Genomic DNA, 68,321 nt, shown 5'->3' on the forward strand with positions numbered 1-68,321 from the left:
AAGGGGAGTGAGTCTTGTGTAAGCTATGAGACTTCTTCAAGGTATAATTTGGGCAATTTTGTCTTTATTGCGAGTCATGAGATAAACATGCTCATGGGGAAAAGACATGCAGCAAAGGTCAGTGGGCTGGATTTGAATCCATGGCTGCTGCAGGTAAAACACAAAGCACATGCCATACGTGTGCTAGCAGGTGAGTCAGAGAGGCACCTACAGCATTAGTCATGAACATATGTGATGTGTAGGTGTGTAATGTAAGTATGTACTGTACGTTGGCTTGCGATGGGAGTGGCTGACGGGAATATTTGATTCAATCTGATTTGATTGTTGAGCCTAATGCATGCGCAGTGACATTATCAACGTACGCCATAGTTTAGGAAATACGCCGTTCCCTTTACCTAAACCTGATTTGCATGAGATAGCAAGGGTGTTGAGTCATGTTATAACTCACTGTTTTTCCCCTCCAGTGCCAACTATTCCCATCAGGTCTATGTAACCTATGTCTATGTGAAATGAAGAGTGACTAACAGTTTCCTACAAAAAAAAAAGATAAAATAACAGAGTGTACAGGGTGTGTGGTTCCCTGTGTGCTGAACATCTCTCCAGTGTTTAAGCTCTACAATCGAACAGAAATCTAAAACACGCAAGTCCAAGATTACAACTGACTTGGTTGTGAGAATTTCCTGTTTCATACTGTATGACCTTTTGTTTACAGTTTTGGCCATGGTGCCTATCAGTAATGATAACACTGTACTTGCAGAGGTAAGCTGCTGATATTTGAGAACACGGAAACATAATAAAAACACTCAGATCCTCTTACAAGTTTTAAGCAAATCTGCAGATTAGCCAAACTTATATGGAAAGGAAAACTATTCCTGTTATTATCACCTGTCTATCAAAAGACCTTAGCATTCTACACTTGGTTATGTAATGAGAAATCATTGTTCCCTTTAAGTTTTACGCCCAGATCCCGCTAAACCGAAAAACATAGGAAAAAGAGTGTGCAGTGTGTCTTTACTGTGTAGGCAAAAAGTGAAAAGATATATTTGACGTTTGGTAGATGCTGCTGTCTATGAACTGCAAACAAGAAGGTGAAATTTAAGGATTGTACAACTGGGGTCGTAACACAAATATTCTCCAACAGACACCAAAGGCGTTTGTAATAATTGTCAGGGTGCTGGCATTCAGCCGAACCCTGCTGGTGTTCACAGTGCAAAACTGAACGTTTTCATGCTGTTGGCTTGTTTACACACTGTTTGATCTTTGCTTTTCCTGCCAGACTTGCTTTAATAGTAATGTCATCATGTTCCCAGATTACTCATCCTGTTTCACATCTTTTCCAAGTGCAGTGTTAACAGCAGTTTATGTATACAGTGGCTTCATTTGTATTTGTGAATGGAAATTTTTTGTTCATCTAGATTCTGTCATCTGTCATTTTGCTAAACCAGTTTCTCATAATGAGCCCATGTGTGTCTATTAGGTTTGTGAGATGGATGTATCTAAGCAGCTCCAGGCCTATGAGGTGGAGTACCACGTCCTGCAGGATGAGCTGCTGGACACGCCCCCCACCCTCAACCAGCACCAGCGAGCTGCACAGCTGGAAAGGACCAATCAGAGCCTCCGACAGCAGAACCTCGACCTGCTCGAGGAGCTCCAGGTACACATGTGCATATCACACATTAAAGGGATAGTTCAACATTTTGGCAAATTGGTCCATTGCCATAATCCCTATAGTTTTAGGAGTAGGTTTGTTACCTTTAATTGTTGGTGCAAGTGTTTTTAGATCGGAGGGGCAGAGCCGCGAGCTGCTCAGAGCTATGCTACGGAGGCTAATGGGATTTCTTGGTTTCCCTCATCAAACCCATCAAATACACAATCCAACAACTCCAAAACGCTCTTGTGGACAAGTTGTGACCTGCACATTCACCACGCTATGAGATAATAACAGAACATTACCAGACAGAGTTGTTTTCGAGGTAAATTCATGCAAAACCGCTGATGCGCGTGCCCATCGGGGACAGTTTTTCGGCAAGAAATCTCTGCATTTGCCTCGAAAACAACTCTGTCTCGTAACGTTCTGTTATTATCTCATAGCGTGGTGAATGTGCAGGTCACAACTTGTCCACCAGAGCGTTTTGGAGTTGTTGGATTGTGTATTTGATGGGTTTGATGAGGGAAACCAAGAAATCCCATGAGCCTCGGTAGCGTAGCTCTGCTCTGCCGTTCTAAAAATAGCTTGCGCTGACAATTAAAGGTAACGTACCTACTCTTAAGACTATAGGAATTATGGCAATGGGCCAATTCGCCAAAATGTTGAACTATCTCTTTAACAAACAAGTAAGTTAATGTCAATGTTGCTTTGGTTTGGTTTTAACCGTCTCCTGGTCCTGTCCTCTCAGGTGTCCCAGGCCCGTGTGTGCAGCCTGGAGAGTCGAGTGGAGTCCTTGGTCCAGTCGGAGGGGCGACTGAGGGAGCAGGTTTCTGCGCTGGAGGATGAGAAGAAGCAGCTGCTGAACACCGTCACGCACCTGCAGGAACTCCTCACCAGCCTCGGCATACACAGCCCCCCTGATGGACACACACTCCCCTCGCCCTCTGAAGGACACGCAGCCTCAGCAGCAGCAGCAGCAGCACAGACAGAAGACAGAAGAAGAGAGGGGCTGGCCAACAGGACTCCCCACCCACTCGCTCCTCCAGAGGGTTCATAACTACAAATGATACATTTCCAAACAGTAAGGTCGACCAGAGGGGGGGGGGCCGGCTGTGGAAGACCCAGGAGGAGAGGATCGAGGGAGCAGTCAAGATGACTCCCTATCCTGACCTTTGTCCTCTTCCCAGCTCCAGAATGTTTTAATAAAGAAAGAGGCGGCACAGAGGAAGTTGGATGTAGGAACGGGGAAGAAGAAGAATGGAAATACAACAAAAATGGGGATGAGGTAAAGAGAGAAAGGAAAATAAAAGATGGCACCCTTGAGTATTATCCTAAAACGTTTCACATGCCCTCTTCCATCTCTCTAACAAATATAAATGAACTTGTGATTTGACCAACAATCCCCAAAGATAGCACTGTCTCACTGGGCCTGTGCTGAAAAAACAAACAACAGTTACATTTGCACCTGTATTTGTATGTTTGTGTCTTTGAATGTCTGTGAGTGCTGTCACCCGTGTATTTTATGCTCCTATGAGAGCATTTGTTTAACTGCGTTTCATGCAAAAAGGCTAAACTAGCCAAAGACTGTCCCTGTTTATGTAAAACAAGCTCGAACAAAGACTCAGATTCTCAGATAGCATCCCGAAGCTATGATCAAGCACTCTCACACTCCACAGAAAAGAAGTACAAAGATAAACACGTCTCCAAAGAAGAGTTACAAGAAATTGAAATGAAGGGACGGGTGAAGAGATAAACTTCATGACAAAGTATTTTTCTGTAACAAAAAAAAAGGTTGAATAAAATTTAATTTAAACAATGCAAGAGCTTGGATGGTGGTGCTCATATTCAGAGGTCAGAGGCGAACATTTTTTTGTTTCCTCCGCTTTTCTAGTCTTCCACTGTGTTTGCCTCCTGATCCTGTATTTAAACTTCATTTAGTTACAGTACCCCGCAGGAGGAGTAACACAATAAATAAAGTCCATTTCACATCCTGTTTTTTCCACCTTCGAATACACGCCAGTCTGTGTAGGAAGGGAAATAGATGCAGTTTCAGCAGAAAACTGTAAAACAGTAGTGTTGGCTTTCCAGTGAGAGGAATTACACATTACTTAAATTGCTACACACATTACTTTAAATTGCTACAAAACAAACTTATGTCTGAAATTTCAATAGGAGACCTCTGCTGTTGAGACAATCTGTCAGCTAGAAATCATTTACTGTATTCAACACACTGAATTCATTCAAGCCAAGCTGCAGCTTGGTGTGTTCCTATGTGAATGTCTAAATATGTCACTGCGTGTTTGTGCACTTCACTGATCGGCAAATCTGTTGATTTACACTGTAAAGATACTTTGTTCTTATTCCTGACTCTCATTGCACATGTTTTTTGTTTTATTGATTATTACTGTTGTTGTAATGTACTTTAAAATACATTTCATATACTTTAAGCACATCCGAAGCTGAGTTTTTTTATTTGTTTTTTTTTACATATGCATGAACACAGTATGAACTTGCAATGTGTCAGAAATGGTATAGACTTTATGTCGTCTTGTCAAAACACGTCACTCAATTTGAATGTCATGGCCTTGATATAAGGTTTCAGGCATATGGAAATGTACTGTACACACAGTACTTAGACTTAGAGTACAGACGTGTATTTGTTTTCAGGAATACCTCTTGAGGTTGGAGGGAAAAAAACATGTTGGGGCAAGTTATGGCTCTGTTAGCATGCATGCATGTGTGTACACAACAGAAAAGGCACCAACAGAAGAACCTGAACAAAAAAAAAAAGATACAAATCCAAAATAAAGGAAGAAATGTTTGATTTTCAATGATTAAAAAAAATATATAGTTTCTATATGTAGTTATTAACTATATACTATATTCCACTTGCTCAGATTTTTCCAAATGATTGTGCCTTTTTTTGTACCTATGTAGGTATACAGATAGATCCACCTTGGGGTAACAGGAGGATACAATTGAACTCCTGGCAAAGTGTTTTTCTCCTCACATTCCTGAACGTGTTTGAGGTTCTCTGAGGCCCATTAATCAAGCAGCTGGTCAGACTGGAGCTGCCTACTCATCAGGATGTTTCTGTTTATGCAAGTGATCATTAATAGTAACTAAAGAACTATCCTGAAGTCATTAAAGGTATCTCTCTCTTTCTGGGTGTGTGCGCGCGCGACTATAAAAGAAAAAACAACAACAAGAGAAGTCCTTGGGCGGGCAGGTTTTTTGTTTCACGTGTTTGTCTAGTTTTTGAAAGGCGGTAAACAATCTCAAACTTCATCAACCACGACTCCAAAATATTGTCAACTTTTTTTTAGGTAGATTGAAAATGTATTTAGCAAGAATTGGATGGTATATGTTTACAGTCAAACCTTTTCGTGCACTGTAGGCTCAATTTTTGATAAATCAAACATCTGTGTGGATCGTTTGTGGACGACAGTCTGAAGATGCTCTCTTACAAGTTTGGTGTCAATTGAGCAAAAACTGGGGGAGGAGATTTTTAATAAGTTTTATAGTTTTTGAAAAAAAAAAACAGTGATGGACTTCATAATTTGTAATGAGTTTAAGTAGACAAAAGTTTCTGCTTAACCTTTTTTATCATTCTGTTTTTTCACAGTTTGCTCCACATGGACTTGAAAAAAAATTGTAATACATTATTTTTATACTCCCAGAAAATTATTTTTGATTTTGATTTTTTCACACTGACTTCATTATTATAATTGCTATTATTATTATTATTATTACTGTCACTTTATTAAATGGGGGTAAATTGTAGGGGGGGGGGGCTCCAGACATGCTGCACTGTAAATGACCTCTGACTTGTTTGCGGAGGAGGAAAAGACAAAAGACTTTCTCAAACATGTACCAACGGAAAAAAAAATTGTTATTAATATTAATACCATCATCAATATTGTCAATGGACTCTTACAGTGATCAACCTGTTTCAAGGAAACAATGATATCTTGATCCAAAACAAACACTGCGCTGAATGGAGATTTCCATGAAGCAGCAAGAGAGTGAGCCAGGATCTTTACGTAATATCCAGAAGCTGGGCACGCCCTCCTCCTGCTTTAATGAGACTGATCATCATCAGGTAAAGTGTATGACGGCTCAGTATGTGGCCCCACCCTGCAGACCACCGTAACCACCCTCTCTCTCAGAGGTTGATGCAGTTAATCTGTAATGAGCTCCTGGATTTTCTCTAAGCTACCGAACCCCTGACTGAGCAGCCCAGCCCATCTTGTGTGTCTGTGTTACAGGCTCAGTCATCATGCAGTGTTGCAACAGCTTAGATTTTGTATAGTGTGTGTGTGTGTGTGTGTGTGTGTGTGTGTGTGTGTGTGTGTGTGCACCTGCCTTGTCAGGGCACAAACAGGAGCTTCTTGCGTGACTGTGGCTCACACTCCACATCTGTAGACATATTCTTTTAATTCTCTGGTTGAGTGAACCGACAAGGAGCAGGATCACCCGCCACCTAGAGCGCTGCCTACGCTGTGTGTAAACAGCATATGTGTACAGTGTGTGTGTGTGTGTGTGTGTGTGAGCCAGCTGTGTCTATGCCAGCGGTGAGCAGACTGCCAGGGGTTGTACCGTTGCCCATATTTTTTTTGTTTTATTTGACTTGGCATCTGTTCACCCTTCCACACTCCACCTCGGCCCTGCCCTGCCCTGCCCTGTGCCCAGCTCCACCACAGCGCCTCTGTTGTTGTCCTGCGACTCTCTGACTTCAACACGGTCTTCAGTGAGTCTGAGAGTGGGCTTGTCCTACTGAGGATGTGATCATTACATTCCCATTATAGGGTTAGGGTTATATTTTACGTTGGTGGCTTTACAACAAAGGTTATCAAGTTCTGTTTCTACTAGTAATTCTAATGAATGATTTGTGTGTGTGTGTGTGTGTGTGTGTGTGTGTGTGTGTGTGTGTGTGTGTGTGTGTGTGTGTGTGTGTGTGTGCATGGACTGGTGGTAGACGTAATGTCTCTAAAGAGTTGAATTCAATTGCTTTCGTAGTGATTAAAGGGGTTGGGAAAATGTTTATTTCTCACATAGTTTGGAGATGGAGATGTATAATTAGAGTAAGAGTGTAGTACAGACACTCTGCGCTGCGGCAATACAATTATTACCTTTTACAGTAGCATGCCCACAAAATAGTGGATGTAGTCCAGAGTGCAATTATTACACAAAAACAATGTAATGCTGATAATTATTATAGAAAAACCCTGTGATTAGTCAAACTGTAAGTCAACAGCACTAGTGTTGTTATGTTTGCAGTTATTTGGTTTGAATTACTGGTAAGAAAAAAAGAGTTCAGCAGAGGTTAGGATGTTTTTAAAAGACAACGTTGCAGTTAACAAGGAGCTGTTGTGGTGTTTTAGTGTGGGGTGTTGAACCGTGTGCAAACTGCAGCTGTTACTGTACCTGTGCCATCTCACCTTTAGCCTTTACACACCAACTGAAAGCAGCTTCACACTTTTATGTGGTGTATAAAGTAATTCCAATGGATGTAATCATTAATGATGCTCTGTTTAAAGCCACGTAACAGCACATCAGGTGCGAAGATGAGAGTGCACTGGTCAGTACAAAAGGTCAAACGGTGTTAGTAAGTAACAGCTCATAAAGCTCTAAAGCAGCACTAAATCTTGATAAGCTGCTACTTTACCTGAAGCACCTGGATAATTCAGAGTGATGGAGGCTGTAAAGTCAGCTCCTGATTGTACTGGCCCTGTTGACAATGACACCCAGACGTGTGATGGCTCGATTGGGCTGGTAACCGTGTTGCCCGATGTCAGTTTCTCAATCTGAATTATAGCTGCTGCGCAGCAGTGTTCATGGCCGGGCAATTTTAGGCTAAATTTGTCAATTTGAAAGTGAAGATTACAAAGCTGTAGCACATAAGGTTGATTTGTTATGAATTTTCAAAGTTTTGTCATTTAGAGGCATGCTGTAACACCACCATCAGGACTATTGTCTTGTGTTTCCAGTTGAGGACATCCGGCATTTTGATGTGTCCTCATGTCGTCACCCTAGCTGGGGCTTGAACTGTGTGGATCGTTTGTGGAGGACAGTCTGAAGATGCTCTCTTGCAAGTTTGGTGTCAGTTGAGCAGAAAATTGTGGGAGGAGATAGGTTTAATAAGTTAATGAGTTTAAGTAGACAAAAGTTTCAGCAGTATTGGGGCTACATTTTGGTGAAAGTTTCAAAACTGTAGTAGGTAGGCAGGTAGGTAGGACTTTTCAAAGTTTTTAAATTTAAACGCTTATTGTGCCCCTCCCAGGAGGAATTTTGGCATGTCCACACTGTCGTCCTCTGTGAATGCTTCACAATGCACTTAACATTTGCATACTTGTGTCTGACATATTTTGCACATTTCCTCATTGTTGCACAGCCCACATACACACTGACTGCAGTAAACACTTAAGCTTCTTAGTAATTTCAATTTAAAACACTAATTTAATACTTTGTACATTATTGATCATTTATTTTTCATTAAGTTTTTTTTTATTGTTTATTATTCCCTGCACACTACTGTTTTTGCTCAGTCAATCTCCCATGGTAACTAAAATAAATATGTATTACATCATCATACTATACATGTGCAGGAACACATAATAGAAACAAAGAAGAAAAACTGTTTTTGAAGAAGTTCTTGACAAGGAAATTGCACACACAGCCCACCCTGTGCATTTCAACATCACTGTCTGTGTAAGTATGCGTGCAAATGTGTGTGTGTGTGTGTGTGTGTGTGTGTGTGTGTGTGTGTGTGTGTGTGTGTGTGTGTGTGTGTGTGTGTGTGTTTGCGTTTCGCCACAACACCCAGATATTGCAGCTCCACATGTCCAAACTGATAGTTAACATGTTTATGTTGCATAATGTTAGATTCAGTGGATAATACACACATTCCCATGTAATCCTACAGAATTTAACTTCATTTAAAAGTGCAGGTTTTTGTTTGTTTGTTGGTGTTTTTCGTGCTTGTGCGTGCCGTGCGTGTGTGTGTGTGTGTTCTCCCCAGCCAGAGTTATTTGATTGACACATCACAATTTATGAAAATTGAAAACACTTCCTTCTGCTTCTTATTTTTGTTATCTGTCTTGTTTGTTCTGCAGTAAACAGCAGAAGCAACGCTGCTGCCTCATGTTTGGTTTCTTCTCTTTGTGTGTAGTTTTCATGTTGTGGCTCTTTGAAAACACGCTCCTCAGACAACAGGAGCTTTTTTTACATCATCACTTTGTACTTCCTCTGTGTGCTGAAGGTTAACCAATCATTGTTTGATATGATAAACTGTAATAAATTAAAAGATAAAGCCTTAGTTAATGGTTACAGAACAATGATTTATTGATAATTTATAGGAGCTCATTGATATTTATGAATTAAAGGTCATAAACGAATCTGATCTGCAGGAGGCCACACCCTCACAAATTGTTCAGGTTAATTATTATGTTACACCATGTGATTTATCTGTCAAGCGTGTTTAAAGGCCATATATATAGGATAGAAAAGATCAAACGTAAATCTGGGCATGTTGGGGCCGCCATGTTGAGTCTGATCAGGACTGACATGACTGGCCTGTTTCTTCTCGCTTCAAGGACTCAAATGTGAACGTCACATAAAACTTCTAACTCACTGGTCAATATCAGAATCAAAAAACTCATTGAAGCCTGTATATATTTTACTTATGGTCAGAGATCTGGAACAATGATACTATACAGACAGATTTTGAAACAACAACTTTAGTCGTCATTACGTAAATTCATTGCAATAACTATAAATGCTAAATATTTGGGGTTTTGTTTTTTGTAGTGCCCTGTACTCAGGTATACGGTGGCCCTGAGTGGTCCACGCACAGAAAACACATGATGCAATGACGCGCATGTGCTTCAAATTCAGTAAACAACTTCATACATTTGAAAGTAAGGTGAGTGTGTTTTGTTAATTATAACGTCAATATCACATGACTCTGAAATTATTGAAAATATGTATTGTTAGCTTAGCAATACTATTATGTAAATTGGGTTTGTCTTTTTTTGTGGCCCCAGAAACGCTTATGTTGTGTGGCACAGTGGTTAGCACTGTTGCCTCACAGCAAGAAGGTCCTGGGTTCGAATCCCGGGCCGCCCAGGGCCTTTCTGTGTGGAGTTTGCATGTTCTCCCCGTGTCTGCGTGGGTTTCCTCCGGGTGCTCCGGTTTCCCCCACCACTAAAAAAACATGTCGGCTAGGTTAATCCTCCAGTCAGCGCCCCTGACCAAAGGCACTGGCTCATAATCTGGAGTTGGTCCCCGGGCGCCGCACCGTGGCTGCCCACTGCTCCTCAGGGATGGGTTAAATGCAGAGAAAGAATTTCACTGTACTAGCTGTATATGTGACTTTACCTTTGTTGTTTGTGTCTTTGCGTGTGTTTTCCTAAATTGTAGAGCCGTCAAGGTCGCTGTACGAGTAGCCCAGTTAAGTGAATGCACTTAAAGTTACTTTTCCACTGCAGAGTATTTGTGAGTTGAAGAGCAGAGTGAGCTGCAGAGCCTCAGCCGGTGACCTCAGAGAGAGAGGCCCAGATTATGAAAGAGGCAGATTGTAGTCGTCGTCCTGCTGAGTCACAAACTGCCAAGAAAAGGGTTAACAGAGAAAAGACATCCTCCAGGGAAAACTGGGCAGGATGATGTTACAGGATTGGTGTCCATGTGTCCGTGAGTCCATGTGTGTGTGTGTGTGTCCACATGTCTGTGGTTGTGTGAATCAATGTGTGTGTCAGAGTCTGTGTGTAAGGGTGTTGCTGTTTGTTGTAGAAGGTCAGGCGCCACAGTTTGGGTGTGACCAGCGCTGTCCTGTCAGCACATCAAGTGTCCACACAACCCCACCCTTTACCCCCTGCTCGCTCTCTCTCTCTCTCTCTCTCTCTCTCTCTCTCTCTCTCTCTCTCTCTCTCTCTCTCTCTCTCTCTCTCTCTCTCTCTCTCTCTCTCTCTCTCTCTCTCTTACCCTCTTTCTTCTTCCCTTCCTCAGAGCCAGGGTGTAACCAAGACTCTACTTGTCAGTTACTCAAATCTGTAAAAGGAGAGGGGGGTCTTTGTGTGTGTGTGTGTGTGTGTGTGTGTGTGTGTGTGTGTGTGTGTGTGTGTGTGTGTGTGTGTGTGTGTGTGTGTGCGCGCGCGCGCAGCAGGCAGAGGCAGCAGGCAGGTTTTCTTGAACAATAAAGTTGTCTGTTGGTTATTTCTGAACCCTGGAGAGGAAGCACTACTCCCTGCAGGGTGGGGAGACGATTCACAGAGCCCCCACCCAAACTCACACACATACACACACACACACACACACACACACACACACTCACTAGTGTGCAAACAAATACACACACATTGATCCATCCAGTGGCACATGGTTCACATGCTCATACTGGCTATATCTGAAACCCAGAGTCTCTCTCAGTGTGGTGCCCCACCCTGCCCCTGCAGGAATCTGTAATTGTGTGGAAGGAATCATCCAATATCGAGCTGGGCGTCGTTCCAGTTTGGGTCTGAATAACTGGATGATTTCCCCTACTTACTGTACACTTCCAACAAACACTGAACCGGTCGACTATATGACCTTTTATCTGAGCGCTTGAAGGAAGCTTAAATTATAGCTTTGGTGTAAACATGTTTTATTGTGTCTTGTTTGTCAATAGGAGGAGGAAATTGATTTCTTGTGCATTAACCCACGTAACAGTACTTGAGTTCAGTTCAGTAACATACATTATGTCAACAATAGATGTAAAATCTTGGTATCCATTCAAGTTGCCCTCCAGTGGTGGTAAATTAAAATATGATCACAGCTTAACGTTATCAGTCGAAATTTAGACAGATTTTTGGCAGGGAACAAATTTTGCATCTGGCTCAAAGGGTTTGCACATGCTAGATCTGCACATGGTGTGACACTATGGAGATGGATTACAGAAGCACTGAGAGGCTTTGTGAAGCTGCACTTTTCTGTGCACAGCTGCGTTTTGAGCGAACTGATAACATCTGCTTGCTAGTATGCTTACAAAGTCAATGTAATCATGCTGGTGTGTGTATATGCTCACCCTCCGTCTTCAGTGTGTCTGCATGGTGCGGTACAGTTTGCTATTTAGCACTTAACGCAAAGTACAACCAAGGCTGATAGGGCACATCAGGTGTTTCCTGACAAAACATTACAAATAAAAAGTGATTAGATACCACCATCAAAGTCAGGAGACCGTCAGATTTATTACAATTTATAACCATTTAATTTGTTTTTGAGGTATTTCACTGAAAACTATAAAACCGAACCGCAGCAGCCATGGGTTTGAATGGGACCCAGTGTCTCTCTCTTTATGTCATCACCTCTCTCGCCTTAACTTTCCTCTCTCTATCCTATCACAATAAAGGCAAAAATGCCACAGAAAAGTAATAATAACAATAGTTTGCAGTGCCAACTTTGCATTGCAGATTTCAAAACCAAGTTCACAGGAAAAAGAAAAGGAAAATAAGGATAAAAAAGACTAAAAGCAAGAGAAATAGAGAAATAAATCCCAAATAAAACGAAAAATATTTAAGAGGTATTTAAGAAACCTTTAATGATGTGATTTGATCTGGCTACTCTGAGCGTCTTTTTCACTGAGCAGCAGTTTTTTCAGTTTTCAACCTGCCAAGGGGCGTGCTCAGAGACAGAACATGCTGCTGCTAATATGCAAAGCAGATGGTATGTGTGAGATATATACTGTAGGCGGGGGCTTGGTGTTCAGGCTGCACGTGTGTGTATCTGTTTGAGTGTGTTTGGCATTTAGAGCCTCCGAGGGTTGTACAGCAGCAGGATGAAAGATGCCAAACTGCAGGGTTATTATATGACAGACGTATGACAGTGTTTATGCACTCTGCTCTGATGTGCTTTTTAGTGACCACAGTATTAGTTACTATTAAAGGAATAGTTCAGCTTTTTGGCAAATCGCCTATTGCCATAATCCCTATAGTCATAGGAGTTGGTTCATTACCTTTAATTAATGTTGTTGCATGTTGTTTTTAGATCGGCGGGGCAGAAACCCGAGCTGCTCAGCAAACACAATGGAGGTGAATGGTACAGGTTCCTTATCCCTCATCAAACTCAAAAAATACACAATCCAACAACTCCAAAATGCTCTCATGGAGAAGTTGTGACCTGTACATTCACCACGTTATGAAATAATAATGAAACATTACGAGACAACTACATTCCAGACACGGCTGCTGGGCGGAGCGATTTCAAAAGCACAAGTAGTTCAGAGTATTTGCTTCATGTGTCGTAATGTTACATAAGGCTATTATTTCATAGCTGTACTGTTCACCTCTATTGTGTTCGCTGAGTCTGTTTCTCTTTTATTTGCTGGTTTGTGTCTCTCACTGTGAAAGACAAGAACAGACTAAATAGCTTGAATGTGTAGTATAGGATTGTGGGGACCAACTTTGAGGAGCTCTTCTGTTTTGTATGGAGCTAGGGCTCCTGCAGGAAAGCTGAAGCTATCCTGTCTGACCCCAGTCGCCCGCTGTCCTCCCAATATAGGCTGCTGCCATCTGGTCGCCGCTTCATGGTACCAAAGGGCAGGACCAACAGATTTAAAAGTTCATTTGTGGCGGGAACTATTGGCCTCATCAATGAGTTGTGATGATCCATCCTCCCGAAACATAGCGCACTGTATCTGTCATATGGTTACATGTGTGTACGTATTGTCGTTTGTTTGTTGGTACATACTGCTGTATCGATGGATGGATGAATGGATGTACTGTTTCAGACCTACATGACAGTGTTTATTCTTACAATCCTACTTGTGCGGTTGCACCATACTGCCTGCATGTCGGTTGTGAATGTGGAGACAGTGCTGTGATTTTTCCCCAGGGAGACGTGCTAATATACTATAACATAGCTTAGAGTGAGACTGATGTTATTACACAAACACATGCAGTATTCATCCACACACACACTGATAGAGACGGAGACGGGCAGATCATAATCTCACGGCCGTCACACTCATATTTTATGGTAGCCATTTTTATGGTAGCCAGAGCTCCACAGCTGTCTCACAGCTGTCAGATAAAGCTGGAAATTATCCTGAGATCATACTCTTACAGTCTCCAGAATTCATTATCTCATTCATTATCTCACTTACGACATGATCAAGTGTAAAACTGTGAATAACAGTGTTTGTTTCTGCCTTTGAGCTACCTTTTTTTTTCTTCTTCTGGTTTTTCTGATAACTTGGCTGCCTCTCTTTCTCTGAATGTCCACAGGCGGCAAAGAGAAATATCAATACAGACTTGTCTTTATCAGTCTGTAATCAAGTGAAAATTAATAAAGACTGGCAGAGCACAAAGAGAAAGGTGTGTGTCTTGAGATGATGCACTGTGTTATTATGAAGTGAAAGATTTTTTCATGATGAGCTGTAAAGAAAATATGGAGAACAACATCTGTTGTTGGTGTCTGAAGTTGCCAACGTCGTTTTGTTTTTGCCCATCGATAGGTGATTTTCAAATTAAGAGTCTGAAGAAAAGTAACAGTATCTTTTCAGTGACAAACACTTTACATCTGTGTTAATGGTATACTGTATGTTTGGGCTGAAAGCCATGTCTCCTCCCTGCCCTGTAGGTTCTTCTTCTGATCTCATTAGAGATCATACATGTATTTATTTATTAGGGCCACGGGCAATCGCACCGGGCACTACTGTTATTGTGTGGATTTTTTCCTAGTTTTCTTTCTTCATCTTCCGGCCTGATTTCGGTTCGCTACTAGTTGCAGGACATATTATATATCAAAACGTGCGTCTTGATCGGGATCGCTGTGCTATTACTTTTCTCAACAGTTTACGAGTTTTTGCGCAAAATTTTGCATTGAAGTCTATGGGACGGACGGGAAAAAAAGAGCGAAAAAGACCAATCATTGGAGTTTAACAAACGTCTACTGCTCAGGCATACTTTCACCTAGAGACTCCATTTAAACTTTAAACAGTAGACACAAGTCTTGTGTATTGGCGTATTACTCCACGTTTTGATAGGTCATATAGTTTTTGATCAATCCCTGATCAATGACCATGATCATTTTTGGAGAAATTATGAGATTATAATGGGTGTGTATTGCACGGAATGTTTGTGTCAGAGTGGGTGACATCATCGGTTAGAGTGGGAGAGATGCCAGAAAAACTCCAGATTTTTTCTCTTTCCAAACTCCAAACGGCCACAATTTACACTCTACACACATAATTTCGGCCACGTTTGTAGACGAGCTCATCCTCGATCTCTTAATCTGCTCAAAATATCAGAGTGATTTACAGAATTTAAACTCTGAGCCTCTAAGTGCGGCCACGTCTGTCTCTGCTCCTCATTGAGTCCAATACAAATATTTTCTGAGAGAAGCAGAACGGCCTGATGTTTTAAAACTGCCAGCGTCGCCAAAATATTTACTGTAGAAACACCAAATCGTACCAAAATTTTCAGGAAGTCCTTAGAGCAATGTGATCTGTGTTTTGTTCTGATAGGAGTTACCGTTTTCTCACCCTAAGCCTAAATGTGAGACCGGTGCAGAGGCAGAAAATGGCTCTTTTTCTCCACGTTTCTGTCTGTCTCAGCCTGCAGGGGCCCCTATCGCCGTGGTAACCTCTTTGATCCTCAGGCCAGAGCTCGTTAACTTCATAAACAATCCACCTGGCGCTCGTTTAAATGTTTATAAACAGAGACACAGCTAAATCAGACTGACACAGGATGCAGCTACTAACTAACTATGTGTCAAGTCAGTCACACACACACACACAGACTCTAGAGCCAGCTTCATGTGATTACAGTCACACACACACACACACACACACAAACACACACACACCTTCATGTGATTAAAACACAGTTAACGTGCAACAGAATTTAAACTTAAACCATGATTTAATCTGGTTTTAAAGTTAAACCTTGTTGGTGTCAAATGCGTCAAATGCCTCTCGTGGGAGCAGCTGATAGAGTCCCCCCCAGCTGAAAGCAGCCCACCCCACCAGCCAGAGGGTCCAGGACCATAGGGACTGCAGTGGAGGAAGGCTGCCTTAACACCCTGCGGCACCCAGTACACAGAAGTTAGACAGGACCAGTCAGCCCATCACCTGGTCCGTTCAACAAATCAGTTTATGCTACTGTGATTTATGTAGCCTAGTTAAATACTACAGTAATCATCATAGTGTATTGGCAGGAAAGACCATTTAAATCTGTATCAAATATCGATTAATGAATTAATCGATAATTTGCATGTTGGTCTTGGTTAAGTACCACCTTGAAAAAAAAAACAATGTTTTGTTGCTTAAGCTATTCAGTCATTCAATGGTATACTAAAATCCATGTGAAAAAAATGCTTCTCACTGTTCTCAGGTCAAATATTTATATGCGATTAAAATGCAATTAATTGCGATTCATTAATTACAAAGCCTCTAATTAATTAGATTAATTGTTTTAATTGAGTCCTGGCCCTATTACACAAGATAAACACACACACACACACACACACACACACACACACACACACACACACACACACACACACACACAGGTAACCTAATGTGGTTACAGCTCCTCCATATCAGTGCTTATAGAAAGATGATCATGTGTCTGTCTGATCAGCTCTGTCTTGACCTTAAGATCGTGGGTTTGATTCCCATGTTGACAGAGATGGCACAACCGGCAGTAGCTCCCGTGGCCCATTCAAAATTTCCCGAGAGGAAATTTTCTAGTTTTTATTATTATCTAGCCAGTTGTCTTATTACACATTGGTGCGGGATGGTCTGTATAATATCCTATCATAATCATGAGAGCAAATAAAGTTTTTCCCTTGTTTATTCACTTTTCTTTGTTTCATACTGCATTTAAAACACTTAAGATCTTCAGTTCAGTTGAAACTAAGCACTATCCTCACACCATAGTTTCAGAATTATGGTTATAAAAATGATAGCATAAAAACAAATATACACATTCTAATGTATGGTTTCATTGTTATGCAAGACAGTTGTCAGAATAACATCACTGGCAGTGTATTAACAATATTTCAGTACGAATTACATTCACTGCAATAATGTAGAAAGTTAAAAACGTACCCTCAAATGAATGGAAACTGCATAGTTTATCTGTCTTTCGTCATTTGACAGTTGAAATAAATGAAACTGTGCAGATGCAACTCCAGTGCTCTGTCATTATTGAATCTTAAATGTAACCAACTATAACAGCAACTGTCAGCTTTTAATAATCTTAAAGTTAAGTGTGAAGGTGTGAAGGTGTGTCTGCAGTGTCTGGTGGCCTTGCTGCTGCTGATTCCCAACACCGACCCAACACCGACAGTGCATTTCCTAATTGTTCCAAATTCACAGAATGTAGAAGAATGTGATATGAATCTGATCCAACATAAATTGCCTGACCCTTGACAGGCTTTGTGAAGTAGAAGGGCACATTTCTGCAGGTAGCCTACTGATGAATTTCTGAAAATATATATTTTTTAAAAGATGTAAACTTGGACTTGAACCATCCTCTGCCTCATCCTCATCTGGGAATCATCATTAGGGCTTTTCAAACATGCAGCAACGCAGCACGACTGACTGTGACTGTAGGAGTGCTTGAGCTTGTGTGATGTAAGTAGTGAAGTAAATTATTACTGACAGTATTTTATTGTTACTGTATTTGGCTATTTGCTCTGTTACAATTTTATTTTATTGCATTATACTGTAATATGTAGGTAACGTTAAAGTACTACTGTATGTTATTCAGTAAACGATTGGTTTGTAGAGAAATATCAAGGCTGGATTTTGGAGTTTTGATAGTGTGAGATTACATTTATCTGTACAAGGTGAGACATGAAAGGAGACGTCTCCCTCGCTGACCTCAAGACACAGACATAACTTATTTATTTACTTTTTCAGCAGCAGCAGCAGCAGCTCCTGTTGTGCTGAGGAATGAAGGTATTATCATGTTTCATCTCACCTCAGTGTCTTGAGGCCTGTGGTTCCAGTGAAATCTCACCTTTCATCTGTCTCCTGTCAATCTCACTGTTTTCCACAGAACCTGCACATTTCTTCTTCTTTTTTATCATTATGATGTATGTTGACATTGTTGATTCGCCACCCTTGGTTAAGCCTAAACAATTATAGGAATGCCTTAAACCCATACTGGTTGATTTTGTATTTTTGCTCATCTGATTTGCAGTGAATCTGATGGGGACACACCTTCACGGTCTTTATGTCCCTGAAAGCAGATATTGAGAGTCTTTGTTGTAACTCTTCTGCCTGACTATTTTTTACCATTGACCACAGAGATGAGTAAGCGTTTGCTGTTGCATGAAACTAAGAAGGTTTTGGTGCGATATAATCTTTGAAGTCAAACAAGGAACCTGAAACGCTTCTCAAACATCAGAACCATCCAGTGTATGCAAAACAGTATTTGAAGTTTGAATGTGACATTTTCTTAAACAAACTGTGACCTAACCTTGGGGTTCAAGCCTTCTGAGAAGTAGATCCAGCCCAGCGTTGGTATGTTCATCCTTCTGCCTGTAGGGATGAAACATCTCACTTGTAAACAATGTTCCTTTGACAAGTTCAAAACAGTAATGTCAACAGTTCAGCCAAGCAATTTAACTGCATTTTCAGTTTTCAGTTCAGTTTTTTATTTATCAAAACACATACAAATAGCCAGTAGTCTACACAAACTCTAACCGATAAAAGTGTTTCAAAAAGAGTGAATCAATAAATATAGTTTTTTTTTAAATAGTTAGATGAGACAATAGCCTATTGGCTTAGGCGCAAACATGAAACCGATTCCCTAAACCTGTGTGATCTTTATTTATACAGCACTCCTCGAAACCTAGCTGACAAAGAGCTTCACAAGTGACCAATAATCAATCATTTCTAATACCAAATAAGAAGCCTAATTTTCATGATTTTTTGCCTTGGGGTTGTGTGAGGTACTCATGCATCATCGGACGACATCGTCATTATCTGCAGTTGATTCTGATCAGTGCCATAGTTGCACTTGTGCGTATAATATGGTAGCGGGACAGAGGAAATAAATATAGTGCCAAAAGAAGGTGCGAAAGATAAACTTTCGACATGAAGCATATATTTATTGTTTCGTTGGACATTTTTTAAAGTGTCAAACATGTTTTCCCCTGTGCTCCCTGTAGCAACACATCACTCTGTTGCACTGCTAGTGCTCTCAGTCACATCTCTTAACTAGACGATATTTGTTCATAGTAAAATGGATAAAAAGGGGTTCATTTAAAGAATTTTAAAAAATTGTTGTTGTTACCATCTGCAAACTTTTACTCTGCAGGTTACAACGGGGCTTCAAAAGAAACTTCTGGTAAAAAATATTTTCATTTCAATGCTGTATTTTTGGCAGTTTGAAGATGTTAGGCTATATTGGTGCCAAAGTAAAAAAAAAAAAAAAAAGTCAAATAGATGTTTTTTTTTATATTTGAGATACCATCATTACAGATTCCTGCATTTCATCCAGGAACACAACACCAGGTAAAGGCTCCTTGTCACTTTGTCAAAAACAAAGACAGCGTCATGAGCAGGAAAGGCCTGTATCTCTACTTTTTCTAATCATGTTCAAACATTCTCACTGTTTGGTGGTTTCAAATAGACGTACCAGTGAAGCCACAAAACATGGTCCAGGAAGTCCAGCAGGAATAAAAGATTTAAAACCTTATCAGATATCGTTGCACAGTGGTTTATAGACCCATGAGACAGGAGTTTACAACAAAAGTTTGAACCTTTTGTTGTGTGATTATTTCCTGTAGAAACAGATTACATGTAGTTCATTTACCATGAATGTGTAGTTGCACATATGTGATTAGCCACCACAGCTCCTTAGTGGAATACATCACATTATGTCAAAGCAAAAAAAATTTAACCATTCAATTTTATGACTGTATCAACACAATGGCCCAGAACCGTAGTGGTGTGCAGTGTGCCAGGTATAAAGTCAATTTGTTTTATGTTTTTTTTACTTCATGCTTAAAGACAATTGGCTGCTGACTGAGTCCTTATGAGGAATTATGAAAGATCACAACTGTTTTGTTAAGTTGTTCATGTTATGTTATGCAGACAGGCTGCAGGACTTCCTTGTATGGGCTATTTTGTGTATGGTGAGAGATGACAGAGCAAGAATGCTTATCAGAACTTTTTTGATGTGATTTATTTATTTTACATTTTTCTGTTTCAATTTAGTCATTGGAATAAACTTAATACATTTTTCTCTGTCACATACCCACATGGCCCAGCCTGCTGTCAATCATGCCCTTCTTTCTCAGGGACAAACTATTATTTGCATTGTGTCAGTCATTACAGAAGGCCGTCTGCATGTGTCCTCCCTCCATAACCACACCACGCCCCACTAACCCACCCACACACAACCACACTCCCCTTTCACTTTCTTTTCTCTTTCCCTGGAAACAGTTGCCGTTAACATGACAAATGTTAATGACACAATTGCTTATCTGTGGAATAATAGTAATATAAGTCAACTATGTTTCTACGTCTCAACCCAGCTCGGCTGAGGCAGGATGCCGCCCACCCTGTGTCTGCTCTTCCTCTCCAGTGTCGCTAAGTGTTTGCTGATGACAGTCTTCACTTCACGTGCCTTGATATAACTTATGTTATGATTTACCACTCTGTAAATAAAATTGAAGAGAACTGAGTTATGCCAGTGCATTGCATGAAAGGGTGTTAATCTAAGTTAGCAAGAGTATACAAGTACATACGAGCAGGCTGTGAGGTGCTGGTGAGCTGATACGTTTCCGTCTTTGAGGCATTTGCTGACATAATCATGTTGCAACCTTTTTTCAGGTATACAGCCAGAAATAGGAGACAATCCACCGACATGAAGACATCAAAACTATGAAGGAACACATACGGAGTTATGTTGTAAAAACAAAGAAATAAAAATGCCTTTAATTAATCTGGCATTGTCACGATGACATGTTTAAAATGACTACAATGCGTTTTGGCATCAAGCCAAAGGGAGTCAAAAGTTTTTTTTGACTCCCTGATGAAGGCTTTTGAACATGTCATTGTGACAATGCCAGATTAATTAAAGGCATTTTTATTAACTCAAGAGAGTGCCTTGGAGGCCTTTGTTTTTCCACATCCCTTGGATCCCTCTCCATAGAGCACCTCTAGATTTGAGAAAGGAGCCCACGTAGTTTTGAACATTTTTTGACATACAGAGTTATGTTGTAAACACAAAAACGTTAATTAAAACAAAAGTGTTGTCTGTCACCTGACGTATAAACCCAACTGAGATGGTTTGGGATGGGTTGGACTGCAGAGTGAAGGCGAAACAGCCAACAAGTGCTCAGCACCTCTGGGTACTCCTTCAAGAAAGTTGGAAAACCTTTCCAGGTGATGACCTCATGAATAAAAATAAAGAGAAACTACTTTGACTGGTAGTGTAAATAATGTGGCTCTGAAGTCTTATTGTGAGTTATTACACAAAAACAAGTGGGTGTAATAATAATTTTACAGTTGTAACTCTGCACCGTAATAACAACAGCCAACCTGAACAAGTTGAAAAATGCAAAATGCATGCTGAACAGTGATGTGCCACATAACCTGAAATAGTGACCATTTTTGTGTGTGCGCGGCTCCAGAGAAAACAATTTCTCTCTGTGCAGTTCCAGAGAAAACAATTTGTCTACTTGATACAACAAACACACATCTGAGAATGTTCTTCTGAGGTGAACGCACACACGCCCACACAGACACAAAGAGTGACTGAACACATTCTTCTGGATAATATTAGTTGTTAAGTTTGCACAATGAAGCGTCTTCAGTTACACTCGCATGCACTGACCTGCACACGTATAAACAGCAAGGTATTAGGTACCCAGTGAATTCTGAAACTCAGTCTTTGTCACTTAGGATGACATTGATGAAACTGCACCTCTGCGGGCACAGCAAGACGTCGACACCTGCAGCCTGTTGTTGACTCCTTATTTATATTGGATGCAAAGCAGAAACCAGACTACACACTGCAACACACTACAACAGCCTAAAGGAAAGTCACTGTCTGCTTATTTTATAGCTAATGTCCCTACTCCAAAATTAGCTAATTGGTAATCACCACACCCAAATCTGTACTTGTTATTTCACTCAAAATAACTGATACAATCTGAAATACTGATGTCACACCAGTCTGCCTCTCAACAGGTCAGATTAGAAAATAGGATCTCTGCTGTGTCCCCTGGTGCATTTTATTCTCTAACTCCCTCTTTTCACTCAACAGGATGTGCTCAGAACATGTGCGTCTGACCTTTGCTCTGCTTATTAACGCTGTAGATGCTTAATATAAATGACTCTGACTGAAACTATCCTGCGACAGGATGTAAAGTTATGTCCTGGCTTTAAATCCACTCTTTACACTCAGACACCACAGTACTGTATATGACCTGGATTCAGGACAGCTGCTTCGGGGACACTGAAATCGTGATATCTGTATCTTTTGTGGGAATTTGTGGGAGGGATTACAAACCTCCGGGGGTGGGGCCAAAGGGGAGGCCATGAGAGTTTACATAAACACCAGCATGTAATGAATATCTCTGACTCCATGGTTATCACTCGGTTATCCCCAATACAGATATGACGGAAAAGAGAGCGAGGTGGTGGAGGTTGCTGCCAAGTTTGGACTCATCTTCAGAGCTGTGTCACTGCCTGAGTTAACCACTGATGTGTGAGTGTTCATGACCTTTCACACCTAAGGTAAACTGTTCTGATAAAAGCAGCAACTTCTGTTGTTCTCTGAAAAACATAAACACAACTTTCTTGAGCACATGTCACCGTTAAACGGCATTAGATTTACCACGCAGACTGCATATGTGAAGGAACCACTTATGTTTGCTTGCACACATATATGGTGTTTGCTCTTCACCAAATGAACTCTGACCTTTAGGCCTGCGGAGTACGATTACACTGTAATAATGACGTCAACCAAGCTGCTTTTCACCTGCACCTCAATGCAAAACCAGGAAGGACTCAAACAGCTCCCAACTTCAGACACACTACATTTTGTGAAGTGAAAATCAGTGAAAAATCTGTTTTTTGTCCATAAAGGGTAACAACACAACTAAAAACCACAGTGTACAGGTAAAGTGACATGTGACTTTATGAACTTAAAGATCCCCTCCCATGAAAATCGTGTTTTCGTGCTTTTCACATGTTCCTGTGGCATTTTTCTTGTGTTAGAGCACATATCAGCAGAAAAGGAAGTGCAAAATTGCATTTCTGAGTTTTTCTGCCTTCAAATTGCTGTGAACCAATGGCAGACGCAAACTGGCAGTTTCAGGGAGACTGGAGGTGACGTGTCACAACTCCAGGGGAGGGCACTAGTCCCGCCCCACTCTGCATCTGGCTCAGAGGTGAAGGCCTTGACAGCTCGGTGTAGGTATCAAGGTATAACAGGTGTAGCTCACCTGGTAGAGCAGCTTGCACCGTGAGCAAGGACTATATTCCAGTCTGGGATCAAATCCCAGTGTGTAGTGTTACGTTAAACGCTCTGAATCTGTGATTGTACAATGTCCAGCTGTCAGCGAGGGGGAGCAGGGGCAGGGGGTGGCTGGGCGGGGCGGCGCAGTCTCCGCCCACCCTGCAGAGGTGCATTGCTAATGAGCTGCTGGTTTTAAAATGACCAAAAAGGGTCGCGGGAGGGGGACTTTAAAGGAACTATATGTAAGAAATGCATGGCAAGTAATCATATAATCACTCAATATGTCACCAGAGACTAAGCAATCGTGTTAATTTTAAATACTGATCTGACAACAATAGTACTGCCAGAATATTTGCATTTTATTTGTAGCACACAAATCATGTCTATGTTTTGAATTATGTGTTTTGGCCTGTTGCCACCCTCTGCTCTCTCCCAATCACAAAGTCAGTAGCATTTTGGCATCCTGATCGCCATTTACCACTGAACTGCAGCTAAAAGCATTGTGGATTATGTCTGAAGACCTCGCTGACTCTTAAAAACATATTGACAAAAGCAGAAACAAAACCAGGATCTTACATATAGCTCCTTTAACTACATGACACACTTATACGTTTCCAGCTTGTCTCTATAGGTTCACAATGTACTGTTCATTCAAGTACATAGTTTTCCCTGAGTCATTTCTTGACACAGAAACACAATTACAGCATCTTGCCCAACCTGACCAGCCCTCCATCATGATCCCACCCTGCACACTGTGATACTTCACCTCCTCTCATGCATGCTCCACTTCTCATGCAGACAGAGCTGGCCAAGTTTCAGTAAATGTGTGCACTGACATGAAAGGTTTACATCTACAGTATTATAGAAGCCATCCATGAAATAACAGCTGTCATATCATCTCTTTGTTGTTTTAACAACCAGCGCTGCAGCAGCAACCGGCGCTGCCTCACGTTGCGTCACCTCTGCCAACTAAAGGTTTTTTTTTACCCAGACTGCCCGTTTCTTAGTGAATACATATTTTAAATACGCTTGGCATAGTTTTTTAATCCTGACTGCCTGTTCAGGTTCAGGACAGCGATAAGATCAGAGTATGCACATTTTAAATGATGAACTACAAGGTGGATGATCTGTAGAGCCAGGTGTGAATTAGGCAATAGTAAAAAGTCTTTCACTTCACATGGAGTCATTTAATTTGGTATAAACACCAAAGTATTGCCTGGAGGAGCTTTACTTGAAAATGCAGTGTAAAGCTGGGCTATGGTGAATTAATATAAATATAATATAATATAAATATTAATTCTACATGTATTCAACCTGTTGGCATGAGTTGTGATTGAGCTCTGGTGAAACTTGCTTTCAGTGCATTTCTTCCAGCCCGCCAATCAGAACCAGCCAATATCCGTTGCTGAATGGAAAATGCTGTCACAATCAGTTTGTCTCTGTGCCCTGTAATTATGTTTTTCTCACCTTGTAACAGAAATGCATTTCCTTGTGTGAAGTGCCACACCCTGATTATCAGAGAGAGAGATGCTATCAGGCCCACAGTGTTTCTTATTTTATTGCTTTTATTGACAGTGGACTATCACAACTAACTATCACATTCAGGTTGCTAATGTGTGAAATGTCGCCTGAGTTAGAATAAAAAGGTCTAAGTTTTCAACAAAGGAACCATATAGACTGCAGATACTGTGCTTCCAATTAAACTCTTTAATGTCAATACACATCAGCTATTTTCTTTCATTAGATATGACATTTACTCACCCAGTTGCTCTAGAGCTAAATGTCAATCTTCTTACTTCCCTAAATCTATAGGAGCACATGTACAGTCTGGTGCCATCCCATATGCTTTTATCTGAAATAAAGTTCATTTTATCATGACGACAATGTTGTTGTTGTTGTTGTTGTTGTTGTTGATGATGATGATGAGGTATTATGTCAACTAGCCTATGTGCTTTACTCTTCTAGGTCAAACATAATCAGAGCTGATTCTAATATGTTGACCCCATCATGAATAAAATTTAAGAGAAAAACTAAAACAAACAAAAGTGTGTCATCCAGTGATCATCTATATTATAACAATGACCTCAGTTATATACAACATACATACATACATATAATTTAATCTACACATTCCCAGCAGTGTCACCAAAACCCTAAGAGCCTCATAAAGATAAGTGTAATGGCAGGGCTGTTGTCTGTATGTCCACAATAAAGTGGCTACTGAATGTATAATGAGCTTGCATAAGGTCATGGTATAGGCTACAGACTAGCCTACAGTATAAATAACTTTGAATTAGCACCACTTTCATCTAAAGTTTAGTAGTGCTTTATTTGTATCTCTATGAGATCCATTCAATGAACTGTCTGATGGCTCACCTGAAGGGAAACTGGCACACAACCTACCAATAAAAAACATCTGATCCTGTTTACAGCTGCCTGGTAGCCCTAAAGGTCTATCGTTGAACCCATAATTAATGATTTATCAATATTTGTAGCTGGTTGATAAAATTTTTTGCTGATTAACCGATAATTACTAACGTATAAATCTATGTTAATTTGCTGAGGTCCAGAAAAACAGACCACAATCTCGCTCTCTCTCTCTCTCTCTCTGTGTGTGTGTGTGTGTGTGTGTGTGTGTGTGTGTGTGTGTGTGTGTGTGTGTGATAGCAAGAATAGGCCATAAATCGTTTTATAATTTATGTTATAGTGACAATACAATAGTCAGGTTTCAAAACACTGTTCTTAAAGATAATGGTCGTAGATAATAACTGGCTTGAAAAGTTCCCGCTTGTCTCCACCAAACTTGAAATAAAAATTGCAACACACACACACACACACACACACACACACACACACACACACACACACACACACACACACACACACACACACACACACACACACACACACACACACACACACACACAGGCTGGACCACCCCGCCCCGGTCCCGCCCAGCGGCCCGACCCCATGGAGAACAGACAGCGGATCATGTGACAGAAGAAGCAGTTTCTAAACGACAAAAACGGAGACGCACACAGACACACACACACACACTGACACACAAAACACACACACAGAGAAACACTCAGAGAGAGAGAGAGAGGTTTCGTAACTCAGGGAAGTTTGGTGGAGCCATCGATCACCGGAGCGTCTTGTTTTCCCGGACGGAGCCTGGTGTCAGTGTCACGGCGGAGGACTGAGCGTCGCCTGCGCCACTTTTTCTCCTACGGACCGGTCTGACTCGAGTTTCGCACCGACAAGGAGCCTCTCTACTCTACCGTTCATCCCGACAGACAGCTGTGAAACCACCACCGTCTCTGTCCCTGTCCCCCCCCCAGGAAGAAGTCCGTGTCCTCCATCTGAGAAGTAAGTCCTGGCTGCTCCACACCGACACTCCGAGCTGCTGCTGTCCGGGGCTGGATCATGCGCTGACCCCGCCGGCACACTGCGCTTATTTCCTCTCGGATGTAGTGCGGTGGGGTCTGGAAGTGTTGCCTGGACTTCTTTCTTACTTTTTTCTCTTTTTTTTAGAGAGAGAAAAGTCTATGTTGTGCTGTTGTTAGGTAGTGGACGTGTTGAGCAGAGGCAAACTTTATTATCGGACAGAGGCGCTAGTTAAACGAGATCAAGCTGCGTGTGTGAGTCAAGAGTTGTTTTTAATGACTTATCTTGTAAAAAAAATCTTAAATTTATTGGTGACTAATGATCTTAACACTGAGTAGTCATGCAACAATGAGACAACGCTATATTTAACTTTATGTAGGCTATAACCCATCATCGATAATTAGCTGAAATAAAGCAGTGGTCAAATAGAGGGTTTATGAGGGAAAAGAGAAAGAGTCTCTGTTAGAGTGATCAGCCTGTGGAGCTGTAGCTTCTGTTTTTGACATTTAACAGTGTGACCTCTGGAAGTGTGATTTCTGTTGGGTTCAGATGTGAATGTTTTTAAATGTATATTTATTATAACTGAATAATTGCTCTGTTGTTTACCGTTGAAACCAGAAAATGTCAGAAAATACAAGTTGTGAGAGCCCAAGGTGTCTCATTTCATGTAAAAAGTTAATTAAAAAAATATATCAGGCTATATTTATTCATATATAAATGCACAGATTCTTTACTGTAGGAGTTTGGATTAGGATGTCTTTGCCAGTTTTGCTTAGAATGAGCAGCTGAAAGGATTCATTGATTTTCAGATTAACTGCTGGTTTTCTGTCATGGGACTCATCGATTGATCAACAGACAAACTGGTTTGGCTGTATAGTACTGTAGGCTACAGGTTTTAATGAGTTAAGACTGAATCTGATGCTGATGTGGTGACAGTGAAAGACGAGCTCTCAGTGTCGCTGCCGAGTGTCAGAGCTGAGAGCAGAGTGGAGAGGAGTATATGTGACAGGTGTGTGTGTGAGAGAGAGAGAGAGATTCAAACACTCAGTCACACCTGAGCGTCTCCGTCTTTACCCTCTCATTTCACTGCATCCTTTACAATACACATCTCTCTTTTCTCTCTGTCTGCATATGTGTGTGTGTGTGTGTGTGTGTGTGTGTGTGTTTCTCTGTCTCTCCCTGTTTCCTGTGCTTTGTTTCAAGGCTGAGGCTTGCGTCACACATTCCACTTGGCATATGAAGCCCTTATCCTGTTTAGAGCCTGCGGAGTGAGAGAGAAAAGAGGGAGAAAGAAGGGAGGAGAGAGGGATGTGGATGTGGGGGGTGGATGAGTGGAATGAGGGCGATCTCTCTCTCTCTCTCTCTCTCTCTCTGTGCCTCTCTGTCTTACTCACACTCTTCTCCCACTCTATAAAAGTTTTTAAAAGAAGAAAAAGACATGTTGACCCCATTTGTTTTATTTATTGCTTATTTATTTGTCCCTCATTAGGGCAGGACACACACACACACACACCCCTACCTACACCTCTTTTCCTGAATCAACATACTGATGTTATCTGGTGGAACAAAATGCGCAAGAGTGTACACTCACACACACACACACACACACACACACACACACACACACACACACACACGCTGCTCAAAGGGCATGTCCTAGAGAACATTAGGGCTAAACATTAAACTCCTGGATGCTAAAGCGTTGATGATTCTCCATTAGAAGTGAAGGGGATGAGGACACTGTCGTCCATAGACGGTAGTAAACTTAAAAAGCTGAAACTCGTTACACAACTTCACATGCGTGCCAGCACATGCACGCACACACGCACGCACACATACACACACACACACCCTCACACAGTGTGTCTGTTACCGCTCTTAAACCACTGGATTGAGCCACTGTGACTACATAACCCCCTCCCCACACACACACACACACACACACACACACACACACACACACACACACACTCCTCAACTCCCCATGTTTGAGGTCCATTGAAGTTTTGTCATATTTTGGTTGAAACCCACTTGGTTCTCTCTTCTCCTCTTCTGTCTCTGCCTTGTTCTTTCCACTTCCATTTTGACATAGTTTGGTCAGAGCGCCTGTTTTCTTTGCCCTTTCTCTCCTTCCATCTCCCCCCTACCCCTCCGTTCTCTCATTCTTTGGGTGGTGGTGGTGGTGGTGGTGGTTGGGGGGTAGGAGGAGGAGGGAGGGAGGGAGGGAGGGAGGAGGGGAGGGGGGGTCAGACAGGAAACCACAGGCCCCCTGCAGCAGCACCCCCCATTTGGCTTCACTCTCCTCCTCTCCGTCGTCCTCCTCCCTCTCTTCTTTACACCCCCCGACCCATCACGCAGTGTGGAAATAATAACAGTCAGACTAAACTCTGAGGGCTTCCGCTTCTCTCTCTCTCTCTCTCTTTCTTTCTCTCTTTCTCTGGCTGCCTCTCTCCTTCCCTCCGTCCTCAGTTGTCTGGAAAGCCTCAAAAGTCCGCTCTCTTTGACAAGTTCGGCTGGAGGTGCATGAATGTGTGTGTGTGTGTGTGTGTGTGTCTCCTTGTCGGTGTTTGAGCCTTATGTCAACTCCAGTGTGTCTTAAAAAGTGTGTGTGGATGTGTGTGTGATGATGGATCCTGTTTCCTCTGCCCCCTTCTGATGGCCCCCTCTGGCTTCCCCCCCGAGGTCCTGCGGGCCTGCAGCCCCACAGTCTGCTGGAGAGGACTACGTGCCTGTATGTGTGTGTGTGTGCGTGTGTATGTGTGTGTGTGTTGGAAGGAGTGGGCTAGGCAGCTTGGATGAGGGAATAGGAAGCCAAAATAAGAGGATAGGGGGCTTCAGCAGGGGCCTTAAAGTGAGAGGAGTCAAAAAGTCAGAGCATGTGAGGCGTGATTAGAGGAGTCAGGAGTGGGAAGTGAGGTAAGGGGGTGAAACGAGGGAGTATAGGGAGGTACACTTGGGGGGTGAGTGAATTCGAAGGGGTCAAGGGCAACAGGAGGAGTGTGAAGCAATTAGACAGTGAGCTCAGGAAAAGGAAAAGTGAACCAGTGGAATATTAGCTCGACGCCTTGTATGAGTCACGTAAAGGGATCTTTAATTAAGTAACAATTAATCCTAATCAAGACGATCCACCTTATTCCCCGAGGGAGTAGGTAAAGAGGTGAGCGGCTGTGTGCGCGTCAGACCACAGTGTGTGTGTTTGTGTACATGCAGTCCTTCTCTGTGAGTGTGTTAGCGCTGTTTGAGTCAGGTGGTTTGTGATCGACATGACAGCCTCGGTGTAAGAGAGCAGGGCGGCGACTGACGAGGAGGTATACGAGGTAAAAGAGAAGGAAAAGTAAAAGAATTGAGAGCAGGGAACGTAAGGCTGTAAGTGTTAAAGTGTGTGTGTGTCTGTGTCTGCGTGTGTGTGTGTCTATTGTGGCGTGTTCTTGGACAAAGCTGTTGTCTGGAGGTTTCTGGTCTCTCTGGTGATCTCATCTTCTCCAGCCTGTTGCCATTAGAGTGTGTGTGTGTGTGTGTGTGTGTGTAGTGTGTGCGTGTGTATGAGTGTGAGTGTGTGTGTAGTGTGTGTATGTGTGCAGCCCTGTTTGTGTCTGCGTATGTTCAAGCATGTGTGCGTGTCTGTAATAATTTAGTCCTTTAGTGATTTAGTGTGTGTATTCTGTTGAGCTAGCAGAAACTTGGTGTGCGGCTGTGAGTGTGTATAAGTGTGTGTTTGCGTGTGTGTGTGTGTGTGTGTGTGTGTGTGTGTGTGTGTGTGTGTGTGTGTGTGTGTGTGTGTGTGTGGTTGAGTCGGTAGCCAGGGGCTCCAAGCCACAATATTTTCCCCTTCAGTCATGTTGTTTTATATCATTCATAGAGAGAGAGGGGAGAGAAAAAGAGTGCGGTGTGGTGTGTGTGGTTCAGATAAGTACAGTAGTAGAGACATGAATGATTGTTCAGGAGCGAGTGATGAAGAGAAAGAAGAAGAAGGAGAAGAAGAGGTGTCGAAAAAAAAAGAAGATCTGTCCAAGGTAGAGAGAGAGAGAGAGGGAGAAGAGTGCAGGAAGTGTTTGCTGAGTGGGTTGGGGTTGAGTACACAGTAGCTCTACTGACCTAGAAGGACAATATTTGCAGACCACACTTGACATACACAAACACACACCCACATGTAGTGCAGCGCTGCACGGGGGAGAAAATGCTCCTCAGCGACCCAGGTACGGTGACTTGTTTACTAAATAGGAGCAGTGCACAGTGGCTCCTTCGATGCCCAGCATGCACTGTGCTCTTTAACTTGTTTAAATGCTCAGATAAAGCAGAGGTGCAACAGCTGTCTGGTCTCTGTCCCACAGAAAGTGAGGTCGGTCTGACCTGATCCAGTATTCATTCAGTCAGATGGTCAGAGCAACTGAGGCTGCAGCGAACTATTACTTTTAACATTTCAAAACACAAAGATCAATTCACCATCACTTTACCATATACACCACAAAACGGTGACATTTCACAATTGAGAAACTTATTTGAGGGTATGTTATGATCGATAACTGACAAATCAATCAAATATCTGATTAATATTGTGCAACTAATATGTTTATTTCTCAAGTTCAAGTTTACTTTACGTTTACATTATAGCACAGTGTATACTCAGTGAAATGCATTTTGCTCTAGCTTTCTCGCACCTCTTGAAATATAATACATTAATGGAAGTAAATGGCCATATAACCAATTTAAAACAGAACAAAAAAAAAACATCCGTAAACAATCCAAAAAACATATAAATAATCATCAGGATTTCAGCTACGAATGCAACACAGATTTAGACACAAAGGTCAGCTGCAGTTTGTCTTTTATCTCCTGAGACCTAGTGGGCTTTTTTTTGCATTTGTTCTGAAGAAGATGCATCTTATTTCCTTCAATTGTGCACTTTTTCTGCAACTCATTGTATTTATTCTTTTACGATCCACCCCAAGGGAAAGTTAGTCTCCCCCGCTCGCCATCCTGTTGTCACATGTTGCCCAGATAACAATCCTTAGTTCATTTCCCTGTGTGGTGAGCCCTAACCACCTGGCAAACACCACCATGCTGATTTAAACAAACAAACTACATTAATTATTCGCTGCTGCTGCTGCTGCGCTGCTCTGTGACCCACATCTGTGTCACTGCAGCCCAGATTGCCATGTGTGCAGTGCACTCAGCTACGTTTGTCTTGCTCAACCACAGGTAGAAGGCAAATGAGAGGAAACATGTACTGTATGACAGGTGACCTCTCGGGGGGGAATGGCATGTTCTCTTTTCTGCACATCTCTCTAGGAATTCAATGAAACCCTCCCAGAGCTCAAGGCGTTTGGTTGAGTTTGTCTCACCTGAACTCATACAACCCGAGGCCTGAAAAGACAATTATGTCATTTTCTTCAGCATGTGAACTTATGGTTTATTTGCATGTACTCCTGAAGGCACACACGGGACTCATGTGTGCACAGGTAGATACAGGTTGCTCTAAATCTCTCCTCAGCCGAGCCGAGACCTGCAGTGAGTGACAGGATGGTTGTGCGTTCAGGGTCGAGGGCGGCCCCTGAGTTGAGTCTGGGTCAACAAATGTACACTTGTTCTTAAAGGGAGTTTCTGTTGCTGTGGCAGCACCTTCACAAACTGGCCTGTTATTAACTTGCAAAGTCACAGTTATTGTTTATCAGGCTGTAGATTTTCCAAAAGGGGAGTTTTTCGATCATTTGGAAAAAAAATCTTAGCAGTGATTTAAGAAATGTTAATCTGGCTATCTCCAAGCAAAGAGAGATGGGGCACATTTCAAAATAACACAGAGATTGTGACTTTTCAGTGCCTGTTGAAGTTGTTAATGGGCTTGTCTACTTTTACATGTAGAGAATGAATAATCAACTTTGGTAATCGATTCATGATTAAAGTTCTGGATCAAGAAAAAAACAAGGTCATATAGAAACTTAATATCCTCTAACACTTAACATTGAGCCTCCCTGTTTACATGCATTTATTTGAAAATTATTGTTTCCATGTTGAATGTTGTGTTTTCCATCACTGGCAGTTTGTCTTTGTCATTTCAAATACGATTAGTTGTGAGTCAGAGATCCCTCCCTTTTATTACAATAACGTCCCTCCCTGTATTACTGTTTCAGAGGGGAAATTTTTTAAATAGGAACAGAGGATGGAGACAAGAATTAGGGACTTCCACTGGGGCCACTGATTATACTGAATTTCTTCTTCTTGTTGTTGTAGGGAAAAAACCTGTTCGCTGCAGCTACTTCCTGTACACTGGTCACTCATGAGCTGAGATGTTTGTTCTTTTGTTCTTTTCCTGTGTCGTTGTGTGTTTGTGCCTCATACCTGCTCTTATTATTGTCACCTCTGAGTGTGATCACAACCACAATAGAACGACTGCCTGACCTTCAGTTGAACTACAACACAATACAAACCCGGATTAAAAAACACACCCTCAAAGACACACACACACACACACACACACACACACACACACACACACACACACACTCGCCACCTGCCTACAATCTCTTTGTTTCTATGGAGTCAGGCGAAGGGTGAGGCCTCAGTCGTCATGTACACACCCTTCCTGACCCAGCAAGCAGACATCCTGCTCTCCTATTGGCCTGCTCCCCATCTGGACTGTGTGTGCGTGCGTGTGTGCGTCCTTGTGTGTATGTGTATGTGTGTCTGTGTGTGTGTGACCTGATTAAAGTCCACAGTTTGGAGACAAGTTAGCTTGTAATTATTAACAAATGAGCAAGTACACAGGCTGTCACACACGCGCACGCACATGTGCGCACACACACACACACACCGACTCCCTTAGGGTACATTCTTTGACAGTTCATGTTGCCGTAATGCTCCAGTGATCTCTCTCTCTCTCTCTCTCACTCTCTCACTCACACACACACACACACACACACACACACACACACACACACACATGGAGACTCCCTTAAACACTCATTTTGGTACAAACATGGAGTCACCAGCCGCACCTGGTTATTCAAAGCCAAGGTAACTGGAACTGGAACCTTTGAAACCTCACACACTTTTGATCCAAACACTTGACAGCCCTCAATAGTTTCTGTGTGTGTGTGTGTGCGCGCGTGTCGCGTGTGCGCGTCACTGTCTAGTCTTTGATGCTGGGCAGTTCCTGGCCCCATCACACCTGGAACTGACTGTGTTCTCGTAAAGAAAAGACCCCTCGTAAATGTGTCTCTTGCATTGTTTGAAGGTGTCGGGTGTTTTCAGACGACACGCCCGCGTTAAGTAGAGTTTAGTAAAATGTGAGGCGGACAAGATTTGTTTGTCAGTGTGAGAAAGAAGAGCAGACGTGTAAAATGTGACAAAAACTAATTTATGGATAGTTGTGTGACATGATTTACTGGAAGGGAGGTTGTGTGTTCAAACACACATACAAACACTTACAGTACACACACCTCAGACGCTTTCCTGTCACTTAACTACAGACTACAGAGTCTTTTCTCTGTATTTTAGGTAATTTACTTCTCATCGCTTCCCAAAGGGTGTGTTGTGTTGTGTGTACGTGCGCATGGGTTTTTGTCCTTTTTTTTTTTTAAGTATAAGTAACTGATGTTTATAGATGAAATGACCAGGCTTATAGACAGTGTTACTGTTGTAACTAAAAAAAACTGTAACTAAATTTAGTTACATTTAACAAAGCTGTTCTTTAGTAACATTTTCAGGTATTTCTACTTTGTTCAGGCATTTCCATTTCATACTTCTCAATATTTCTTCTGTTTTCCATATTATAAGATTATGAAACACAGCATTGCATTAAACATTTAACCAGTGGCCCACAACCCTTTTGACCTTTGACCTTTCACATAAAGAGCAGGGCCTCCTGTCTGACTGCTTTTTTGACAGCCAAAGAGATGAGGCTCTAATATTTCACAAAGAAGGCAAAAGGTCAAACTGAAACCAGATTTATGAAGCAAAACTATGTTTTTTCTTCGCTCTGGCGTGATTAATCATCTCACAACCCTTTGGATTCAACGTATGACTCTTCAGTGTTGCATGGTATCAGTAATTTAGTAAAGGATCTGCGTATTTCTTACTGAACAGTTTTAGTTAGTCCTAAATGTGTTATGTTATGTATTAACTTTGTGTATACTGACTGTCGGTATCTGTGTGTATTGTTTTGTAGGAGCCTGGCCTGTGCAGCCATGCTGATGTATGATTACCCTCTGAAGACAGACATGGAGACGGTAAGACACATATGTGTTTGTGTAAATGTAGCTTTGACTGCTTGTGTGTGTTTTGAGCTCTCCCATCATGCCTGAACATGTTGTTGATGTTATACAGTATCTCTGACCCATACACACACATACACGCAAACACACACAAGCATGCACCTCTTCACACACCTACACAGTCCTGCTACGTGTCTAGACAGAGTGGTTCCCACATTCCTGCTCTTCCTGGACAAACAGGCTGCTGTACAGCGGATATTTGCATACAATGGACACACACACTGCCAGGCCCAGGGCTAATGAACTCACACACACATATACACTGTACTGTGAGACATAGCAGTTATCTGCTCCCAAACAGAAATGGCTTTAAACATTTTTTGGCCGGCTGTAGGTGTTTGTGTGGCAGAAACATGTTTTCCCTGTTATTGAATGCAGAACGGAAATTTTTAACTCGCTGCTCTTTTGTCCTCCTCTGCTGCTTCCTTCTGCTGTATCCTCTCTTTCAGTCGTTCTACTCTTCGCTAGTGAAAACCCCGGAGCCGTACAGAGTGATCTTCCCCCACCCAGCCCCCCTCTACCACACGCACATGCACACCTTCACCCAGTCCCACTCCCCCAGCAACCCCACACACACCCAGCTGGAGCCTGTGGACCTGTCGCTCAGCAAGCGCTCCTCCTCCAGCTCCTCCTCTTCCTCCCCTCCGTGCTCCTCCGCCTCCTCCCCGGCCTCGTCGCGCAGCTCCCCGCCTTCGCCTTACAGCGCGGCCAGTCGCGCCTCACCCCGCTGCTCCCCTCCACACCACCACCTGCGCTCCTCGCCCGCCCACACCGCCCCGTCGCACAACCCCTCGCTTCCGTACCCCGCCATGGTGGCTCCGCTCCTCAGCCCGGGCTCTGGGGTCATCCAGGGGTCCGGGGTCATGGTGTCTCCAGTCATGGTTCCTCTGTCTGTCCTCTACCCCTCGCCACTCCACCTGCACCAGCCCATCATAGTCAGCCCGCCTGTCACCTGTGATGACGACCACCATCGAAGCAGGGAGCACAAAACAGGTGAGACCTTATTTACGGCTTTATTTATGGAGCTTTAACATGAGACACTGCTACAGTACGTTATTGTATATACACAAAACAAAACTGTAAATAAGTCACAAAAACTTACAAATGTCCAACTACTTAGGTCAGACCAGTGAGGACTAGTCAGACCGATGCGTTATGAACTGATGAAGCCCCTTGGATAAGAGGCGAAACGTCTTTCCAGACAAATACAAGTCCAGTTGCCTTCGATTCAGTTTGTTGCCTAGACATAAAAATTGATGGATGAATGAGAATATCCACAGACGTCCAACTAATTACAACAAGGACGTAATTAATGGGAATAACGTAACTGTAGGACACAAGTTTTTTGTGAAGTCTGGAAGATGAAATCTCAAAGAATGTTAACGGAATGTCACTGTGAATAAATCCTGTCCACATTTTCATCTTCTGGTTGTTTTAAACCCCCACAGGTCACTCCACAAAGTCGTTGGAGCTGCGAGGCGACACCCATGACATGCACAAGCCGATCAAAACTGAGCCTTGCTCTGAGCTCCATCATGATGTCCTCAGCAGCCATGAGATGAAATCTTCCGTCATCAGGATACGATCACCACACGAATACGAGTGAGTCACACACCAACACACTCAAACTGATTTTAAAAGGAAGCAGCAAAAGTGTCACAAGTTTGACCGACAGCTGCCGCAGCAGCTTCCTCTTTAACTTTATTTGGAAGTAGGCAGCAGTCGGAGGGTTTCCAAGGCGGGTGCAGTCCCAAAGACGAGGGTTGTGTGTCACTGGGTGGTTTTTTATACCAGGATGTAGGTCCTGAAATCAAAACACCCCTCGGTTTGTTGCCACAGTGCAAACATAACTCACGAAGGAACAATTCACTGCAAAAACAACTGACCAAAGTACAAGGAAAGAAAGCACAGAATTTCAGGAGAAAATGATTAGATACTAGTGAAAAGATCCATCCTGTCCAGCGTCCGTGCAGCACGATCAATTGACTTGACAAACTTTTACTGATGTTTTACTGTGTTGGGAAAATGCAGGAAGGCGGCAGCTCTCTCCACGCTCTGCTTCCTCTTTTCTTCCCTGCAGTGAGAACGTGAGAAGCTCAGTGATAAGTTTAGATAAAACCAGACCAGTAACACAACAACAACAACAACAACAACAACAACAACAAAAATGGCTCCAACACACTGACTCCGCTGTGTCGGTGGGGTGTGTCAGATTCCTTCACTCCTCTGTGATGCCTTTTATTCTCGTATTTCCGCTCTGGTTTGCAGAGTTCATATCGGCCATCTCACTTCTGTCACCTCCTCCATCCCTCTTCCCATCTCTCTATTCTTTTTCCTTCTTCCTGTGTTTTTTAGCACTCATTGTCCGGCATCTCCCACTCCTTGTCGGCCTCCCCTCCCCTCTGCTCCTCCCTTCCTGTCCCTCCTTTCCCTCCCACATAGTAATCTGATAATAGTTATAATATATGAGAATATACATATAATATTATACTTATACATATACTGACAGGTTTTAGCATAGATATACTGTACAGCATACTTATATAACATAACATCTAAAATATATAATTTGCATAGTGTAAACATACAAGTTTGTATGGACCAGTCATTCAAAAATGTGTCCAAATTCTAATTATATATATAATTAATATACGGCATGTGCAGAAATTCAATATACAGTATGTTCATACATTACACATGCATATTGGCTCCCTCTCAACTCCTCATCTCCTTCATCTTCCTCACAGTAACGGCTTGTTTCCGTGAAGACATAAAAATCAGGTTAGGACAGAGACGTCAGACTGGGGGAATGTTGACGCTTTGTTCTCGCTAGTCCGGAGTTGCCATTGTTGCCGTGCCAACTGCGAGATAATTAGACCAATAAGAAAAAAAAAGTGGGCACGTCTTCATCTGTCATCACTTCCGAAAACACCCTCACATATGAACAATGTAAATGTCCTGTATGTGTATGGTAAATGGGTCAAGTCTGCTCAGTGTTTATAATAATGAGGGTTTGGTCTGTGTGTGTGTGTGTGTGTGTGTGTGTGTACGTGTGTGTGTGTGTGTTTGTTCTTTTGCGGGGGATTTTCGGCACATTCCTCTTACACACAGAACTGATGTGTGAGGGATTCATATTTCAACACTCGACACCTGCTCTCAACTGCCACTTACACACACCCGCATGCACATTAACACACACACAAACTTTAATGATGGCTCTCTAAGTGCAGAAAGACAACTCTTTCTTGGGTTTCTTTTTCTTGACAGTAAAGTACTTGAAATGTTGCATTTCTGTTATAAACTGTTGAACTTTAATGTTTTTACTTTTCTACAGAATGTCTTTATTCACCACTCTTAGGATTCTCACACACACACACACACAGTGAAGTTTTTGAAACCTAATCTGCTCGTTGGGTGTGTGACTGGAAAGATTGCTGAAAAGTTGCATCTACTATTAGGCTAAGTTGTTTCTCTGACATTCATCTTTTCGCCAACACTCACATTTATTACATTCCAGTGAGTTAATTGAACTGATGGTTAAATGTCAGCAGCAAAAAAGTGTGAAGTGATGAGGAAAAGCTGAAGCATAATGGACTGGAAAAAGGCAGAAGGTGTTTTTCAACTTCCTGACTGGTAGAGGTTGTTATTGCACTGGTAGAGAAACTGCCGCCAAATTAAAGTTGCACTTTTAGATTTCAACATCAGCCGTTACAGGACACCGTCGCCCTCTGCTGGTCAGATCAGACAAAGACAGGTCGAGTTAACACCTTTTCCTCTGTGTGTGTTTTAGGGGCAACAACCCATCAGTAATAGTTCATTCGGGCACAAAGCACCCTCTCCCTGCCGACTCTCCCGACTCACTGAAAAAGCGACGAATTCACCGCTGCGACTTCAACGGCTGCAACAAAGTGTACACCAAGAGCTCTCACCTCAAAGCACACCGCAGGACGCATACAGGTGAGGCCTCTTCACCCAACAGCATCTACATCAACATCCTTTTTTTTTTTTTTTTTTTTAAAGTAGAACTTATTAATAATCACCCTTTTGTTTTGTTTTTCTTTCCAGGTGAGAAGCCATACAAGTGCATGTGGGAAGGCTGCACGTGGAAGTTCGCCCGTTCAGATGAGCTCACGAGACACTTCCGCAAGCACACGGGAGTCAAACCGTTCCAGTGTCCCGACTGTGAACGCAGCTTCTCCCGCTCCGACCACCTGGCTTTGCACAAGAAACGCCACCTCCTAGTGTGAGGCGGCGCTGGAGGTCACTCAAAAGAATGAAACTCGGCGCTGGTTTCATCGTCAGACTGTACTACCACTTTGACTTGAGGTTTTTTATTCTCTAAAGAGCTGGGCTTAAACATTGGACTCCATCGGACATGGAGTGGGGACATTTTCCTCAGAGTGCAAGTTTTCACCTCATTAGCCTGAATAACGAGCTCATGTTGTCCATTTGAATGTCATCAGCTCTTTATGACATTATAATAGAAATGTTGGTGTTGTACCAGACCTCTGATCAACTATGGAAGGTCCAGACACTTTTTTTTTTTTTTTAAAGAGGCTGCATCATCTCAGCTGGCCTGAGAACAGCACACTCTTGTGGCCACAGAACCAAACTGCATCGACACCTTCTCTGTTGAAGCCACGCAGCAATGCTCCAGCTTCTTTATGCAACATCAGCTCTCGTCTCTCTGCATCTTTTCAAGTATGAATTGTGGACTTAGACACACACACACACACACACACACACACACACACACACACACACACACACACACACACACACACACGTCACTTGCTAGCTAGGCCAATATAATGTGAAACTTTCCAGAATGTATCATATCACATCTACTGTGTCATACATACGTCAGCTTTCTTTCATCAGCGCAGCTATCTGTGACATAACGCTAACGCTAACTCCTCCTTCATGGACTGACCACAACACAAAACAAAGGAAAAAAAACATACATACCACACACCTCATCTGCCTCCACCAGCTTACATCATGAAGGTAGCTAGAGGTAGCTAATTCTCACTTTCCTATGTACATACATACATGCACATGTTAAACAGCACACATGGCAGAATACATGCACTTAAAAGGTCTTGTGTGCTTTTGGTATTTGGGTTGAAAACAAACAAATGGGGACTGTGGGTCTCATTCATTGTCAGAGTGAAGTCTTTTTTATGTTTTCATTCAGAAATGTGAAAGTTGCTGCACAGGGGCATTATTGTGTGAGGAAAAGACACCACTTGGTTGGTTTTAGGGCTCGAAGCAATGTCTTATGTTTTATATCACAGTTTTATCTAGCTATGAACTATTGTTTGGTTTGTGATGTGACACCACAGTGGCCTTTTTTCATTGTATTAGGATTTTATATGGGAAATATACAAAGTGAAAAGCAGGGAAATTTGCTCATTATTTTTTGTTTTTCAGGGGCAGATGATTGGTATAAGAGGATATCTGAAATAGAATATTTTGAAAGAAAATGCCATTTAATTACAGTGTTCAATACGGCAATATGATTCCAATCAAAGGTTGTAAGATAACAAATAATTAATGCCACCACTTTACACAGCATGAGATTTTTTTTATAGCTTCTGGAGAACAAAATAGTTTAGTGTATAGCGTCTTTGTACATCTTTAATGTGCACTTTATATACAAATATACAACCAAAGCCAAACATTTTTTAAAATCAGTTTACTGGTTTAGCCTATGTAATACCACATGTAACACACACAAACCAACAAACACACAAACCGAATGTAGCGGCTCATCTGCATTTGCTCCAGGATACTCTTTGCAGTTTTTGCTTGCATATGTTTTTGTACTCCCTTTCAGTCTAACAATCAACTCAATATGTTCTATATATATATATATATATGTATATTATGTATATATAGGAATTGATTGTTAGACTTAAAGGGCTATTAAAGGTTTTTATTAAGCATGATTTTATACTCTCATAATAATGAATATTATACATTTCTATATTGTTGTGTCTGTAATAAACCCTCTATCTCCTTTTAATCTAAATGTTGGCTATTCAAAGGGAACATGTTAAACTGTGAATATATAACTGTATAGGTCTATCTGCAATTTTGCATTTATTTTAAAACAGGATATTCATACCACTTAATAAACTTACTGGCAATATTTGCAGAATAGTGTGCTGTCTTTAATTCTGTGTCTGTGTTTGTGTGTGTGTGGTTGTGCTGTACCAGTTATCAGGTGTGTTAGAAGAATATGTTAAAGTGTGTTGTCACAATATATACTGTATAATGATTTGGCCATATACAAATAAAGCTGAATTGAATTGACATTTCCACCTGATTTGTTTCAAAGCCATAAGTAGCCTACATCATAACACAAGTCTACAATATTGTATTATTTGACACTATGTTATACTTATGCTATATGAGGTAGCCTACAACAGTAGGCTACACATAGCCTAAATGAAAAACTTTGAATAGAAACATTTGCATAATGTGTTTTTATTTTTAATAAGTTACCTACCTGGCTGCTATTTAAATGTGGTCACATATGTAGGCCACCTCTGGCATAATGGAGTATTTATAATGTGGCATTTCTATTTTTAATCTTAAAATCCCGACCCTCCTACTCCCAGAGTTAATAATATTGATCTTTATCCTTAAATAAATAAATATACAATATATGTATGTATATACATAAATAAGAGACACCAAATCATCACCATTTTCTTTTTTTAATTGTAGCGTGTCTATGGAGAATTACCAGCGGCGGAATTTCCTTTTTTTTTTAATTTTTTTTTTTAGCAATTAATTGGCCTGTGTATGTGTTTCATGGATGAAAAACAAAATAGGCTATAACAGAAACCCTCATGAAGACGAAAAATTGGGCTCGTCCGGGATTTGAACCCGGGACCTCTCGCACCCTAAGCGAGAATCATACCCCTAGACCAACGAGCCGCCGTGCCTCCAACGACGCGTAATATACAATAAACACATGATTGCATATTTAATGTTATGTGTTTTCCGATTGTAATTGTAAAGTTAATACTTATTGCACAAACTGTTATCGCGAGTTTGACTAAAACTAAAATATCCAAGGACAGGATTTTTGTGTGGTTCCTCTACAAACATCAGCGTCCAGCCGAAACGAGATGATTCCCTCCTGCGCACTCGTTTCGCCGTAATCCTCTCAGGAAGAAGAGGCTGAGCTGGACCAACTGGATTAAAACTGGTGAAAGCTGTTCGGTCTCATTTTAAGTAAACGTTTTGATTTGATTTGGACATAAATATAAACAAACAAAGTAGTAGTCAAATTGTGATTCTCCTAATATCAGGAACTTCTTGCAATATTAGCCAATTAGCTACTTTGCTTTTTTGCTTCACTATCGTACTACTTGAGTTACTTAGCAGATTCTGGTTATGAAATGAAAATATGAAACCTAATCGAATTAATCAATAAATATGTACAGACTAATTGCTGCACACAGCTGCAAGGTGCATATAATGATAGGCTACAAAGCAACTAACAAGTAACTGATGTAGGCCTGCCCTGGACACTAATGTACCCTCACCATGCAATATTTCTTGTCAGTACATTTTCCAAATGATATAAGTTAGACATGTCATATAAGTTTATTTGCAGTGAGAATGTATCCATGTACTTTTATGTAACACAAAACTGTACGAATGCGAATTCACAAGCTTACAATTGAGATCCGCAAGTAGGAAATGAGGCTAATTTACAAATGGCCAATTGAAGGTTAAATGTTAAGAAGATATTTTATGTGCTTTTGATTTAATCAGGTTTGTAAATTAATAGGAGGTATTTGCATGTAGGTTTTTTCTTCTCTTTGTTGCACCTGCTAGTTAAATTGGCTGCTGAGTTGTTTTAGCTTGCTAGCTTGCTAACGCCAAACCTGAGGCAGGGAGTCATCTTGTGCTGCTGTGACTCTTCGGGCGGAGTCACCTACCGGCCTGCCGACGTGGCGGGGCGGAAGAGGAGCCGCTGGCACCAAACGGGTGAGTTGCACTGTCACTTTCATTAAAAACAAAACTGTCTTTGAGGTTTTGTAAAGTTTTCTCCGACCGCAACAAACAAACAACAAACTGAGAGACACAAATGTGCGCACAACGAGCACGAGACGAAGTTGTCATGGATGCGCTGCAGTGCAGAGGATACGTCTGTTGAAATGATAATAGTCCTGTGAATAATAGACTAATTGTCATATATGGCTTTGAAATAGAACAGTGGTCTTTGTTGACTGTCGTTGCTGTGTACGCTGCCAGGCTTTAACTATGTGTTCAGACGGGGATAAAAGAAGAACAGGAGTCTTTATGGAAAAATCTCATAGTGACTGATTTAATGTCAGGCTATTTATTCCTACCAGGCTCCACGGACTATATGCCACCACAAGCTGTCAGGAGAGTACATGCATCAAGTGTCACATTTTAATCATCAGTCAATGGTCACATTATACTTATTTGACCTTGTTTATTTACAAGCTATCGCCATCTATCTCATATCTTCTTCTGGACAAATGTTTATGGAAAAATTTACCATCCTGTGTATAAAGTAGCTCTAAGGCAGAGACAACGGATCATTTTCTTCCAAGAAACACACACACACAAACAAACTCAGTATAGTGATAGAAAACGGGGGGATGACAGTGATCAAATCAATGCATGCACAGCAAATAACCAGTAGATGGTGACATTGAACATAAAATGACAACAAGTGGTGTTATATGTTTTATATTTTCTCTGACCCAGATCTCAAAGTGCAAAACTTACAAACGCATTTTATCACATTGATCTCACTTACTGTGCACATTTTTAAAAGTGTCCACATCGTGAGTTATGTATTGTGCTGTCAGTAACTTACCAATACTCAGCTCCACCAGGCACTGTGGATTGAGTTTATCAGGGCAGCACCACAGTGATACAGTGACACAGTGACCTATTACTGTATGAATACCATCTTGAACCTGTTTTATATGAAAAACAACCTCAAGATAACTTCTAATGTGATTTTCTGCTACTTTATTGACTGGACTGGACTTCACTAAAGTAATATTGTGACACCAGGCAGAAAGCATACAACTATTAACTGAAAACAAAACAAATATCTTGCAGCAGTGGTGAAGAGACACATCTGTTACAGTGGCGGTCAGCTGGGTGATGCTGAGTAATACCAAACGTTTGCAAACATGCAGAATTGATTTACTGATTCTTATTTGAACTTTGTGCCAATACGAGTCAAAGCATGTGATGTTGTGTTTCTGCTGAATTACGAGTTTTGCACATGGAAGTTAGAGCCAGTGATCAGTTGACTGAACAATAGGTTTGAAATCACATTGTACTGAGTATCATGACACAGTAAGATGCTGTTTGTTTACAGGACAAAGTGTAACCTTGTTAGATAATAGTATGACTCAGAACTATATTTAATCTGACATTTCTTTCGCTCTGTGCCCCTCATTCAAGAATCTCATGCTTTGGCTCTGTTTGCAAACCTTTTGGATTGAATCTACAGAAAGACGAAGAAGCTTCCAGAACAAGTCCTCATTTAAATTCAGTCATGAGGATTAATCCAAAGCAATGGAAAACTAATTTAGATTATAATCTCATTTTATCTATCATCTGCCGTCATTTTACAGATCACCATGTCCCAGGCTGCCCAACCCGATGCAGAGCCCTCTGTCGACACCACCCACCCACCTGAACAACAGCCCCCCTGTGAGGATGTCCCATCAGACCCTGCAACGCCCTCGGCCCCTCTGCTGCCTCCTTTAATCCCTGAGAGTTCAGGCCTCCCACAGTCCACCGAGGAGACCACCACAGAGGACGACCCCACCACCACCACCACCACTAATGACACTTCACAGGACCCGACTTACCAATCAGAGTCCGCCGCTGATGGTCAGGTGATTGAGTGTGACCAACCGGTGAGCCTCGACCCGGACACAGAGCCTGCAGAGGAGGACGTGGAGGTTTGTTGTAGTAGTTTTGCTATGTGTTGAGTCTTGATTAGATTTTCAAATGATATTGATATTATAGAAATCTGATAATTACCCATAATTCAGTATCATGTCTAGACACAAACAGGGTAGAGCCTCCCTGTCCTTTTACAAATTATGCATCCAATATTGAAGCTTTTGAACTGATAACATATATGTATATGTGTGTGTGTTTGTGTGGACAGAGGTCACTTGAGGAGAAGGACAAAGGCTGGGGAGGGTGGAGTTCATGGGGAAAATCTCTTCTGAGCAGCGCCACCTCCACCGTGGGTACGTCTCCATCGAGCCATGTTCTCCTTTTCTTTTCTTGTAATTTCCACTTTCTCTGTAAGTGATTAAACTTTGTGTGCAGGTCACAGCCTTAGCTCAGTGAAGGTGAAGGCAGGAGAAGCTCTGCGTCTCCACAAGACCTCGGTAGGAGAGGAGGCGCAAGAAGAGGAGGAGGGAGCGGAGGTCAAGAGAGACGGAGGAGAAGGAGAGGGTGGAGAGACCGACACGGGCAGTTCAGGGGAGTCTTCTGCAGTTGCAGCAGTTTCAAACAGAGGTGTTTTCTCTACAATCACACACGCTGTGCAGAACACAGTGAGTGAACACACACACACACAACAAACATGCCTTTCCTGATGTCAGAATATAAACAAGTAAAATCTTACAACAGCAGAATGATTCGCCACCAACAAAACAAACAAACCTAACTTAAAGGGATAGTTCAACATTTTGGCAAATGCACCCAATGCCATAATCCCTATCGTTAATTGTCGGTGCATGTTGTTTTGCTCAGCTAACACAATTGAGTTAACGGTACATAGTCCCCTGTCTCTCAAACCTCATCAAATACACAATCCAACAACTCCAAAACGCTCTCGTGGAGACATTGTGACCTGCACATTCACCACGCTATGAAATAATCATGTAGCGTTACGAGAAGGAGTTGTATTCGAGGCAAATGCGAAGCCGAAACTACATTCCAGACACGGCTTCTGGGCAGAGTGTTTTCAAAAGCGCAAGTAGTTCTGAATATTGCTGCGTGTGTCGTAATGTTACATAATTATACTGTACATACAGTACATAAGTGTCTAAAATCCTGTATTACATTTAAAACTTTCTATCTCTTAACTGTTTCTTAATATAATAGGCCCTAACTAAATCAAAATACTAATACTTGAAATATGTACTTTGCCAATTGTGAGTTCTAGTTGCATTATTTCACCAATAAATTTGATAAGTGTTTGATTTAAATGATGACCCTTATGTCATTTAAATTTTTCATCAGTTTCATTAACTTTTTCAGGCTTAAATAGTTCTAATGTTATTCTACAAATTCTAATTATTAGTTTTATTTATTGTTGTCCCATTATATTTGTCTCTCTAAGGGTAAGTCTGTGATCAGTGGAGGTCTGGATGCCTTGGAGTTCATTGGGAAAAAGACCATGACTGTTCTTGCTGAGAGTGACCCAGGTTTCAAAAAGACCAAGACCCTGATGCAGAAGACGGCGTCACTGAGTCAGGTGTGCAGACATTACTTACACACACACAGCTCATATACAGTCTCAGGCAACACATCTCCTCCCGTCAGATGAATAATATAAAACCTGTGTATTGTGTGCGAACGTGGAAAGAATAAGTTGGTGTTTTTCAGTGGAAATGCACATACTGTAATGACAGCTGTGCTGCAGTGTTACTTTTCAGTTTCACTGTGATTTTTTCAGATGTTGAAGGAAGCCAAAGAGAAGGAGCGTGCACGTCTGAGTAACCAGCCAATCAGTGCACCTACAGCTCACTACGGTATTCTGTTTGACGACTACCAAGGCTTGTCACACCTTGAGGCCCTGGAGATCTTGTCCAATGAGAGCGAGGCCAAGGTAAAGCAGCAGTGGGGGAATATAAAGAAACACAGCAGGTTTCAAATACTGTTCATCAAGCCAAATGTATCTGCTCCCAGGTTCAAGCGTTCCTGTCGTCCCTGGTGGAAGAGCAGCAGGATGAGGTGAAGAAGGAGCTGATTTTAATCAAAGATATTTTCATCAAGCAAGAGGAAAGGGAGGAGGAAGGAGAGGAGAAAGAAGAAGAAGGAGGAGGAGGACAGACGAAGGATAACGGTGATCTTAGTTCCCAATTACACTCTTCTACCCCCCTATGTGAGTGACCCAGACCGAGTAACCAGACCTGTTGGAGGAGCAGCTGGTCCCTGAACACTGACCCAGGATCAGCTGGAGCTATTTCTCAATGTTCACAAACTCTGACACTGGATTAGAGCTGATTTTGCACTTTGGTTGAATTTTCTTTCCAGTCGTATGCTGTAGTTTACTAATGTAAGCAAAGCAGCTAGGCTGCCACTTTATATTGTTATCAGAACCAGTGATTGGCGTCTTTTACACAAAGAAGATGATGGTACACCACCTGATTATACTGACAGTTTATTGAGGTGCACAGGTTTCTGAAGGCCAAAAGAAAACAGAAAACTTCAAGACAAAAGAAAATAGCTTTACTCCCCTGCTGTACGGTGGCCCTGAGGCCACAACTCAGCGTGGCTCAAGAAAACAGATGCAAAGAGAAAAACAAATTCATCAATTTGACACGTGCACAACAGAAACACAACAGAAATGTTTCAGGGGACAAAAAATGAGGGACCAACTTGAGACTAACAGTGCATCTTAATCATGTGATATCAACATTATGATAAATCAAACAAACTCATCTTATTTCAAACACCACTAACAGGTGTCTGTCTTCAGAGCTTCTTAAGTTGGGAAGTAGTTAACGAAAGTGCACGTCTAGCTGGAACCCTCACTTTTTTGTGTCTCCGGAAATATTTGTTGGGTGTTGTGAGTTGAAGTTGTTTTCTGAATTTGTCGTGTGTGTCGTTTGTGTCTTTGCATGTGTCTTCTTAAGTTGCAATGAACCTAAGGGCCATTGTACCTGCTAGCCATCTGTCCCAGACTCTCATATGCAGTCCAACTCCTGCTCTTCTAACCAGCCAGAGAAACAAGACAACATGAAATGGAAATCTGAGACAATCGCAAACAATAACTCTCACATGTCTCACCCTGTTTGTTGCACTATATGGTAATAAGTAAAGTAAAATTCACCTGAGCATACAGAAATTAAAGAAAACCTTGGCTGCCTGTGGGAGGCAGCGTTCGAGGCATTTAATTCCTGATCTCTGAGGAAGTCAAAATGTTCCACCAAAGTGAAAATCAGCGTTTGGGTGGTGGGGGGGTGTTGTCACTTAAAATTTTGGTCTCCATCATATCTCAACATCCCCTTGTCTCTTTAGATTTGAAAAGCAACTTGTAAACTTTTACTGCGTGACAGGTGCTTCAGGCGATGTCACAGCCGTGCAGAGTTCAAAGCCGATGGGTCTCTTTTTACCTGGAGGGTTTTAACACGGCACCTGATCCAGTGTTGGTGTTCAGGGTCCAACCACGCATTCACATCACATCGCTGATTAGAAAAAATAAACCAAAAATAAAGAGAAACGATCTATTAGATCAAGACATTAAACCTGCATGATCACACTCTTGCTGTAATTTAGACGCAGGAGTTTGCATTAATTTATTAAAAAGTTCACAGCTCAGCAAATCTCTGTTGTGCTGTTTGCTGAAGGCAAAGATACAATATCGTCATGAACTCAGCATGGGGGAAATCAAGGCTTTTATGGCATGTGGTAGAAATCTGTTATCAGTTTTGGCTTAATGCATCAATGACTTTTAACATACAATGAGTGAGTAGAAATATGCTAACATGACAAGTGTTTATCTGTATATATATGTGTGTGTGTGTGTTTGTTTCTGCTAGCCGCTGACGGAGAGGAGTTTGTGAGTGTTCTCACTGAGCTGCTGTTTGAGCTTCACATCGCTGCCACGCCAGACAAACTCAACAAGGTGACACAGACATACACACACATGCATACACTCCTGCTGTGGCCTTACAAGTAATATAAAAGTTATCACCTTTGAAGCCCAACTGCATAATCAAATTCACTTATATAGAACCACATTAGCATAATCCTGTAGATGCATATAATTAGCATACATCAGGACGATCATCTCTCACCATGCAGAGCTGATGGGTAGTAATTATGCGTCTCCAGGCTCGGATGAGGGCTCATGATTGGGTGAACGAGGTGGAACAGCCTGTCACTACGGAGACAGTTGGCAGGGAAACGCAGGACCATCCGGGAGGAGAGGGCTCCTCTGAAGGGAGCGAGAAGAAGGAGGACAAGAAAGATGGAGAGAAGCAGGTGGAGGAGGAGGTGAAGGGAGAAGAGGAGGAAAAGAAGGAGAAAGAGAATGACCCCAGATCTGCAGAGGTGAAGTCAACTCAACAACAACTTTTTTTACTTGCATCTTTTTCGCCACAGTTTGATTATATATAGTGATACTGTATGTGTGTGTGTGTGTGTGTGTGTGTGTTCACCCCTGCAGGTTGTCTACCTGTCATCAGTCGGCAGTCTGGCTGAAGTGACGGCTCGCAGTATTGAGCAGCTCCACAAGGTGGCAGAGCTCATCCTCCATGGCCAGGATTTAGAGAAACCAGCCAGAGACCAGGCACACATCCTCACCAGGTGCTTGTGTTTGCATGTACTGTTTGTGTGTGTGTGTGTGTGTGTGTGTGTGTGTGTGTGTGTGTGTGTGTGGTGTGTGTGTGTGTGTGTGTGTGTGTGTGTGTGTGTGTGTGTGTGTGTGTGTGTGTGTGTGTGTGTGTGTGTGTGTAAGCAGCACTACACTCACAGAACCAAGTTTAACCAAAATGTCCTTTGTTTTTTGTTCCAGGCTGACATGTGCCATGTGCAAGGAGGTGGAGTGTTTGGCCAAGAAGTTCTCAGATACTCTGCATCTGGTTGGGGTGTGTGTGTGTGTGTGTGTGTGTGTGTGTGTATGTGTGTGGGAAGTCAGTTGTAGTTTTTTTTTTTTTTCAAATGTCATCTTTTGTTAGTGGAGCAACATGTTGGCTGGTGAAATAGCGACAGGATACTCTTCTGTGGTAATGAAGGAAAATGTCAAAGTATAAAAGGGGTTCTCCTCCATTTTCCAGCAATACACAACAGAGGAAAAATGTCACTCAGTGAAATTGTGAAACATTTATGTGCTTGGGAAAATAATGAGGGAATAAGCGGCCTGCCACTTCATATCACAGTCAGTTGTTTTTATTCCTGGAATTTGTCGACAGTGAGGAAAATCTGAAATATCACCTGCCTTATACTTTAATGTCAATACATTTTGATGTGTTTTTACCATAAAAGTATCTCTCTCTCTCTCTCTCTCAGGGCCAAAAGAAAGCAGAGGAGTTAAATCCACTAGTGGACAGCGTCCTGCTAGAGGTGAGATACACAGATTTGTTTCTGCCAGAAATTAATCAATTTTTAATTTAGTTATATATCTATATCAATTTGTGATGAATGAAACTAATGACTGCCAGAAATGTGTTGATCACTGTGAGTGCTGTGACAATTGCAATCACATTTAACTTGTTGATGGGGAAGGAAGTGATACCTCTGCAACATGTTTTAAGATATATTTAACTAATGTATGAAATAATAGTTTAAACCACACAGGTCCAATATATTTAGGCTCTACATAATAAATTATAGAATAATCTAAACAGCACAGTTTGTTTTTCTTTTCATATCACCCCCTAATTCTTAAACATATTTGATTACGCTTTAACATTTGGGAAGCGATGTTGATGACTATGATTATGATGGTGATGATGAAGGTTTCCTGTCTGCAGGGCTCCAACAGCACCAACTACATCCAGAATGCATTTCAGCTGCTGCTTCCCGTCCTGCAGATCTCTCACATCCAGAGCCAACACTGCCGACCCACAACAGAACCTGCAGCAGAGACACAGCACTAACACACACACAGACACAGACACACACACGCTGCTCACCCGCTTGTCTTAATATTATTGTACAGTGAGTAACAGAGATTAGATTATTATAGATTACATGCTTATATCAATGTTAAGTGCCATAGCATCAGGCAGATGATGTTATTTAGATATGCAGAATATAATCTTAAAGATAACAGTTTAATGAACAGATGAGTGGAGATGTGCCACATGCAGGTTGTGTGTGTGTTTCCTCCACCATGCATCTCTGAATGTTATTTTGTTTCTGTTGATATTTTTGCTTTGAGGAACCAAATTACCAGATGTGATTTAGTCTCAGCTGTGACTCACTCCGTCTCCAAAATACTGAACCAAAAACTATACACAGTGGTAACTGACTGTGTGGAAGGGACTATACATTAATGTATAAAGCATACTTTGCACTTCTTGCTAAGTTTAAATAACACTATAATGAAATGTATGTTTTGCTGAATTGTATTAATCTGGACTGAAGCAAACTGCCAGTATTAATTATGACAAACCACATTTTTTGTTGTTGTTTTTATATGTTAAATTATGTGGAAAAAAACACTACCTTTTATTCCAGACCTGTCAGGTTTGATTCAAACAAGAATAATTTGGTCTTCATATTTTGAATTAGAAAATATTTTTTCAACTTCTCCTCTTGTGACATAGTGTAGGTGAGTTCTTCTCTGGTTTTGTTATATTAACAGTTTGACATTTTTTGCAGAGAAACATATCAGCACATTTCCCACCTGGCAGACAGCAGAAGCCAAAACATCTAGTGTATTTCATTTTTTCTCGTCCCTTGAATCAAGGCGTTTAGTATTGTTTTGCCAGGATCTTTAGGTTTATATCCTCCTTGATCCTTAGAGATAAATATATCAACCATTTTTCCCACTTGACTACGTACCTGTGGAGTTTAGCAGAAGCCCTGAGGTGCTCACAGTGCATCTGTTTAGTTTTTTTTAATATCCAGTGTTAAATTGACTCTTAGCTTCCAGCCTGCAGTTATTTACATCTCTCTGTTCCTCTTCTTTACCCCCCTTTTAGAAATACACTGATACAGGCAAGAAGAAAGTTATTAAGCAGGGAAATTATTAATCAGACCTGTCATAATGTTTTGGCTCCTCACAGCTATAGCGAGATGGTGTTAGACTGTTTATCAGCCATGCTTCTGCCTTGGAATATAAAGTAATCTGAGCTCAAAAATGTTTGGGAGCAAAGTCATTTATTTAACTTTGGACAGTTTACTTATGTATCTAAACTTCCCCCTAATAAAAAAAGCCCTAAGACTGTTTGAGGATGACATGAAAAAAATAAATACAATTTAACCAGCTTCATGGGTCTCAGATGTCTTCATTCGCTTTACTTTTCAATTTACAGTAAATCCATTTCTGTGCTGCAGTCCTGTGGCTGCTCCTCTGTCAGATACAAAGTGGGTGGATGACCACGATGATGGAGATTTGCTGCAGATAGATGAGGCAAAAGTATTAATGATTTTTTTTTTAATGTGTTAAAAATCAAGCCTATTTTTTAGGCCTTGCATTTGCATATCCATAATAAAATGAGTATATCTCTGAATACTTTTGGTGTCATAGTAAAGGGAAAATTTGAGAAATTAATGACATGTGTAAATTTCAGTATATGTGTTACTGGTGAAGAGTAAATAAAGATGACACACAGCAAAAATTAAATAAATGTAATGTTCGCCTATATTTTGGATGAGTGTCCTTCAGAATGATGTTGCAAAAGCTCAAAACCTCTATCAAATGATTGTACAATGTATGAACATTATCTCTGCAGTGGTTGATTCTGATAAAGTGAAGCAGTACAAAAGATTTTACTACAGAATATTCGGGTGAGCTTTCCAATATGTCCATTTTTGGCACAGCTTGGAACCACCTGCCACTATAAACCATTGTTTAATCTTTATTTTCACACAATTTATAAACTAACTGAAAAAAAAATCAACCGGGACTAAATAACAACTACTTTCTAGGCCCTCTCTGTCCCTCTGCGTAAATCTGCACTGAGAGCAGTTTATTTGGGTGCAGTTACGCTGGCTCTATCTCTGCAGCGGATTGGTTGATTCGAGTGATTGACAGCTCATTCGAGCCAATAGAATGAGGCTATGCCCACGTTGATGTGATTGACTACTGGCAGCCAATCAGAATCAGAATTCTTCTCATGAGCCAATCAGAATCAGCAGAATCCTGAAATGCGTGACGTGCAGGCTGTTGTGCGCGGGCGCTCACAAAGGTTCCCCCCCTCCTAAAGCCCGTCCGGACCGATTTAGATGTAACACCGGTCAAAGTTCAACTGGAAATATTGTGGATTTACCAGAGCCAGTCTAAAATTCTCTGTATTTACCCATAAAACAAACTTTTCACGGCAAAACAGCAAAGGTAAGAGGACATTTACAACCATGTCTTGGCCAAACAGTGTCTGTGTTTGCTCGACGTTGCTCGTTTTTGGCTTCTCTCTCTGCCGTGCTGCTGTGTAGCTTCTGTGTAGCCGCGGGTGCTATGTGTCGTTCCAATCTTTGTAGCCGGCTCTTTCATAAGCAATAGTTGATGTGTTTTGCATAATAGTATAGGCTACGAGCCAGAAATGTCGCAACTGGGTCCACACAGAGGTGCTTCATGAAGTTTAATGTTTAGTTGTTTATTTGAGTAGTGTTTGGGCTGTGTTTGGGTCATAAAAACATGGTTTTTACAGGCTGTGGGCCAGCTTCTGCTGTTTAATTTGACATATAATATGGTGGCTCTGTGATTGTTCTGCATATCTTCAAGTCTCCCATATGGGGGACTCTGGTTTATCTAAAGCACTGAACAGAAGCTGCAGGGTCCATCACCTTTCTGTGTCACCAGAGAAACAATGTTGTCAAATTAAGGAGGCTATTTTCTGAATTTGTTGTGCATTTGTGTCTTTGCATGTATGCATCTTGACTCCACCTATATAACCTGCTCCAGGTGGATGATTGGATTCAAACCGAATGTCAGTAATGTATAGACAAACCTTTTGAATCATGTAGCCTTTGTATTGAGTTTACTTCAGATCTAGTGTAGTTGAGAACTCCAGCTAAATGCAGGACTTTAACTTGAACATCTGCTTTATAGTAAAAAAAAAATGAAGTAGGTATTTCCTCCAAAACTGGAGAGTTTTCTCATTGTAGTTCTCAATGGAAACACAAACATACAGTATACTCCTAGTATCGTCTTTAAGCTCATACAGTAGTAGAAGTGATGTGGTAGAGAGTTTACCAGTGTAGTCTTGGTTGAAGTTTTCATCCAGCAGAGTCTCTATGTCTTCTGAAAAAGGCAGAGGAAGAGTATCACAGGAACTCACAGAATGAGTATTATCTGTGTCTGGTTTCATACATTTCTCTTAATTAGTTGAAGTATCTGTGTGAGTCATTGCCTACCTTCTGAGTCAGCTTCTTCAATGGGTGCCAGTTCTGTCGATTGGAAGAAAGAAAAAGGAGAAGCAGAGAAATGAAACAACAGATCAAATAATTTTCTTTCAGACTATAAGATATATGGATTTAAAAACTGACCTGACCACCGCCGGGCCTGATGTAAGAGAACATCTTGACCTATTGGACAATTACAGGCCATTAGAATATACGCTCGCCTCTCTAAAACATAATTCTATATATATATGGAATAATATTGTGCAGATTACAACAGTTATTTACCGTTGGGAATCACGATTCCTCTGCTCTTCTTTCCATCTGGTTGAAACATAATCAGCAACATATCAGATATTTTCATTATTGCACAACATGTTCTGCTATGACTGTATTTAAAATGATCTCTTTTATTGCAATCTCGTTAATTAATTATGACTTTCATAAAAACAATATGCTCTAATACAGTGACACGTGACAGATGACCATGGATACTTCTGCAATAGAAAAATCAAAAGTGATTTTATCTTTTATGTATTTATTATTGTACTTTCAATAATTTACTTTCAGTTGGTTTTCAAAATGTGTACAGCATTTAAAAGAATGCATAAGGAAATGTGTGAAGTCGAGTAGAAAAGTGTATTTAAGAAAATAAAATTTACCACTTGACGTCTGAGCATTAAGGCTGTAAGCAGGGCTCACTGTGGACTTTTCTGAAAAAGAAAAAAATGGCTCAACTTCCAGAGATCAAACTAAACCAAATATCATATGTGTGCTTTCTTGTATCATCTGTGTCTCACTGCGGGGGCGTCTCTCTGAGTAGATTTGGCCGAACACAGTTGTAACTACAGTCAGGAGCACCACAAACAGCAGAGCCAGCCAGACCACCCTGAGCATGCACCGCCACTCATCTAGAAGTTAGAGAGGGATTACAACAGACAGATTTAGTTGCTGCAGCAGCAATTGTCAGTATTTAGAATTTTATGTAAATGATTTATAATTTATTATGTACAATATCAAAAGAAATGTCTTACAATTTAAATAAGCTTGAATATTATCAAATGCAAAATTAAATGCAAACATTTGGCAATTTTGCCTAAACACTGTCAATGACATTGTGTTTGCCCAGATTTAAAACAGAAGATGACATAGTTGTCATGTTAGTTACTAGTTTACATCTGTGAATTCAGGGTATAAAACTATGTATGTGGAAGAATCAGAGGAGTAGAAGAATAAGTGCTGGAAAATAAGCACAGAAAAGGAAAAAGAGTAAATGGAAAAGAGTGGTGGAGAAGAATAAATGGAGTTCCGGTTTTCGTTGTGTACACTGGAAAATATGACTACACACAGAGGAGTGTTGGAGAGCCGACTAGAAAGAGAACAAAGCCAAGATCAATACGGCCTTGGAGATACAATAGATTAAGATGTAGTGTAACTCTGGGAAAATGTGACGGATCATACACTGCACAGACAGAAAGAGGAACAAAGCTGAAAGAGGAGTCCAGGAGAAGGATTGAGAAAAATTCGTTCTATTGGAAAAAAATGGCTCCATTGTGGGTTTGAATGTGACTGAATCACTTCCACCTAAATGAAAACAGAGTGGCCTATTTCCCCGTCTCTTATTGCCTCCTCTCTGATCTGTGAGCGAAGCCACACTGACCACATGGGGAACAAAGAGGCTCTGCTCTCTCATCCTGACACCAACCTCTCTGTGTCCGTTTCCATGGCAGCTTTTCCTTTGCTGTTGCACTTGAAACTGTTTGATTGGCGAGCCAAAGGAGACAGTGGCTTTGATTGGCTGAGTCCGATGAGTTGGGCGGGACAGGGAGACAGCAGTAAAATGCTTTACACCCTTCATCACCTTTCTTCTCATCATCCTCTTCCTCCTGCTCCTCAGGTGGGAGGAGGTCTAAGGAGCTGTGATTGCCGCTGCCGTACAACGTGAGAATCAGAGGCTCTGCATCGCCGAGCTGAAGCTCTACTTCCACCTCGAGATGTTCTTGCACAGGTGTGGCTAGAAAGATAGGGAACATATTGTTACTGATCAATATAGTTTCAAAGAATGCAATTATTGTTTAAATAATATCTTAAATGAAATGTTAGTTTTCTTAATTAGGTACACACATACACCCACAACACACAAAAACATTGCTGTCCACAGTGCAGTGACACTTGACCCCTGAACCAGCTATGCAAGCACTGATGTGAATATCATGCCCACACAACGATGGGACTCATCACTCCTGATCAATAACACTGCACAACAAAAAATAGCAACAAAAAACATGCTTACTTAAAACCGCCCACAAACCATCCATACAACCATCGGCTTCCTTATTCTTACTTAACTCTTAGCATTTCTATCTCCTTTAGTAGTGTCATTTCCTTTTCTTTTTTTCCTGCTTTCCTCCTTATTTGCGCCCAAAACTCACTGGTTGCATCGTTGCGTAACATGAAGATTGACATTAATACTGGGGCTTGTGGTCCAGTAAAAGGGGTTTGGTGGCGCCCATGGCCTGGACCAAGAGCTGGGACAACAGAAATGGTCTTGTCATCTGGGGTGTTTGACCTGTAAAGCTGGGCGTCATCTGCATAGCAGTGATGTGAGAAGCCACATGGAGTGGATAATTGGACTCAAGGAGGGGGTGCAGAATGCATCAAAGACCCGTGATTGGTCCAGAGCTGTTTCAGTAGCGTGGCCACTTTCTAAGCCTGACTTGGATCAAGGATGTTTTTCCTTGATAGAAGAGCTGAGACCTGCTTCAAAGGCACATAGGCAGCAAAGGAAGTAGTGGCAGCAGTCTATGTTCTCCTATTGAGCCGGGTCAAGTGAGGGATTTTTTTGAACAGAGGACTTTCCTGAGCCCGTTTGAAATCTGTTGGAAATGTTCCCTAAGCCAGTGAAGCTTTAATCACTTGTGACTGCTGGTGCAATGGTGGGAGAAATGGCTTCAAGAGGGTTTGTGGGAATGGGGTCCGCTGCAAATGTGTATGCAGTAGTATTACACCTCCTTTGGCTGCACTGGGATGGACATTAAATTTGATGAAACTACTCAGGGAATGAGAGCGATATGCAGGTTCAGAAAATTGTCAGCTGATAAACAAGCAGATAGTGTCTGTGGTACTGCTGATAAGAACTAGCTAAGAGTCCTTGAGCACAGCTGCGTCAGTAAGCTTTCAAATGGTGTCAGTCAACCGTGGGTGAGGTGAGTTAGAGTGGGCAGGTTTGCTTGGTTTTGCTCGATAGAGGACACAATCCATGTAAACATGTGGTCAGAGCAGAACGATTTTGTGGCATCCTTGACCTCTAATGAGGAAAAGGTGCTAATGTCACTGAAGTGAGCGCTGAAGAAAAGTGGTGGTGGGTTGAGTGGCAGATCTGGAAGCTTCAATGAGAGCTGCTAGCATTAGCTTTATTGAACACAATTGTTCATGCATTAGGAGTGATCACATGCACCACTGTGCTCTGTATCAGCAGCACAAAAGGTTTGATGTCTAGGGAAAACGAGCTTGTTCACACTCCCCTGCTACCCAGAGCTTGCACCAACCAGGGCAAGCCCAAACCAGACGAAACCTCCAGAAATTATGCACAGTTCATCTATTCAAGTAGAGGCAAAGACATGAAATGCAGTGATATCTGTGGGTAGGATGATAACAAGTAGCTCTGATATTACAACTGCAGTCTCCTCATAGTCTGTTAGCTTCCTTATGCAAGTCACTTAACTGAATCTAAAATATATCTAATTACAGAAACACTTTAGTTTCCAATAGTGGGTTCCAGTCACATTGATGTTGACAGGCTGTAGGTAGAACTGGAAACAAAATGTAATAAAATGTTTTAAGTCAGAGCTCTGAGGTTGATGAGATGTTGATGTTTAAAACAATTTAAGAAAAGCTTAAAGGGATAGTTCACCCTAGAATGATATTTCGCTCATTATCTACTCACCCTCATGTTGACTAAGGGCTGGAAGAAGCTTCAGAGTCCACCGTCCCTTCTCTGAGTTACAGGGGGTCTTGGCGTAGCAGTGCATGTCCATATAACGGTTGTAAAGGGACACCAGAGCTCTTCGTAAAAAAACACACACAAAAAAACATCCAAATACCTCCATGATGCTCGTATGTAATGTCCGTCTTGTGCTGAAGCCCCAAATTGCGTAATTGTCCCGAAAAAAATTAAAAAAGTCTATATTTTAAGCTTGTTTGTAGTGGAAGCTTCTCGAAGCTCCTCTTCCTGGTCCGTCCAAATCTCGCGTGATTTGCGCCGGCGTCAGTGCGGTTACTGCGAATCACGCGAGATTTGGACGGACCAGGAAGAGGAGCTTCGAGAAGCTTCCGCTACAAACAAGCTTAAAATATAGACTTTTTAAATTTTTTTCGGGACAATTACGCAATTTGGGGCTTCAGCACAAGACGGACATTACATACGAGCAGCATGGAGGTATTTGGATGTTTTTTTGTGTGTGTTTTTTTACGAAGAGCTCTGGTGTCCCTTTACAACCGTTATATGGACATGCACTGCTACGCCAAGACCCCCTGTAACTCAGAGAAGGGACGGAGGACTCTGAAACTTCTTCCAGCCCTTAGTCAACATGAGGGTGAGTAGATAATGAGCGAAATATCATTCTAGGGTGAACTATCCCTTTAAGGTTATTTTTCTTGAGAAGAGTCACCACTCTGCTGATGTACAACAACCTACAGTTCATTTGTGGTTGTACATTTGTGCTACAGGGTCTAGTGTGTCTTTTCTCTCACGTACGATCTTTGACCCAGACACCAGATGCAGAGAGCAGTAACCACAGACACAGACTGAAACACATTCGTTAAGCACATCTTATCTGCTGTTGATGATTATCAGGCCACTGTGAATGGGAAGTGTAATAAAAATGTTATCAGCCATTGGTTGATAGAAATGTCATGAGTATATTTAGTCATTAGATATGAAAAAAAAGAAGAAAGAATTATTTTGGTGAAAAAGTCACAATTTACCCACAAAGTGTTAGGGTATGAATGTGTGACGCCCAGAACCATGGCACTTAAAACAACATGTCTTTTAACATTAGCATGTGTAATACCTGAAGATGAGATGTTGTGTAATTCTGCCACGTCCATATCTGTTTGACACATGAACCAGCTCTTTTCTGAGTCGTCATCTTCTCTCTCAGAGTCCGCTGCCGGATCTGCCACATTGCCTTGATTCCCTTGTGTGCAGGCCTGCTTCCACTTTTCCCGCTCTACCGTCTGAGAGGGGTCACACATATCTTTTCTCTTAGTTGCAGCATCCCCAGTCTTGCCGTTGCCTCGCTCACAGGGACGGTAGGGCAGACAGGAGAAGTTGACTGTTGATACTAAAAGAAGAAAAGTCAGATCTCTCAGTAATAGTGGGTTTTAAATGGAGAAACAACAAAAGGCCCTCGGGTCAGAAAACAGCAAGATCTCAAAATGTTGCCTCTAGTTTACAGTATATCTGTCAGAGAGAGACGGAGAGGGAAAGGCAGAGAGGGAGAAACAAAAAACAAAACCATTGAAGGCAAACACGTGCACAAGTACAAAGGTCAGCATGTTTCTCTCAAAAAGAGAACAAGCTTCTCAAAGCACCAAAAACACGGAAACATTTTCAAAGCTGCTGTCATTCAACGTTGCATGGGGCTATATTTGAGTCTGATTTTTATCTAAGACACAAAGAGGGAGGAAGAAAAAACGGGTCGAATCAGAGTGAAAGGAAGAAACAAGACAAAGTGACTCAAGAAAATAAAGTTTAGTTCCTTTTTAAAGGTGAAAGAACTTAGAGTTTGAGTTTGAGTCCTGATAGTAATGTCACAGTCCACATGTACACACACAAATGAACAGAGCAATGTTGACCCACCTCTGTATAGTGTGAAAAACTCTGGGAGGCAGATGATGAAGGTGAGGATCACGAGGACGAACAGTTTGGCCAGTGCTGCTCTTGACATGTTTGCACCGCAGTCAAACAAACATCCATACATCCCCCGTCACTGCGCGTCAGAGGAGCCTTTTGTAGAGTTTAAAGCCGCCCTAAGAATATTAATCATAATTCATGTAGAGGCAGGCGACGACGCAACGAGGCGCACAATTCACACAATGCGAGGCGAGTCAACGTTGCACTTCCTATTACACTTCCTGTCATTTTCTCAGAGAGAGTGAGAAACGGAGAGCCACACCAACGGCAAAGAGTTTCTGTCAGCAATGTGTAAGTAGAAATGTTGTTGTGTCTGCTGTAGTGTTGTTGTGTATGAGAGGCCGTGTGAAGGCTGATGCTCTCTTCAGAAGAGATGGACACACTTTTTTTTTCTTCGTTTTTAACTTTTTCATTGAACACAAACAAAGATGATGTGGTCATTATCATGTGTTGTTTATGAGTGGACTGTTTCTGGAAAGAAAGAAAGATTAAGTCCTCCCTCAGTGTAAAACAGAGAGAGAGGTGAATGTGTAAGGTGGACTGTGTGAAAATGAGGAGAGAAAAAAACCTCCTACAATTTAGTTTTTTTGTTGTTCATGTTTTTCTCATCATTTTGAGGAAGGGTTAGGGTTACTCATCATGACTCAGACTCTCTTACTCTTGTGTTTTCAGTAAAGTAAAGTAGAAGTAAATGATCAAATTTACACATTAAGATATGATTATCTGTATTTCAATATCGTGTTACTGAAATCCAAACAACTTTCTTTCTATAGTTATGGGATAATCTGCCAATTTTCCATTTATAATTCTTTTTCTTTTGATTATGAGACCCAAACCTATAATTATAAAAAGTTTAGATATATACATATCAGAAACTAGATGATATGATGAATAGATCCAGGCACACAGTCGTTGTTTATCAATTTGTCATATTCTATCTCAACTGAATGAAAGTGTATCTTGATTATAAGCTACTATCTTTCATAATTATCAGATAGTACGGTAATTAATTTATCACATCATTATCAAATGATAAATCACAAGTGGATCAGTAACAGTTTCCCATAATTTGATCTGTTGTGTACACCAGCCCTGAGGGCTTAACTCACTGCAACTTAAGAAAACACGCAAAGGCACAATCGCACCACAAACTGAGAAAACAGTCTCATCAATTTGTCAACACATGCGCTGCAAATACTCACAATACAACAGATGGGGACACAAAAAAGTCACGGACCTGCCTGTGGCACTTTAGTTGAGTGCTTCTTGTTCTGAGAACAGCTACGTGTTAGTGGTGTTTGAAAATTAGGAAAGTTTGTTTCATTTATTGATATTATTGCCAATATATACTGTTAGCTTAGCATCAGTCTTTAACTGGGCCCATCACTGTGTCCCTAGAAACACTTCTGTTGTGTTGTGAGTTTTAGCAGGGCGTGTGTTGTCAAATTGAGAAGGTTTTTCATAACTATGAGTGACACAGTTGTAATGATTGGGAAACTTGTCATCATCATGAGATAATAGGACATTCATGATGACGGAGAAGGTGGTTTTGTCTTACAATCAGCCTTGAACTGACCTCAGTCTCACTGCTATAATGAATGTCAGCACACAGTGCGAGCACAGAGAGCCGCTGGGTGTTTCTTCTGCTGCTGGAGAGGAATGACCTTTCTGTTCATGCTTTCTTGTGACAAATAATATGTATTTTTCCTTTGTGCCATCCGACTTGAGCTCTGCTGGGTGTTTAGTGTAGCTCAGATTTTATGGTTGGGTTCCTGAGAGCCACTTATCTTGGCAGGTCTGGGACCAACACACACACACACACACACACACTCACACACACACTGACACACCCTTGCACACTCAGAAGCTCAGACAAACACAGTGATCGGCATGGCTGGCAGGTGGAGCCTTATCTCCACTCCACAGCGGCTTGCCACTCTCAGTCAGCAGCTTATAGAAGTGATGGAAGCAGCCAAAACTAAGAAAATACAGAAATCACTTCATGTGGTTTTAGGTCAGATCAAAGCTGCTCCACACCTCAGCTAAAATATGTTTATCACTGTTGTGCGTGCGTGCGTGCGTGCGTGTGTGTTTAAGTGCCCTTGAGCAAGACGCTACCTCTCAGCTAGTGTAGCTCTCTGCGAGTAATTCAGTGATCTGGTCCTGATCGTGCAGACAGAGAGAGTTGGAGTGGTATAATTACAATTATCTCCAATAGTCAGTTTACAGTGAGAAAAAAATCCACATTTTTCAAAACCACTGTGAAAATGGTTTGGGGTTTGGGGGTTTACAAAAGATAACAAAGAGCCCATAAATAAATAAATAAATCTCAAAGACAAGAACGCATTGTTACAAATAAAAAGAAAGTGGAGTAAGGAAGCATCAGTCAAAGGCCTTTGAGGTTTTCGCCTTCTTTTTTTAAAAGCAGCTTACAAAGGTTGAAAAGAAGAAGAAATGCGTTCACAGCCAAGCACGGCTGAGTAATTGCAGAGAACAGATTAAAGGAACAATGAATTTACTCTGTTTTAAACTGAGTTTTTCTCTTAAAGGATTAATTTTGAAATTACACACCTGGAATATAAAATCTTATTTTATTATTTATTCCAGGAAGGAATTCTCTACAGTATCACATCCCACCAGATGTTCCCTAACAACATGTCCATGTATGTTAATAATTATTATTTGAACAAGTGGCTCTGCAGATCAATCTTTTTTTCCAAACCCAGACAGACCACTATGTGATGAAGGTCTTTATTGTGAATAATTCTGTATGTATCTATTTTCCTGTGGAGGAAACTGACCTCACTTCATCATGAACATTTCTGGTTAGATACATAAATGAAAAGGTAGAAAGACTGGAGTTTTATCCTCTTCTGTATATTTAATGCTGTGTTATCTCACAGCTGCACGCCTCCACTCACATGCCACAAACTGTGTTTGAAGATAACAGAGGCGGATGAAACGTCTGATCAAAATGTTCCTATCAGCTGAAGTTATACAGAGTGAAAATTGAGTTTTCCACATTTTTCAGGGGGCCAGTTGGAAACCGAACCACAATCCTCCCGTCTCCTTGAAACCTGGTTCGAGAACCACAGGTACGGACCCACCGCCTTCTTGTGTTTGTGTGTGAGTCAATTGCTGTGAGATCCTGCTGCGGTGAACAGACACTCCAGCATGAACATGAAGATAAACCCTCGTTTTTAGCTCCACACAACATGACTCCAAGGTAAGACGACCATTCACTGCCAAACGCTCATGTTTGCCAGAAATGTAATAAATCAGAGCTGGGGTTGATTGGGTGGAAGTGCCAGCAGATGGACTCAGAATATGTAAATTTGAGCTTGGGCTGAAGATGCCCAGAGAGAATTGGACTCTAAGATGAGAAGCCAGGTGTTCAAACACTCGAGTGTTGATGTTATACTCTCTGTTTCAGAGGTTTAATGCAGCAGCAGCAGAGGCCAAAGATGGGAATGTTATCTATCTATATGGGGTCGGTCTGTCCTTCCTTTAAGAGCATGATGTCTTGACAACACAGGTCAGATTGCTCTCAGACATTGTTTCGATGACACGCTGTTCTCTTTTGTCAAATTTCTATGGTGGTCCTAAAGGGTAAAGACACATGCACAACAACACATGCAACATTCAAGATACAAATGTGCAACAAATTCAGGAAGCAACTTCATCAATTTGAGAATACGTGCTGGGGACACAAAAAATTGCTATGCTGTGCTAAGATAAGCTAACAATATGTTGTAAATCATATGATAATGGCATCATAATAACCAAACAAAAGTCAAGCACTAAACAAAAGCATACCCCAAAGTCTGTCCCAAGAGTCTTCCATTGATTTCTGTGTCTTTCACGACCATTACTTTGGACAGTTTCAGATCTTTTTGCAAGAGAGACAGTAAAACTAGCAAAAAGTCACCGTTCGACCCAAAACAATTATGGTTTTTAATGAACACTTCAGCCTAGGGGTAATACTGTACAGTACTTCTGGAGCTTTAGACATTTAGACTTAAAGCAACAACCTGCTGCTAGGCTCTAATGATGAACAGAACAAGGCTGTGCCAATGTTGTGTGTGTGAGAGAGAGAGAGAAACACAGTGAGAAGACAGGTGTCCTAAGCAGCACTAAACCGCTTTTTAACACTGATTTGGCAAAACATAAACCGCACACCTTGTCACATACACACACACTGTGGCTGTGTCGACGGTGTTGCCTCGGAGAGAAATCACTTGAGAGATACAGTATGTGGGCTATTTCTGGAGCTCTGCATTACTGCAGAATCTGATGCAGGGAGTTTAGAGACTGAATGTAATAGCGTGAAGAGATTAGGGATTTAGGTACAAGAGAGAATATTTAAGAAGGGGCTCCACTCCGCAGGCTCAGCACAGGTTATGGTTGTATTTCAGGCATTAGATGTTGTATATTTGATCTTCCTGTCGTGTCCTCACCGTGATGAACTTAATCCTTGGATCTGCTTTAAATGGACACAGCGATGTTCTCGGATAAACTAAGGCATCAATATATGGAGCGATTTGAAATTCTCTCTCATTCTGTTTCTCTTTATTCTCTTTTTTTGTGATTCATCAGAATAGGAGAAAAATCTGGAGTAGATTTAAAACTATACTTTATTGTTCATCTGTTATTTGGTGTTTTTAGCTGTCTAAAAAGGGTTGCAGAAGTGGTTTCACATGCCAGAACAATTTATCATTTGGGAATGGCTGGTTTGTTATGACCTTTTCTCAAATATGTGTTATATTCTTAATATAGAATTTGATTTCATATTTATGGCCTTTCCCATTCTGTTACTGTTTTCACATGGATCGCTTGAAGTCAAATGTTTATCCTGTTGATATATTTCATATTTGGCTGATGGGGCTCTGTAGCTTGAGTATCTGTGAATATAAATTCTGTTTTAAAATGACGCAGTGGCAGGTTGCCTCTGACATGTTGCTGCCTGGTTGACTGGTGTGACTTTCTACTGTTATTGTGCATCTCCCCTCCTGGAAAATATAAAGTTATCTAAAGTGATTGGAACTTGCTCAGCTCACATTGTGCTTTAGATTCAGCACACCCATGGCCTGCATTTTCATATAATTTTCATCTTAGCCTTCCGGCAGCATCTCAGGAGAACACATATTATTAACCTTTCCCAACTCTGTTAACGTGAAAGTGCTGTGGTTGCAGGAATGTCTGGATATCATGCACGACCCCAGTTTATCACAGATACTGTATCATTTGCATAGCATAATATCACATAACAACAAGTCTCAATCGAGATGTCCATGTTTGCAAATAGTGTACTTACTGTATGGTGATATAATATATTGGCAAATGCCTTAAAACAACATGTTGGCTATATCACCTTAAACGATGATGTGTTAAATAGTTAATGACAACCCGGTTCTTGCTGGTTTGATTTTCTCTTTTCCTTAAATCAGGTTAATGGTTGAATCATTAAGGTCACATTATAGGCTATTTTAAAATGATGAGCAGTCCTTGAAAAATGACAAAGAAGTTAAAAGAGTGGAAAAATAGGGGAAGAAAACTGGGAGGTGAGGTTTGAGTGGTGAGCATGTTTTTCCATTAAAAACAGAGGAGGAGCAGGAGGGGGAGGAGGGAGGAGGAGGAGCAGGAGGAGGAGCGGTGTGGTGATTTAACGCTGTGTCAGCAGTAACACGTCATGTAGCTCTCCAGAGACAAAGCCACTGTGAAGTTTTTATGATTCTTTATGGAGAAGTTACGACGTTTCACAAAGAGATTATCATTATGAGTGAAGCTTTAGAGGTGATGAAGGTTTGCAGACTTATCGTGCTCATACCTCTAATCTGCCACAGTGTTTTACAGTTTCTGTCTGAATGCATCACGACCTCCACACTCTCTCGTCCCCTCCTCTACGTCTTTCAGCCTATATTACTCGCTCTCTTTCAGAATCTCAAGGTGTTCATAGTCAGCCACATCTTACGTGTGTGTGTGTGGAGAGGCAGTATTTTTGCACTTTCAAAGGGCAGCACACAAATACACTAAAGTGGGCTAAAGTGAGGTGAATTTACAGGAAGCTTCAAACCATCACATTGCTGCATCTCCTTTGTATCCCTTTATGTTTCACCTTCTCCCTGACTCTTTTCTTCGCTGCCGTAACCTTTTGTGGTGAGAAAATGCCATGTCAATAAAAGCTTTTTAACATGAGGAAAAATCAATGTGCACAGATTGCACCTTTCTTCCAGCGCGCCTGTACCGAACAAATGACTGACTCTACTTCTGCGCACTGTTTGCTCAGGAAAAAAATGTCTCAATTATCGTGTTTTTTTTTCATTTCCGTAGTGAATTTGAGATGAAAATCCCCTCCAAACTTTGTTTTTGTAGATATGGCTTGGTATTAACACTTTTGTTTTCTAAGTGCTTTATTGGTTGCACAATCACACACCATCAACTTTTATTGTCCTGAAAGGAAAAGCTAATTTGAAGGCGGGGTTGCAATAAAAATGCACAATAAAAGTGTATCATACAAACAATAAAAACACAATAAAAATACATTAACATAACAGCTCAATAAAATGCATGATAAATAGGTCCAACATATACCCACAGTGGCTGTTAAGACCACACAGCCGCTCTCTCCTTGCAAGAGTCAACACAAAAGTCTTTATTGCTCATAAACAATAGTCTGCAACATTTCCACTTCATATCAGAGTAGAAATGCAGCCTCATGTCTGAGGATAAAATTACAAGAACAAGGTCACATTGCTCAGGGATTATAATCTTCTCCTTCCCCGTAGCGTAGCCTGTGATTTCCACTGAGTTGCATTTTTGGGGTTATGTTTTGTTTTAACCGACAAGTGAGTGACTTGCCCATCATGACAAAATCATTTTCATCCCAGATACTGTACATGTCAATTTAAGATTTGTCATGTTGGTGTTGGTGAGTTCCTACATTGTCTCTCAGTCTTTTTGTCTCATTTTTCTAAACAGTCTTAACATTAACATACAACAGTTTTATGGTTCATCAAAATTCTATTGCATGTTTGCTCATTATCGTATGTATGTATATATGTAGCCCATGTTGTTTACCAATAACCGGTGCAGATGTGCACACATATCATGGTTATTACATTCAGTATATGTATATATCTCAGATTTTGATGTTTATAATCTCATTAGTGAGACATATACAAGTGATGTTTGTGCAGATTTGTGGAGAAGTGTCCCTTTCTCTTGTGCACACATGTCTCACAACAGTGCAATTTGGTTAAATTAATGAGAAGTTCTGATCTGTTGAATGACAAGCTCACTGATCAGAAATTTGAGCCTAATGTTTTGAAAAATGCTTCTCTCTTTTGAAAACTGAGCTGTAATCACACCCACTGAGCACACAGCGGTAAACAGTTTCCTCCTCCACTAATAAAAACAGCCAGCTGAGGAGACAGCGTTAGAATTTGCTCAACACTAAAGAAATCTGAAAAGCACGAAACCAGGTTAACGGATAGAGACCTTGCAGCTAAAAGTAATTAAACCAGGCACGTCCAAGCTATTCCACAAAGGGACATGGCTGCAGGTTTTTGTTCCAATCAAGCAGCAACACACCAGACGTGACTCATTTACTCAGTGGATCTCAGTCTTCAGACAGCTGATTGGTCAAACTGTGTGCTAGCCTATTGTTTGGCTGGAACAGAAACCTGCAGCCACACCGGCCCTTTGTGGAATAGTTTGGATGTGCCTAAATTAAACTGTCCTCTGAGGAGATATGATGTTGTTACAGTGTGTTAAAGTTTAGGTTTACACTAATTGAGTTAAATGATGTTTATGAGTCTTAAGTTTATCTAATTTACTGGGTAGAATGAAAACCTTTTACGGTGTGCCGCAGCACTTTGAGTGAATTTTGTGTTGAGCTTGAAAATGTTTCTGTGGTGTTTCGTGCTCAGATTCCTCTACAGCCTGTAATAAGTCATCGTTAGTGAGTAAAGATGATCTACACAGCGTGCTTTGCCTTTGGTTTTAGAGGAAATTTTATTTATGTGTGTGTGAGAGTGAGAGTGTGTGTGTATGCATTATTTGTGCCATGATGACCCTGCTATTTATAGTGCCCTTGAAGCACGTACAGTGAGAGCTAACTAAAACAAGAACACAACGTTTCTCTGCAAATTGTGTGTTATTTCTAGAGCCGACTATTCTTACTCATGTTTTGTAGCACTGCTTGTGCAACAAGAAAAAACACACGCGAACACAGCTCCTCATGCATGAGGGCAATTTTTTATTTTAAGGATTTTATTTTAGGAAGGTGCTATTCATGAGTTTTCCAGAAATAGAGTAAACACAGCTTGGTTTGGTAGATCTGACATCCCAGTGATACTGGCTGT

General features: G+C 41.4%; 4 protein-coding genes and 1 non-coding gene across 12 annotated transcripts in view; 3 read left to right on the forward strand and 2 right to left on the reverse strand.

Annotated features, from left to right (window-relative positions):
• tbc1d1 (TBC1 (tre-2/USP6, BUB2, cdc16) domain family, member 1) overlaps window positions 1–4,095 on the forward strand; it is a 50,688-nt gene extending 46,593 nt beyond the window's left edge. For all 6 annotated transcript variants that reach the window (XM_085777451.1, XM_085777468.1, XM_085777477.1 and 3 more), the window contains 2 exons: window positions 1,478–1,654; window positions 2,397–4,095. In XM_085777451.1, the coding sequence (XP_085633577.1) occupies window positions 1,478–1,654; window positions 2,397–2,705 (486 nt within the window). In that variant the 3' untranslated portion in view covers window positions 2,706–4,095. The remainder of the gene's footprint in view (window positions 1–1,477; window positions 1,655–2,396) is intronic.
• Window positions 4,096–26,082: 21,987 nt separating this feature from the next.
• klf3 (Kruppel like factor 3 (basic)) lies at window positions 26,083–39,304 on the forward strand. The gene is made up of 6 exons (XM_085777508.1): window positions 26,083–26,478; window positions 34,661–34,721; window positions 35,216–35,759; window positions 36,215–36,368; window positions 38,557–38,723; window positions 38,832–39,304. Exons 2-6 carry the CDS (start codon window positions 34,680–34,682, stop codon window positions 39,011–39,013), a joined length of 1,089 nt encoding a protein of 362 aa, XP_085633634.1. The 5' UTR covers window positions 26,083–26,478; window positions 34,661–34,679; the 3' UTR covers window positions 39,014–39,304.
• Window positions 39,305–41,642: 2,338 nt separating this feature from the next.
• On the reverse strand, window positions 41,643–41,714 carry trnap-agg (transfer RNA proline (anticodon AGG)). Its single transcript has one exon. It is a non-coding gene; the product is annotated as a tRNA-Pro (tRNA).
• A 928-nt stretch (window positions 41,715–42,642) lies between these two features.
• Window positions 42,643–51,968, forward strand: fam114a1 (family with sequence similarity 114 member A1). 2 transcript variants are annotated; one of them, XM_085777533.1, is made up of 13 exons: window positions 42,643–42,776; window positions 44,414–44,746; window positions 44,959–45,043; window positions 45,126–45,355; window positions 46,147–46,281; window positions 46,483–46,635; window positions 46,716–46,911; window positions 48,572–48,657; window positions 48,867–49,085; window positions 49,201–49,340; window positions 49,549–49,621; window positions 50,043–50,096; window positions 50,507–51,968. In XM_085777533.1, exons 2-13 carry the CDS (start codon window positions 44,420–44,422, stop codon window positions 50,630–50,632), a joined length of 1,824 nt encoding a protein of 607 aa, XP_085633659.1. In that variant the 5' UTR covers window positions 42,643–42,776; window positions 44,414–44,419; the 3' UTR covers window positions 50,633–51,968. The 2 variants fall into 2 exon arrangements, with proteins under 2 accessions (XP_085633659.1, XP_085633669.1); XM_085777543.1 differs by having other exon boundaries at window positions 46,716–46,872.
• On the reverse strand, window positions 50,327–60,172 carry LOC146991718 (uncharacterized). Of its 2 annotated transcripts, XM_085777558.1 has the most exons (10): window positions 59,905–60,146; window positions 59,114–59,386; window positions 55,747–56,055; window positions 54,842–54,952; window positions 54,704–54,754; window positions 54,330–54,365; window positions 54,189–54,227; window positions 54,057–54,089; window positions 53,896–53,943; window positions 51,912–52,098 (listed from the first exon to the last, which is right to left on the reverse strand). In XM_085777558.1, exons 1-10 carry the CDS (start codon window positions 60,023–60,025, stop codon window positions 52,010–52,012), a joined length of 1,110 nt encoding a protein of 369 aa, XP_085633684.1. In that variant the 5' UTR covers window positions 60,026–60,146; the 3' UTR covers window positions 51,912–52,009. The 2 variants fall into 2 exon arrangements, with proteins under 2 accessions (XP_085633692.1, XP_085633684.1); XM_085777566.1 differs by lacking the exon at window positions 54,189–54,227 and having other exon boundaries at window positions 50,327–52,098; window positions 59,905–60,172.
• Window positions 60,173–68,321: the final 8,149 nt, after the last annotated feature.

Source organism: Trachurus japonicus, chromosome 1 (assembly GCF_045865225.1).
Source record: "Trachurus japonicus isolate A0001 chromosome 1, Traja_1.0".
Lineage (NCBI taxonomy): Eukaryota > Metazoa > Chordata > Actinopteri > Carangiformes > Carangidae > Trachurus > Trachurus japonicus.

Excerpts from the sequence above, each read along its gene's own strand:
- klf3 (XM_085777508.1), top strand. The coding sequence starts at position 34,680 with ATGCTGATGTATGATTACCCTCTGAAGACAGACATGGAGACG. Across the intron at positions 35,760-36,214 it reads AAGCAGGGAGCACAAAACAG|GTCACTCCACAAAGTCGTTG; the intron begins GTGAGACCTTAT and ends AAACCCCCACAG. Across the intron at positions 38,724-38,831 it reads ACACCGCAGGACGCATACAG|GTGAGAAGCCATACAAGTGC; the intron begins GTGAGGCCTCTT and ends TTTTCTTTCCAG.
- fam114a1 (XM_085777533.1), top strand. The coding sequence starts at position 44,420 with ATGTCCCAGGCTGCCCAACCCGATGCAGAGCCCTCTGTCGACACCACC. Across the intron at positions 44,747-44,958 it reads CTGCAGAGGAGGACGTGGAG|AGGTCACTTGAGGAGAAGGA; the intron begins GTTTGTTGTAGT and ends TTGTGTGGACAG. Across the intron at positions 50,097-50,506 it reads TGGACAGCGTCCTGCTAGAG|GGCTCCAACAGCACCAACTA; the intron begins GTGAGATACACA and ends TCCTGTCTGCAG.
- LOC146991718 (XM_085777558.1), bottom strand. The coding sequence starts at position 60,025 with ATGTATGGATGTTTGTTTGACTGCGGTGCAAACATGTCAAGAGCAGCA. Across the intron at positions 54,953-55,746 it reads ATGGAAACGGACACAGAGAG|ATGAGTGGCGGTGCATGCTC; the intron begins GTTGGTGTCAGG and ends TCTAACTTCTAG. Across the intron at positions 54,090-54,188 it reads TCAGGCCCGGCGGTGGTCAG|AACTGGCACCCATTGAAGAA; the intron begins GTCAGTTTTTAA and ends TCCAATCGACAG.